The sequence below is a fragment of the Vombatus ursinus genome, unplaced genomic scaffold (genome assembly GCF_900497805.2).
Source record: "Vombatus ursinus unplaced genomic scaffold, bare-nosed wombat genome assembly UNPS02014798.1, whole genome shotgun sequence".
Lineage (NCBI taxonomy): Eukaryota > Metazoa > Chordata > Mammalia > Diprotodontia > Vombatidae > Vombatus > Vombatus ursinus.
Genome location: NW_020954576.1, coordinates 50,345,007 through 50,416,876, shown reverse-complemented (window position 1 = coordinate 50,416,876; position 71,870 = coordinate 50,345,007). Strand labels below are relative to the sequence as shown.

At 37.9% G+C, this 71,870-nt stretch overlaps 2 protein-coding genes across 8 annotated transcripts; both read left to right on the top strand.

The window, feature by feature from the left end:
• The first annotated feature begins 13,269 nt into the window (after window positions 1–13,269).
• Window positions 13,270–52,207, top strand: ZC3H11A (zinc finger CCCH-type containing 11A). 7 transcript variants are annotated; one of them, XM_027871039.1, is made up of 20 exons: window positions 13,270–14,157; window positions 19,704–19,755; window positions 21,024–21,081; window positions 23,154–23,276; window positions 24,485–24,681; window positions 26,025–26,144; window positions 28,620–28,743; window positions 31,980–32,183; window positions 32,323–32,439; window positions 32,816–32,896; window positions 35,037–35,147; window positions 42,729–42,788; window positions 44,304–44,402; window positions 44,933–45,001; window positions 45,509–46,015; window positions 46,147–46,226; window positions 46,797–47,139; window positions 49,086–49,252; window positions 49,601–49,668; window positions 50,069–52,207. In XM_027871039.1, the coding sequence occupies exons 5-20, from the start codon at window positions 24,628–24,630 to the stop codon at window positions 50,325–50,327; spliced, it is 2,463 nt and encodes an 820-aa protein (XP_027726840.1). In that variant the 5' UTR covers window positions 13,270–14,157; window positions 19,704–19,755; window positions 21,024–21,081; window positions 23,154–23,276; window positions 24,485–24,627; the 3' UTR covers window positions 50,328–52,207. The 7 variants fall into 7 exon arrangements, with proteins under 7 accessions (XP_027726840.1, XP_027726844.1, XP_027726839.1 ...); XM_027871043.1 differs by having other exon boundaries at window positions 19,704–19,766; window positions 45,512–46,015; XM_027871038.1 differs by having other exon boundaries at window positions 19,704–19,766.
• A 5,430-nt stretch (window positions 52,208–57,637) lies between these two features.
• Window positions 57,638–62,178, top strand: SNRPE (small nuclear ribonucleoprotein polypeptide E). Its single transcript, XM_027870742.1, has 5 exons — window positions 57,638–57,768; window positions 58,224–58,250; window positions 60,030–60,092; window positions 60,990–61,068; window positions 61,934–62,178. The coding sequence occupies exons 1-5, from the start codon at window positions 57,715–57,717 to the stop codon at window positions 61,987–61,989; spliced, it is 279 nt and encodes a 92-aa protein (XP_027726543.1). The 5' UTR covers window positions 57,638–57,714; the 3' UTR covers window positions 61,990–62,178.
• Window positions 62,179–71,870: the final 9,692 nt, after the last annotated feature.

Here is a 71,870-nt window from a genome sequence, read left to right as displayed (position 1 = left end):
CTACTTATTAGCTATATGGCATAGAGCAAGTTCCTTACACTCTCTCTACCTCAGTTTCCTCATCTGTAAAATGTGTAGGACATTTAATACTGAAGGTTCCTTCCAGCTTCAAAATCCTATTGATGTATGAATTTGAAGGATGGGGAATTCCAAGCCACCTTTTTCTCTCTTCCATGACTTTTTGTCTTCTGTTCTTTTAGATGACAAAGATTTTATCATCTTTACCTCCAAATCAGCTATCCTTCCAGACTTTTCTATGGATGTGAATGGCATCACTATGCTCCCCATCATTCATACTCAAACCTTGGATTCCTTAATTCCTTCTCCCTTCTTATATGATCAATTATCAAGTTCCATTAGTCTTCCTTCAAAATGTCTCTAGAATCTGTCTCTTTCTCTACACTTTAGGCTTAAAGCCTGACCTATTAAAGTAGTTTCTGTAGTGGTTTCCCTGATTCCAAGTCTGTCTCCCTTATTTCCTCTCTATTTTGTATGCCTCTGCTCCTATAAATCAATCTTCTGGAAAAGATTTAATAGATTAATATGAAAATTATAATTCCCTTCCCAAATGTTAGATCCTTGAGATCAGGGAGAGTTTATGTCTCTGAATCCCCATGGCCTCTAATACTTCCTCATACATATGCAGTTAGCCCCACTCCACCCCCAACTTCATGATTTCAAGTTTGCTTGGGGTCACGGAATCACAAAACCAGAATTTCAGAGTTTGAAAGGAACTCAGTAGCTACCTGAAAAAAATGTAAAAGGTGTATTTTTTTCTAGTCTTTCCTTGAAGATCTCTAATGAAAGAAAATGCATTAACTCCATAGGCAACCAGCATATTCCACCTTTAGATAGCTTTAACTGTTAGAAAATTTTTTCATCCATTAAACCTAAATTTGCTTTGCTACTTACATGTATCCGTAACTCCAAACCAATGTTCCTCTTTACTAGACCAAACTCATTTTACAGATGAGGAAACTGAGGCAAACAGAATTAAGTGACTTACCCAGGGTCACACAGCTAGTAAGTGTCTGAGACCAGATTTGAACTCAGGTTTTACTGACTCCAGGCCTGGCATTCAATCCACTGCACCACTGGTACACCCTAATTGCCTGGTAATTGTTAGTATCTGTTCACAACATTCTCTTAATCACCTTCACAAACACAAACCAGTTTCAGAACTAATAGATCCATAAAGGAACTTTATAATTATCTCTTGGAATCTGGGAGGGGAATTATAAATCCATGTAGATTATGTAAAGATGGCTCCCAGAGCAGAGCAGGAGGCTAGTCAATTCTCAAAGATTGTGGGGGTGGATTAGCCCAAATGAAGATTAGCCAGGCTTTTTGTGTGCACTACCTGTAGTAGTTCAAAAAAACTTTTTTTTGGAAGAGAATGGGGGGGAGGGGAAGGATGGCTTAGCCTAGGATCTAGTCATGTCCCTTCTTTCTATCTAATAACCCTTCCCCATTTCATGTATTTTTTTTTCTGAAATTTCTCATACCTCATCACTGAGTAGCTAGGCCTTCACCTGGTAAACCCTGCTGCCTCCTGGGCTGGTGAAATCAGAGCAAACAATCAGACACACCTGAGCAGTTAATCAACAAGCATTTCTCAAGCGCCTCGGGTGTGCCAATAGACTGTGCCAGGCATGGAAACAAACATCTACCTTCTCCCATTTACCATAAAAACCAAGGCCTTCACCAGTGTCATTGAACCATGCTGGTTAAACCTATTCCCTGGCCCTGCTTTGAAGGTATCAGTGAGCTAGCTTGACTCTATCCTTCCCTTGCTGCCTCTGCTCTTGTCCCCATCCCCTTATGTTTCCTTATGTATTTCCATCCCCTTATGTATTAGTTAAAATGTGCTGGCTTCTTTCTGAAACCTCCTGGAAGCCTCCTTTAAGATGCAATAGCAAACTCAGCCCTAACCCCAGCCAGTCTCTATCCTCTTTTACCAATTCTTTCTAGTCTTCCTTCTGCAACCTTCCTCTAGTGGTAGATTTCCCTTTATGGTAGATATCTTCCTTTCCTTTTTTTTTTTTTTTTTTTGTATGGTAACTGAAATCTCAATTTCTCCTGAAGCTGCCACATCTCCAAGCTACCACCTTCATCCAGGCCTGCTATTCCTTCTGTCACAATCCTTGGCACACAGAGCTATGAGGAGGTGGCTATATTCCTGGCTCCCCACCCCCACTTTCAGACCCTCCCTTTGCTGTCATCATTTAACAACTCCTTGTCCTCCTTTAAAGTTCACTCATCCTGTCTAGATCCTTGTTATTATCATCCGTGGACCTCCATGTCACTCTCCTTACACCCAAATAAGTCCAGGAACTGGCCCACAGCCTTCTCCACCTCAACTCCTACTCTTCTGATTATCCTGACTTGTTAGTTCTTCAACCTCTCCCAGTTCCTGTGATCTTAATCTCTACTGCAATTAATCACAGGAATGGTCATTCATCAGATATTTTCCCATCCTTGCCTCAGCACAGCCGAATGTTTCCTAGGTGCTGGAATTCCTAGTTATCGCTCTAGTTTGAGGTGCTATGAACATGCAGGTGAACATGCAGGCAGAGAAGTCTTGCAGGCAATGGGACATATAAGTCTTTTGCTCAGAAAAGAACTCAAGATTGGCAACATAGATTTGTTTTGTTCAGTCATGTCTGACAAATCATCTAAATAGAAGTAATTGAAGTTCAACTATAGTATATGATATAGTTCTACTATAGAGATGATAGAAACCTTAGAATGAATGAAATTACCCACAGAGAAAAGGTAAAGATAGAACAGAAGGCCAGGATAAAACATTAAGAGGTCAGAAAGAGGAGCAAGCAAAAGAGACAGAGAATGAATGGTCAAACATGTAAGGGAAGAACCAGGAAAGTGGTATTTCTGCAGCTAAAGAAGAGAGTATCTAGAAAGAGGGAGAATTAGTATACCCTCACCCCCCAAAAAAGAGGGGAAGATTGTTGTTTTATTGAAAGTGGTGTAGCAGTATGTTTGTATGTGGCTCTAGAGTAGCCAGAAGCCTGGACGGGGATGGATGTCAACTAATTAAACACCCATTCCCACATTCGTCTGTCAGCTTCAGGTCCTTCTTATATGGGAGTAAACTCATTCAATTAAGGCCTCATGCCTTTGTACAACTGGTCACTTCTCTTTCTTCCCAACATACCTGTCAATCAAAATCTTCATGCAAAAATCACAACCTTAGTGACCAGTTTAAGTAAATTAGGTAGATAGATGTGTAATAAAATATAAACAAATTAATGTGTATCTCAAAAGCTTAACACTACCCAATTCCCCCCTCAATTCCTACAGAATGTAACTTCACTCTTGCTGGCTTCTCCTGCAGAGTAAATGTTCATGTGCTTAATGAAAATCTCCATATTCCCACTAAATTTAGGGAGGGGTGGTGTCAGTCACCCATGACAGACAATATCATGGCATATCATGGTATGTATAGCTACATAAATGGAGCTCCATACATATGGAACTCCATATCTAATGTCTTTCTACATGATTTTTTCTTCAGTTAAATTAGATAGAAATATACTTGCTATAGTACTGCTATATATTACTCCTCATACAGGGCCTGGCTTACATGTGCTCAGCATTACAACCATAAGAGGAAATGTTTGCTGCCCTTTTTTGCATCTAGGGAACAAAACTGGGCCTATGGCAGTGACTTTCCCCCTTCTCCATCTTTCAGTCTCATTCCAAAAAGTCCACGAGTTCAGTGATAGCCTAGCACCAACCTATCTATCCCCCTCCCCATAGCCCCCAAACCCATTACTTTCAGGACTTATTATATGCTCTTTATTCCCCAGAGACTTCTGGGTTATGTAGTCTATGAGGAAATGAACACAAATCCCCAGACACAGGTCACTTAATCTGGAAGGTACTCGAGGAAGAAGGAAAAAGTGGCATAAAGGACACAGGTTAAGAGATTAGACAATACAAAGGCCTCTTTCTCTGAAAGGAGAGGAAAGGCTCAACTCCAATCTCATCTGTTCAAGAAGCCTGTTCCAATTCTCCCAATTGTTAATGTTCCCAAAATTATTTTGCATTGATTATTATTAATTTAATAGGTAGTATCTATATAGCCCTTTAAGATTAGTATAGTGCTATCCATGTCATCTGATTTGATTTTTATTTATGTTTGGTTTTATATGCTTTGTATCTATTTATCTGTGTATACCTGTTGCTTCCTCTAGTAGACTATATGTACCTTCAACCAATCAACAAGCATTTATTATGCTGCTATACCAGGCACTGCGTTAGACTTTGGGGATGCAAACACAAAAATGAGATAATCTCGGCCCTCAAAAAGATAATATTCTAATTATATCCTAACAGAAGAGGGTTACAATATGTTCAGAGATAAGTAAATACAGGCTATATATAAATGAAATATACAGTGATAGGGGCAGGGCAGAGAAATTAGAGCTGAGAAATTAGCTCTTGAAGAAAGTAGCACTTAACCTGAACCTTGAAGGAAGCCAGGAGTTCCTAAAGGCTAATGTGAGGAGGCAAAATATCCCAGGAATAGACAACTTGTAAAAAAAGGCCTGGAGGTAAGAAAAGTAATGCTGTATATGGGGAAGAACAAGCAGGCCATTTGGCCATTTGGCATAGAGTGTATGAAAGGGGATTTATTTGTAATCATCCTAGAAAGGTAGACTGGAGACAGGCTACGAACTAGTTTAAATAAAGCCAAGCAGGAGTTTGGGAGACTGTGTTTTATAACAGAGGAAATGGGGAGCCAGTGAAGTTTCTTAAACATAGGAGTGACGTGGCCACACTTATACTTTTGGAATATCAGTTTGGCAACTGTGCAGCAGATGGATTAGAAAGAGGAGAGACTGGAAACAAAGAGACTAATTAGGAGGCTATTTCAATAATCCAGGGAAGAGGTGGTGAGGGTTTAAGTTGAGTGGTTGGAAGCGTGAGTAGAGTGAAAAGGCCAGATGAGTGAAATGCTGAAGAGGGAGAATTGATATTTGGCAACTGATTGGACATTCGGTGACCAACTATGAAGAGTAGGATGATTCCTGCTCTTTGAAATCAGAAACTAGTTGATTTTTGTTATTCTACCCCCATAATCTAGTCCAGTACCTGGAACAAAGTAGGTTTTTAATTGTTAGTTTTTTTCAATTGGTAGATTTTTGCTGATTTAAAAAATTAATAATTTTATTACTTGTTATAATTATATATTATAATATAAATATATGTTTTGGTTAATAATAATCAATAAACCTACCTTTTCTCCCTCCTGCTTCTCCCCTAATTGAAAAAGAAAGAGAAAATTCCTGTTGCAAACATGTAGAGTAAAGCAAAACAAATTTCCACATTGGCTATGTTAAAAATATATATATATATGCCTCATTTTGCACTCTGAGTGTTTTACCTCTCTATAGTGTGGGTAGTATGGTCCTCTGGAACTGGGGTTGGTCTCTATTCTGATCAGAGTTCCTAAGTTTTTTCAAATTTCTTTGTATTTACAATATTGTTGAAACTGTATAAATCATCCTCCTGGTTCTGCTCATTTTACTCTGCATCAGCTCACAGAAGCTTCCCAATTTTCTGATAGTATTCTCTTTTTTATTTAGTTTTTATTCATGTGTTTTGTTTTTTAAATCCTCATAGTTTCCCCCAGTTTCCCTCTGCTCCCCTCCCCTCCCCTCATGGGGAGCCATTCCATATAACAAATGACATTTTTTAAAGACAAAAAAAAGGAAAAAATGAGCACAACAGATCATTATGTTGAAAAGTACAACAGCATTCTATCACATTCAAATGTATATGCTTCCCTTTGTAACACTTTGCAGATATTGTGGTGGGGTATTTTGGTTCATTTGTTCGTTTTTGGCTTTGTTTTGTTTTGTTTTGTTTTTACAAATTGAAGGTTTGTGGCAACCCTGTATCAAGCAAATCTATCTGTACCATTTTCCCAACAGCTCATATAATGTCTCTGCATCACATTTTGGTAATTCTTGTAATATTTCAAACTTTTTCATTATTATTGTGTTTGTTATGGTGACCCGGGACCAGAGATCTTTGATGTTACTATTGTAATTGTTTTGGGGCACCACAAATCACACCCACATAAGATGGAGAGTTTAATAGGTGAATGTTGTGTGTTCTGACTTTCCACTAACTGGCAGATCTCTGTTTCTCTTCCTCTGCTCTGGGCTCCCTATTCCCTGAGATACAACAATATTGAAATTACACCAATTAATAACTCTACAATAGCTCTAAGTCTTCAAGTGAAAGGAAGAGTCAATCGATATGGCAAATATTTTTGTTTTGTTTATGGTTAATCCCTCTTTTAAGGTACTTTCCCTCTAATTTTCCCTTCTCCTATTTCCCTGTTGAGAGTGAAATGTATTCTTCCTTCCTTTGACCAATTCTGATGAGAGTCAAGTTCAAGTGTCAGCCATTCTCCAATGTCATGCTCTTTGTTTGTATAGACTTCTACTTGCACACCTTGATTATGTAAGATAATTTTCCCTAACTTTCCTCTCCCTTCCTCCCCTAGTGTATTCCTCTTCCCCTCCTTTTCCATTATTCTTTTAAGATTATCAGGAAATAATAGAACTACTCCCAGGCCTTGTGCTTAGATTCCCTTTATGCCCCGCCCCATAAAGATAAGATTGTAGTATAGAAGGGGTTTTCTTTTTCTTTTTCAATTAAAGAGGGGAGTATGAAGGAGAGGAAGTGGATTTTTGCTGATTGAAAAAAAATTAAGAAGGTTCAGAGGGGATACATATCTTCTTCCCATATTAGAATGTAAGCAGTTTATCCTTGTTCATTCAATTTACAATTTTTATGTTTTGCTTGAACTTTCTGTTTACACATCAAAATTTCTATGTAGCTCTGGTTCTTTCATCAGGAATGCTTGGAAATCTTCTATTTCATTAAAGGATAAACCCCCCCCCACACACACACACACACTTCATCACCCCCTCTCCCCCAGCTGCCCAGGATTATAATTAATTTTGCTGGAAATTTATTCTTAGTTGAAAGCCTATGTCCTTTGCCTTCTGGAATATCGAATCCCAGGCTCTCCACTTCTCTTCAGTAACATCTGATAAATCTTGAATGATTCTGACTTTGGCTTCTTGGTACTTGAATTCTTTTCTTCCGGCTACTTACAATATTTTTCTTTGTCATAGAAACTCTGCATTTTGACTAAAATATTCTTGAGCATTTCTATTTGGGGAGTTTCTTTCTGGTGGCAACCAGTAGATTCTATTTCCATTTTGCCCTCTGTGAAGTTTTCTTTTAATATTTCTTGAAATATGAAGTCTAGGCTCTTTGGGGAATGAGTGACTTTTAGTAGTCCAATGATTTTCAAATCTTTTTTCCTCCTCAATCTGTTTTCTATGGCAGTTGTATTTACTATGAGATATATCATATTTTCTTCTATTGTTTAGATTTTTAAAATATTTTTTATTGTCTGATGGAGTCATTAATTTCTGTTTTGCCCATTCTGATTGTCAGGGAGTTTGATACTTGGTCAATGTTTTGTGTTTCTTGTGCCAAATTGTCCATTTTCTTTTCAATGCTTTGTTTCCTATCTCTCAATCCTTTTCCAATTTTCTCTTCTAGTACTCTCATTTTGTTTACATAAAATCTTTTAAACCATTTAAAACAATTTTGCTTCATCTTTCCCATGAATTCTAGTTAAATTTGAGCCCAAGTTCTGTTTTTCTTTAGGGTTTCATTTGTAGATGTTTTGGATTCATGGTCTTTTTCTGGAATTATAACTTGAGTATCCTCATCACCACAATAATTTTTTTTTTATGGTAGGATTCTTTTTTTTCTTTCCTCCTTCTTCCAGCCAGCTTCTTAACTTCAGACTTGATACTAGGGCCAAGCTCTACATATTTCTGCAGGAAATGTTTGGGCTGGTCCTAATGTTGCTTTCTTGGGCATTCCCAGGAACAGCTCTATCTGGACATCTGCAAGCTTTCAGTACTCCCAACATTATCTGATCCAGGGCAAAGTCTGATTACTGCCCCATGGGTCTTGACTCTGAAAGTTTCTGACCTGGTTTTGAATCTGAGCAATATATCTTTGGGCTTGCCTACTTAGAGTTTCAATAGATTTCCACTGGACTCAGCCACTACCAACCAGCTGGAAAGTTCTGTTGGTTCAGAGTGACAGAACTGCAGGCTGTTCTTTGGTGTAGGGGTCCTAACCTGGTTATTGCTCTGCAGATGTCAGACTGGGCTGCAGGCTGCACCTGAGTCTACATTGCTCCTTAAGTCTTAGCCATGTAGGTACTGCTTGCTTCTGAACTTGCTCTTGCCTCCATATAATAGCCTAGGACCCATGAATACTCTGCCTTCTGGAATGCCGTACCTAGAGTCAGGTTCTCTTCTTGGTCCTCCATGGATCTGTGACCTGGGAAAGAGGAGTAAGTTCCAGAAATGCTTATTTGACACAGATTCCTGCACCTTATACAAGTTTAGGCCCCTCTCCTGGATCTGAGACGTCAACTTCTCCTAGTGTACAGTATCTCCCTGAGTTATGATGCTATGTATGGCATGCCTATGGCTGGACTCCCATCTGCCTTTGACTGTTTCCCTGTGCCAACCTGGTCAGGAAAAATGAATCTCTAAGATTTTTTCTTGTATTTCCCAATCAGTATTCATCCTGGAAGAGTGTTTCTTTGCAGGGGAGAAAGAGAGCTTGTGGTACTTCTCGTGGCTACATCATCAGAGTGGCTATGCCTCATAGTAGATCTCTAATAAATACTTGTTGAATTGAATTAAAGAAGGAAAGAAAATAGAAAACTGTGTTTATGTTTGCAAATTTAGAGAAGGATGAGGAAAAGAAGAAAGAAAAGAGAAAAAGAGGAAACATTGTAGAGATTTCCCTTTTCTTCATTTTTTTATTTTTTCTCTTTTTCCATCTCCTTTTCCCCCTCCCTTTCCCCTCTCTCTAATCTTTACTCCTCATTTTTTGTGTCACCTTTGGCAAGTTATTTAACCCAACTATGCCTTAGTTTCCTCATCCATAAAGTGAGATTAGTTCTTGCTTTATCTACTATAGAAATGGTGTGAGGATCAGATTTGATAACTGATGTAGAAAGCCATTAGAAAAACATGAAAATCCTACGTATATAAGAATTTTTACGTTTGTGAGAAGAGCTAATAAGTCTATAGGGGAAGAATTTTGAAATATCAGGTGTCACTCTTACTGGTTGTTTTTGCTTATCTGCTTCTTTGTTACAAATGAAGATGCAATTCTGGGAGGAGGGAAGGATATCCAGAAATGACTGATTTAAAAAGCAAAAGATATCAACAAAACTTACTTTTAAAACAAGAATTGAAGAAATCCAAGGAACTGTGAAATAATTTCTTTTCTTTCTTTTTACCCTTAATTTCTGGAGGTAAAAAGGAGCACAGTTAGACCATAAATCTCACCCTTTCTCAGCCTGCAGACTATTTCCTTGCCCAAAGAAGACACCAGCAGCACATCTGTAGGAATGTGGGCCAAAGATTTCTCTAGCTTCTAAAATAAACTAAAAGCCCCAACTAGTTTCATACAAGTAGTATAAAACAAAACAAAAAAAATTTAAAACTATCAAACCCACAACCAACCAAACTTTAAAGTCTGGGAAGGGGGATAATCTTTCATTTAAAAATAAAATTAGAATTAGTTCAAACATCTAAGAATAGCATGAAAGCCAATACTAAAACCAGTAAAGATCTAGAGGCATTTTGGGAAAAAAAAAAATTCTGGCAAGTGCCTGGGACTTTGAAAGGGCTGTGTTAACAATGTGTCACAGAGATTTGTATCAGAACAGAGTGAAGTAGAACCAGAAAAACAATATACACAATGACTTCAACAATGTAAAGGAAAGAACAACATAACAGCAAAACAAACAAACAAACCACAAAGCTGAATGGTGTCTAATTATAAAGATATTGTAATAAATAGCAATAACTTCAGCTGGGTCCTGGAGAAGAGTTGGAAAAAGAAAATGTACTATACTTATCCTCTTTTGCAGAGGCGGGGGATTATGAGTGTGGAGTATTGGAATATACACTAGCAGACATGGTGATTAGTGTTCCTGAATTGTTTTTTAATTTTTATTTTTGTTAAGGCAATTGTGGTTCAGTGACTTGCCCAGGGTCACACAGTAAGTGTCAAGTGTTTGGTCTGAGGCTAGATTTGAACTCAGATCCTCCTGACTTCAGGGCTGGTGCTCTATCCACTGAGCCACCTTGCTGCCCCTTACTTTTTATTTTTTAATCCTTGTTACAAGGGATGACTTTCTAGGTGGTAGGGAAAGGCTGTGAAGTGAGAAAAGAAGGTGAAGTTAAAAAATAACAAGATATTAATTTAAAATAAAGCTTTTTTTTTAAAGTATCAGGATTTGAAACAGCTTAGCTGAGACTGATACTCATAAATCAGAGGATGCTTTTGAAAAATCTTTATTTCTGTTCCAATTCTTAAAGTTGCTTTTTTGTTTTAATATCTTAATGAGTAAGGTCTTTAGTTTATACCTAAATCAGAGACTGAACAGGAATAAGAGAGAACCATGTAGAGTTAGTTCAAAATGAAACAGATGTTTCCTGAAATCATACCTCCTCTGGCCATGGTCTGGTCTCATTGTACTCCATAACTTGACTATTTTTCTATCTATAAGCCCGAGGATGTTCTTTGCTGCTCTTTTCTGGATTTTTGTGTATATTACCACTCCTCTCTATGCCTACATTCACTACCACTCTGCTTAACCTGCTGGAAAAGTTACCAACCTATGTGGTTTTTTTCCCCTTTTCCCCTTGTTGTGCTCCTTAAAAATAGCATGCACCCATCTTTTGGGTGATTTTAAATTATTTTAAACAATGTAAGGAAACATAGGTCTCAGTGGTGGTGAAATAGTTTGGTTTTTCCGTAGCAAATACTGGGGGAAATGACCAAGTTGCAGAAGTTTATTAGTTAATATAAGTATTTCCCCCCTTCTTGTCATGGTGCCTCTACATTCTTACATCCTGCCTCAGCTCAATTCTGTTAACAGATTTCACAAGATAAGAGTGAGGGTACCTACACCCTTCATAGAAATGTGATGCAAAAGAACTCTAGGAACCTTGCAGGGTAAAAGAAGGTAAGGTAGGGCAAGGGAACAAACATTTATTAAGCACCTTCTGTGTGCTGGGCCCTGTGCTAAATGCTTTACAAATATTATCTCATTTGATTCTCACAACAGCCCTGGGAGGTAGATGCTATTATTACCCCCATTTTAACAGTTGAGGAAACTGAGGCAGACAGCAGTTAAGAGAATTGCCTTAGGGCAGGCAGCTAGTAAATGTCTGAGGCTGAATTTGAATTCAGGTCTTCCTGACTCCAGGTTCAGCTCTCTAGCCACTGGACTACCTGGTTGCCTAGGTAAGGTTTACATTACATTACATTGGCCTCTCTTTTCCTGAATAAGTATATCGTGGATGAAATCTCCCTCTAGAAGGCCTCACTTTTAGAAATTCTTGAATTTGGGATTAACCACACCTTCTGCTATGTACTTTTGGTGGAACTCTCTCAGAGGTGCCTCAGTGCTACTATCTCTTGGGCTGGCAAAGTCCACTCTCAGCATCTTTGTTCTCAAGCCACCCTGTACAGCATAAGCCCCTCTGCTATGTGCTTCTTCCAGGTATGTCATGGCGTTCATACTTCCATTCTTCCTTTCCCTCCTCCTCTACCCCCCCCTTGTCTTGCCTTTCTTCCTCCTTGCCATAGAAGTGGTTTGTTGTATTTGCCTCAGATTTAAAAATTCATAATTACTATTCTGAGAATACCTGTAGAACCTACCTTACAGGATTGTTGAGAGGGCCAAAAGAGATAACCTATGTAAAGTGCTTCACAAACTCTAAATCACCACGTAAATATCAGGCATAAGTATGAAGGAGGTAGCATTTGAGTTGGGTCTTAAGAGGATGGATAGGATTTTAAAAGGTGGAAATTGAAGGAGAGAGTATTGCAGGTAGTTGTTGTGCAGGCCCATACCTGCCTTTAGCAGATCAGGCTGGAGGGGGTAGAGTAGTTTGATTCATTGTTGCCAATTAATAACATTGCTGCAAGTTAATTCTCTGTATGAAACAAATTGTCACAATTTAAAACATGTTCTTCTTCCGAACATGTTTCTCTCTCTCTCTCTCTCTCTCTCTCTCTCTCTCTCTCTTTCTTGTATTTATTCATGAATTTCTACCTTTGAGCTTTAAATTAGTTACATTGTATTAGTTTCATTCCTAGACTGAGAGCAGACTCTGACCAAAGCCCCTCTCTCATCATACCACTCTTTTCTCATTGCAGTAGTTAACTCTTTGCCTGTTAATCGCTTACTCTCTTAGGGGAAAAATAAAGGTTTGCTGGTCAATTGAAAAGGTAGAGAACAGATTGAGGAAGGCTGTGAGAACTTGACCAAATCTGAAATGCATTAGGTTGCAACAGGAAATCATCGAAGAGTTCCAAGCAGAGGTGTAACATGATTAGAAAATGTCTGAGAACAGTTTGGAGGAGGGGAATAGAATAATATTAAAAAAAAAAAAAACAATTCCTCAGAGCTGTCTCCACTGACTTACTGGGCAGGTTGTTCCAATTAAGGTTGGTGGGATAGCGGGAAGAGTAAGAGAAAGAAACTCCCTCTCCCTTACCCTCTGGTAGAGGTGCAAGTTGAAAGGCAAAGCTCATTCCCCTCCTTAGAGCTGGGTTCTCCTGTAGATTTCCAGGGGCCACACTTCTTGGAACTCTCCTGTATTCAAACCTGGCAAACAAGCCTATCCTCTAGGCAGTCAATGGTAAGACAGTCTTCTAAATCCTTGAAGCTTGATTCAAGGTTTCTTTATACTTTATAACAGGGCATAGTAACAAGTGTAAATCTTAAAAAAAAAATCTAAAACCTTAACACCTTAAACCTTTGATATAAATGTTAACTATTACCATTGTCTCTGTTATTTGTCCTTACTTTATGTGATTATATTAACTGTTAGTAAGCAATTGCTTTCCTGATCAATCCCCTTCCACCATATATTTTAAGGGAATCTGACCTTCAGGAGATCAGTTATTATCCCTATTTTCAGATGAAGGTAGTGAATCTCAAAGAAGCTCACTTTTCTTTATTTAAATATGGGATTTCCTGATTGCAAGTCCAGCAATATCTCCACAATTCCACCCGAGATGGAAAGACTTAGAAGGTGCTCACAATACTCCAAGCCATTTTTGAAAATAAATTTTTATTGATATCATTTTTTACATCACCAAAAAATTTCCCCTCCTTTTCCCACAAAGCCTTCCCATATATCAAATGGGGGGGGGGGGCAACAGAAAAAAACCCCAGCAAAACAGATGAATACATAGAAAAAGTCTTAAAATATGTAAAATGTCCAACGACCCACGGAAGACTTCCCACCTCCACAAAGGTGTGGGGTGGGGGTGTCATCTGATATTTTTGCTTTGTTTTGTTTTATAGTTTTGCAACATTCACTTCTGATTGTTTTTAGGACAGTCTTTCCGTTTACATCGTTTTAAGTCATTGTGCATACAGGGAGGTACCAATTTGTTCTAATAAGAAATTTCCTTGAAGTGGTCTCATTATTGGAACTCGCACAGCATAATTCCATTGGGCTGGAACCAGGTACCATATTTTACATAATTATAACTTCGAATAGTGTGAATTCGAATACCTGAACTGTTTTTCTTGGCTCAAAAGTAGGTGATAATTGAAGATAACAGCAGAATAAAGGAAGGTGGGGCGGTACTAAACCCAGTCTTAAGTGAGAAGCCAGTTTCACTTCCCACCCTCAAGTCACTCCCTGCCCGCCCTACCAAGACCTGTAGGAAGCCATCTTGAACCTTGCCTCTCCAAGGAAACTACAGCTCCCAGAATTCCGTGCGTCACGAGCGTAGTGCTGGCACGGGGCGTGGGCAGGAGCCATCTTAGTTGCTGGCCGGGCCTCGAAGCAGGGCTAGTCGGCCAGGCGCCATCTTTGAGGCTGGCAACCCGGAGGGTCCGTGGCTGTTGCCCGAGGAACGAAAAGCAGTGGCGGCAGCGACGGCGACAGACCCTGGCAGCGAATGAAGGAAAGAGTCGAGGCCGCGGCGGAAGCGGTGAAGAGCGACTCCGGCCTGGTCAAGTTACGCCTTCAGGTAACTAGACCGACTTCCTGACCCCGGAGCGGGTCGGGGTTCGGGGGTGTGGGGAAGCCCCAGGGAGGGCGGCCTAGGAAGCCCCGGGCGGGCCCTTCGTCAGCCCTGCCGTAACGACCCGGCCTGGCAGACGCCCCGGGCCCCCTCCCCGCGCCTGCTCCGCTCCTGTCACAGCCCGGCGGGGGCCCCCTCCCCGCCCCCACCCCGGCCGCCCCCAGCGTCACGGCCGAGCCGAGCGGAGCCGAGCCGAGCCCGGACTCCTCCCCCTGGCCCGCCGCCTGCCCGCGCGGCCCGGCTCCGGCCCCTGCCTCGGGCCTGTGGCCAGGTGACGATGCCGCCTCGATCCGCCGGAGAAACTCCCCGAAATCGGGGCCCAGGTCCCCGCAGCTCGTGGACCGAGAGGGAGCGGACGAGCTGGAGTCCGAGGCCCTGGTGTTCGAATCCCGACTCGGGCCGGGCATCGGGCTTCGCTGCGCCTCCAGTTTCCCTCCTCTGTTTAAAGAAAAGAAGAAGAAAAAGAGGCTGGACTAGCTGATGACGTGGGAGGTCCCTTTCAGCTGTAGCTCGGGCACCCCACGATCCCTCTTCCTGCTAGTGTTGATGAAGGGCAGCAGCCCCTCTGTGTGGACTGCGGCTCCCGGGAGAGGAAGGCGTGCTCTTCTACCCGGTCGTCCGCTCTCACCCACCTCCACTTCTGGACCTGGACCACACGCTGTCACCAGCCCCAGTGACGCTGTTTGGGGTTGGTCGGACAACGTTTGTTAAGCGCCTGCTGAGCGCCAGGCATTGTGACGAGTGCTGGGGTATATAAAGACAGCCCAGGCTCTCTCGGAGCTCAGTCGGGTGGCGTTTGACTGGGACCAAAGTGAAAAAAAGTTAATTCACTTTCCTGGGCTTGAGGTTGTCTGGAAACGCTACTTGTGAGTTACTTATTTGCAGATTGTAAAGTATCTCCACTCCCCAAAGGAGGGTAAGGACCAGAATTGAGTTAATTCTTGATAGAAATAGAATTTAGATCCGCATTATAACTCTTGAAAACATGTAACATCTTGCTCTCAGCTGCGTTGTTTAGGTCCACCTGCCCCCTTCCAACCAAAGATTTTTAGTTTAAAATGGGGGGGGGGGGAACAAGCATTTGCTGTGATTGACTGGTATGTGGAGTCAGATCTGTCTCGAGAATTAGGTTCTTATCCGCAACTTGGACACTGAATAAAATGGCAGTTTCATTAGTTTAAAAATGGAAAATCCTAGAAATAGATTCATAGTCTTTAAGAGTTAAAATCTGAAAACATCAAAAGGTTAATTGTATAATGTGGAAAGAAGGCTTGGGTTCTGGCGACTCTGCTGCTAACTCTAAATGACCTTCAGTTTCTGGGTCTTAATTTCTTGATTTCTAAAATGAGGAAATTGAACCATGTGGTAGCTAGGACCTCCCATCTCTGTAACTTTTTAAGATATTTTGGAGATATTTTCTTTCTGTTGTCAATTTTCTCACCCAAGTAGGACTATGTATCTAAAAGGGAACTCGAAGTGAAAGAAGAGATGATTCAAGTAGGGAGAAACAGCTGTATTACTACAATAATAAACCTATTACAAGATTCTTGTATAAGGTTTGGAAACCAGGAATATACTTTTGGTGTGCTGGTGTCTTCAGTTTTTCCTGGCAGCATGCACGGCATTTTTAGTAATATTGGGATTCTGGAATATGTTTCAAGAACCCTTATTAATACAGGTGGAAAAAAAGCAGGAATTCTTAACTTTTTTGTGTGTCATGCACCAATCAGGTTGGCAGTCTAGTGAACCCTGGGGACCCCTTCTCACAATGTTTTTAAATGCACACAATAAAATGCGTAAGATTACAAAGGAAACCATTTATATTGAATGACAGTTATAAAAATATTTAAAAATAAAAATTCACGGACTCCAGGTAAAGATCTCTTCTGACTCCCCCCATAGAGGGAAAAATGGTTGCAAAAGAGATAAATGTTGACACAGAGTTGTTTCCCAACAAGATAAGAAAGGAAAGCCAGACCTCATCAAGAACTGGTCAGTTCCGCAAAAAATCATTAAAGATTTGAGATCTGGAGGATCTCAAGTGCCACAGCTACTACTGATATATTATGTGCCAGTACTCCCAAGTAGGATGAAGAACATCTTAAATTGCATGCTGCATAGCCAAACAAATCCTGCTGGATACAAAAATGCAATTTTTCTATGTTAACCCATGATAAACCTGTTGAACAATTTGTAGCAGCTTTAAAAAGAAGTGTCAACAGGTGTAAAAGGAGACATCCACATGAGTACCTCGGCATTTCAGCAGTATGGCTAGACAAAGCTTTCAGTCTCCAGAGGCAATTATAAAGTTGTACTGGCCACTCGGAAGTAGCTGTAGTGAGGAAGATTATACCTTCCATATGTTCAACTCCCATTACACTTGAAAATAAATGTAACAGTCTGGACAGAAATAGGAGCTTTGAATGTGCCTCTAATTTTTACTTTAATATTGATAGAATGGAGGGGCAGCTAGGTGGCGCAGTGGATAGAGCTCCGGCCCTGAAGTCAAGAGGACCTGAGTTCAAATCCAACCTCAGACCAAACACTTGACACATACTAGCTGTGTGACCTTGGGCAAGTCACTTAACCCGATTGCCTCACCAAAAAAAATATTGATAGAATGGAAACTATGTCAATCATAAGTCTTGCAGCAAAAAGAAAATTAAAATTGAAAATTAAAAAGAAAAATAAAATTGAAAGATAGATTTATGCCTTTCCAGTTAAATTTTGGTTAAGGAATTTGTTAAAGATGATAGTTTAACTGTAGCTTCCAGCATGTCTTTAACAATCATGGAATCTGATGTCCTTGTCTAAGAGACTTTCTTCATTAAAAGCAGCACCATATTTTAATGCCTGGAACAAAACTCAAGACATTGGTAATTTGGAATTTCTGCTTTGACGCTAACCTGGTGGGCATCGTAAAGAGTATGAGCTGGACTCACCAGGCACTCACCTTGGAAAACTACACTTTAGGGTTACCTACAGTCTAAGCATCCCACCCACTGCCAATGTAATGGTGCTACTGGAAATGTGTTATAAGTGGAGGACTTCTTCATAGGACCAGGAGCTGTGAACTTTTTTCTGGCTCAGAAAAATGATCAATTGAACTATCTTCTCAACTGGGAAAAATTTATAGGCAAATAAGATTTAACATTTCAAAACCTAACTTCAGCTCTACCTCTCAAGTTAGGGATTCAAAATATTAGGTGCAGTAAGATGAGAAATACAGAGAAACAAAAATAAGCAGAACAAAGAGCAACATATGAAATAACTACAACACTGTAACTGAAAAGATCACTTAAAGGAGGTTAAATTCTGAGTAATATATAAAGGAATGAAGGTCCAGAAGGATAGGTAGTGAAATGTCCCTCCTCTTTCATGGCAGAAAGATGGACTACAGGACAGAATATTATATACATTGTCAGATATACTTAAGTCAGGTCAATAAGCATTTATTAAGTACTTACCATGTGGCAGACACTGTGCTAAATTCTAAGGATAGAAAGGCAGAAAAGCTCTCAAGGAGCTCAAAGTCTAATGGAAGAAACAACATGCAAACAACTACATACAAAAAAGATATCTACAGGGCAAAGCGGAGGCAAATCTCAGGTGGAAGGTACTGAGATTAAGGGAGGATGGGAAATGCCTTATTGTAGAAGGTGTGACTTACTAGCTGAGATTTGAGGGAAGCCAGGAGCAAAAGATGAGGAGGGAAAGAATTCAAGTATTGGAGGATAGCCAGTGAAAATACCCAAAATGGGGAGATGTGTAGTGTCTTCACTGAGGAAAGGGCAAGAAGGCCAGTGCCACTGGATCCTCGAATATTTGGAGGAGAAATAAGATGTAAGAAGACTGGAGAGGCAGGAGGGGACCAGGGCTTTAAAATTCCAGATTTTATATTTGATCCTTGGTGTGATAGGGAGCCACTGAAGTTTATTAAGTAAAGTGAGGGAGGTGGGGAATCAGCTTGACTGCAGAGTGAAGGATGGACTGGAGAGGGGAAAGAATTGAGGCAGGCACACCAAACAGGCTTTTGCACTAGTTCAGACAAACTGGATGTCTTTGTGTAATTGTTTTCCATCACTAGGAAAAATGTCATAGGAGTAGTGGTAACATTGCTGATGTAAAGGACAAAAGGCATCATAAAATAAAACACCATGAAGTCAAAATAAAACACTTAAAATTAACACCCCACAGAATGTCTTACTGCAGTTCAAGCTTTGCATCTTAGCCACTTTGTTAGCTTCTTGTTGTAAAGAAAATTTAGATGACTTCCTCAGGATAATGATTTAGAAGCATAAGCAGATCCTTGTGGGAGAAGTTTGTAATTATATGGACATTTCCACAGAGAAGTGCCATGTGGTCACTTTAGAAGCTTCTGGCCTTATCACCTGTACTAGGAACTGATATGCTTATAGCTTGTCCAGAAAGACAGCCCACTCCTATTTGGGCCCCATTGATAGCTCAGCAACAGATAGTATTTCAGTGACAAGCAAAAGCCTTATATTGCCCCTGCTGCAGCAGCAGCATTTGAAGAATACTGGAATGAAAAGTGCTCAAAATTATAGTAAGCAGTGACCCCCTGATATATTTGCAGAATATGAGACTTAATGGCCAACTTTAACCCAAGTTGCCATCCAGTACCTAAACTGCTCCATCTGTAGTCTACAATCTGAATGTCTCTTTTATAAACACCCATCTTGTCTCAAAGTAGATAGGTGAAAATATTGAACAATTGAGGTTTCCTGAAAATGAACTTAAACTTTAATTATGATTATTTTTTACTGGCTTCTAGCTGGAATATTATATACAGATAATACAGTTCAGAGTGAATTCAATAATTATCCTTAATTTTTTTTTGAGTATCTAAATTATTTGGTGGAAAGATCAATTTAGAATAATTGAAGGCTTTTTACTTTGAATTGATCCCTTGGGAATTTGTATAGCAAGGAGAAACCCAAGTTAACTGGCCAGTGAAATTAAAATGTTTATTATAGATGCTTTTGGGTAAAGGGGGTAGATAGCACTAAAAGTGGCAAAATATATTCTTACAATTTGGAAAGTCAAGATTTGTACAGGAGATGGGAGTGAAAAACACAAAGAAACAATTTTGGCTAAGATGGTTTTCATTTTCCAAAGAGAATGCTTTGTCAGACTTTCATTAGTGTGTTAAAAAAAAAAAAAAATCAAAACCTTGAAGTTAAGTGGATGTCCCATGAAACTGTCAAAAAAATTGTTTTGGACATTCTAATCTTAACTAAGAATAAGCAGTCTGCTTTTTGGAGTATTAATCTGTAAAATGAACTTAGACTAGGTTTTTACATTAAGATGTAATTTAGTCCTTTTAAGTAGGACCAGATATATAATCATTAAAAAGGGAAAGAAAGTTTGAGATTTTCTCCTAGCAAAACTTTTTTTAAAGCCCAATTTTATGCAAGTTTCTGACTAAGTAGTAGAAGATCTGATTTCTCCTTTTTTTTTTTTAATTTTAGGTTTGGGGATATTCCCTGCTCAAAAAAGTCCTGGAAAATTGACTAGTGTTGTGTGAGTAAAAGGTGTCCACATTTTATTTTCAAATTCTAAGTAACATTTTAATTTTTGTTTTGTCTTGGGTAGAATTTGACAAGATTTAGCCTAGAGGTTGTGCAACTTTTATAAGAATCAAAATTCCTTTTAAGTTTTGGGGGCTGGTTTAAAAATCTAGAATAAACCTTAAAAATAACAATGTTTTTATTTAAACTTTTTTGTTATAACGTGTCAACATCATTGCAAAATTGAAAGTTTGAACACCTCACTAACCTGAATAGACAGGCAATTATAAATTCCTTATTAGTAGTCAGTAGCTTAAAAAATTTGAAACAGCTGCTCACGCAAACCTTTGCATGACTAATACTTAATGCCTTGCTAGCAGAATTGGTATTGATTTAAAGGAAATGTTGTCTTTCCCCAAGTGTTAAGCTCCTTATGTTTTCTATAACTGTTTTCAGAATGACTTCTCTGCTTCTCTGCCATCTATAGTTTGTTGTACCATTCAGTTGTCACTACTCTGATCATTTCCATCTATTTTGGTTAAAGATCATATGGAAACTTTAATGTTATACATGCATCCATACTATACACATTCATATGTGTAAGGATATTATTTCATCAACATTTGTGGGCTGGTGCAAGATTTCAGCCTTTTTAAAAAGATACCTTGATTCTGAGTTTTTATCATTATTTTTTTTAAAATGCAGTCAAACCTAAAGATTTTTATTATATATTTTAAAGATGAAAAATTACTCAAATGCTTTGTTTATGCACATTTGTGTATATGTGTTTGTGTGTATAAACCAATTTGTATATATGTATATGCTTATATACATAGATACACACATACCTATACCTTTACATACACATGTATTTTCAGTGTACAGATAATAAAGATGGGGGAAGGTTTCTGTTTTTTCTTAATAGGTGAAGAAATCTTGAAGACCAGAATTGGATATTATTCAATTTTTTGTTTTTGTTTTTTAAAAAAAAATAAGTTGTCCGGCTGTGGAAGATGGATCTTTTTTTGTAGCCCTTTGAATTTCCAGTTCATCTTTAAATGAACTATTTTTTTTTTTGGAAGAGATAACTAACCCTGGCTGTCTCCATTCTGAGAGAGATTATTCGAATGGACTTATTCTTCCAGTAGTTGGGAGATGTTTAAAAAGCACAGCCTGTGTTTGAATTGTGGCTGAGAGGTGTTTCCTTGTCAATGTGAGGAGGAAAATTCTTTCTGCCCCTTTATTATTAATTCACGGATTGAGTGTTGGTTCGACCTACAGGAGTAATAAATTGGAATTCATTGAAGACAGACGATCCTGTGGAGGTCACCCAGCTAATGTAAGTATGGAGATGTATCATTTGCCTTTTTTTTTTCTTTTAAAGAGTAGATATTTCTATAATTTAAATTATAATTATTTAGAATATTAAGGTTATCTGCATAATTTTCAGAAGCACAAGTCAAGCATTTTATGCTTTTCAGAAAAATGAGCATCTCTTGCAATGAGTAGTCTGCAAGAAATGGATTTGTACTTGATTTTTTAAATGGTTATTCTAGTCCTGAAATTAGACTGTTTAAAAAACAGCTCACTGGCTAATTGGGTTTGAACTCCAGTTTAATTTTTATTTGTTATTCTGTTTTTCTTTTAAAATGATGTTTTTCACTGAGAGAATTGCACAGAATTGTCTTGATTCTTCTGCTTATATTTTGGGAGAATAGTAGTTTTCTGGTATAGCAGCTACATTATTAAATATTGAAGGCACTACTGTCTGTTACTTAGCAACATCATTGAACTATAACTTTATTTTTAACTAATGGCTTAAATAAAGGCTGAAGAAATGATTTTTTTCAGTATTAATAATTGTGCTCCTTCAAATAAAGCTTTCCTCTGGAAATATGTAAGTATATACCTCTCACAAGTGAGTGAAAAGTTGAACTATTTGCTGATAGTGATTTTCAGAGGTCTCCATCCTTGATAATCAATTCAACAAGCCATTTATTCCATCCCTACTATGTACTAAGTACTCTAGGCAGGAGGGTTACAAAGACAAAAATACAATAGCCCCTGACTTCAAAGCACTTACATTCTTATCAAGTAGGGATGAGGGATACAATATGTACACAAAAAAGTAAATACAGTGTCATTCAGTGAATTAGGAGAGGCTTAAAATCAGAAGTGGCACCTGAACTGAGACTTGAGGAATGCCAATGATGCTAAGATGCAAAAAGGAGGAGCCACAGAAAAAAAGAATAGGTCAAGGTGGCCAGTTTGAGAATTTTTGTGCAACATTTAACTTTTAGTTAATGTGAAGCATCCTAAAATTTTTATCTTTTACTTAAGTAAATATTGAAGCTGAGGAATGCATGAAATGAAAGTTCCATACTTTATAATCTATAAATTGCCTCTTGGTGGGCTTGAGTGGTAGGAGTGTATGTTGTCTGCTACAAAGTGAAACAAGTCTGAACTCAGTGTGGTGAAGTAGAAGAGGGATATCCTGAGGGCTTCTGAGCCTTGCAGAAAGCATTTCCATAGCTACTGGGAAGAGGCCCTTGATTTACTCACTGTGGTTTTTATGTTACATATGAAATGTAAGTAACTGAATTTCTAGACCTGGTTTTGGAATGAAAAACTAAGCAAATACCCTCCTAATTCTTAGTATCAGCACATATCTTAGCTTTTAATTAGAGTCCAGAAAGTGTGTGTTTGTTGAAAGGGAAGAGTTCTAGTACTTTTAGAAATATGTTTTTAAAATGACGCGGAATATTCTAATGTGTAGTTTAGTGCAATCTATGTACATGCCCCAAATCATGTTTCCCACGTGTGTGTGCTCACAGCTGTACTGTCTCTTTATATTTCAAATAGAGTGATTATTTGTTGTGAGAGAAATGTATAGAGCACAAGAGATTCTTACACCTCAGCTTCCTTATCTATGATGTAGGGTAATAAAACTTGTAGTAGCTACCTCCCAGGATTATTGGAAAGATCAAGTAATCAATCACAATTATTGATTAAGTGCATACTCTTGTGTCCACTACTGTGCCAGTTGCTGGGGATACAAGTACAGAAAAAAAAATCTTTACTTGCAAGAAGCTTACATTCCAATGGTAGAGACAAATACACATAAAACATATATGGCATATGTATAAAGTGAATAAATACAAATATATACAATAAAGTAGTTTATGATAATGAAAGTGTGATATAACAGGAGATAAATAAACATGTATATAAAGTATTTTGCAAACCTTAAAGCACTATGTAAATAAATGTCAGTTATTTTAATTTTCCTTCTCAAGAAGCAGTGAGTTTTGACTGTGCAAAACAGCTCTTGCTTTCACCCTTGCAATGTATGTATCTGTCATCAGTCAGTAAAGCAGGCAGAAAACAAATAACTTGCTTTTTTTTTTTCAGAATCCAGAGGTTTGTCTCTAGAAGGCCCCCAGTGAGAAGAATTCTGTCTTTTAGTTTACAGCCAGGGAAAATTGAGTTTAAAATAGATTTGATTATAATATGTTCTTCCCCCTGCCTCCACTGGTGAGTTTGGGTGTAAGTGCAACCATTTTCATTATTATGTAAATATATGTCCAGGTAAAAGGAAGTTCAGAAACATATAGATTTTAACTTTATTCCAGTAAAATAATTTGCACCTTCTAAGTCAGGTGCATTTGCTTTTGAAATAAGAATCAGATGCTTTTGTAATATTAAGGGTAGTGTGATACAATGTAAAGGGTAAACTTAGAGTTATGTGATCTGAGTTTGAATCTCAGTTCTTCCACTTACTCGCTTTGTGATCAAAGTCACAACCTCTCTGAGCCTCAAATTTCCTCAACTGTGAAATGAAAGATTGGACTACATGATTTCTAAGGCTTCTTCTAGATCCATGATCCTATGAATCCTAATGTAGCAGTTTTCAAGTGAAAAAAAAATTCTAGATTATTTCTTCCCTGGCCAAGTCTAGCATGTAGATTGCATAGGAATCATCTAAGTATTAGAAAAATTAATCTGAGTCATCTGTTTAGTTAGCAGTATTTATTGAGCATTCACACTCTTCTGATGAATATATTAGATCCCATAGGAAATATGAAAGAGAAAAATGAAAGTATGATTATCTGCAAGGATTTTATAGTCTAAGTGAAATATCACAAGTATAGAATATACTTGTATATTGTATACAATATGTATACAATATACACATAGAAATTACATGAAAGTATGTTTATAAAACAACAAATATGGATTAACATCTTTGGATATTAGGATACAACTAGAAAAGAGAAGCAGTGTGGTTTAAGTTTACTGGATAGAGAGCAAACCTCAGAGTCAGGAAAATCTGGGTTCAAGTCCCAACCCTAATAGATATTGATTTTGTGACTGGGTAAATCATTTTAATTTCACAGTGGCACAGGAGACTCGTAAGACCATAGATTGCCTTGAAGGTGCCAGTATGCATCAGAGAGGGAGTTCCATATAATAATGAAATCATTGGTCCAATACAAAAAGAGAAATAATGTAACAAACATTTATGGAAACCCTGGTATGCCCAAAGCATTGTGGTAGGCACTAAGTGAGATACAAAATATGATGCCATTGCTCTTCTTGAGATCATTGTCTAGTGGAGGGATAAGATACCAACACAGATTTTGCACTGTTATCTCACAAATGATCAAAATCATTTAGGGTTAGAAGTTGTAGAATAGGAGATGTACCTCATATATTTTGATTTATATTCCCTTCTATCTAAGGTAACATTTTAAAGAAGATTTCAGTGGTTGAATTGCCTGTGGAAGATTGAGAACATTTGAAAAAGAGTTGGAACCTGGTTCTCTTCTAGAGAAGTAGTGGCTTGTTTTCAAGCCCCAGCACTTGATCTGAGGATCTGGCCAGCATGTCTAATCAAGGAGAAGACTGCTACTTTTTTTTCTATTCTACATGCACCAAGGTAGAACTTAAAAGTTCTTTCCTATAATTGATTTCCTACATTGGATAAGATTTTCTCTAATCATTTTAATGTTTGTGTTTCACTGCTTATCTGTTTTATTTGGTCTTTCGTGCTCTTCCTCTAGGAAAGAATAGTGCACAATAGGAGAATTTGTTTATTCTTTATAATCTTTTTCTTCTTCTGGTGGTTTTGTACCTTTAATTGTATTTTTTATGTTTTGCCAGAGTGATCTTTTAAAAGGCATATGATATAAAATAGCATTAAGTTTAAAAAATAGTATGTTTACACTGATTTCAATTATATAAAAATGTGTATATGAACATTAACAGTTGGAAGAAAATTTAGAGTGTAAATAGTTAATGTTCATTGTCTTTTATTTTAAAGTTGCTTCAGGTTGTAACTGAAAAAAGTTCAAGGCACATGACAAAGTTGCCATTCTGCGTAGTCTGTACCATGTTTTTTTCTCTCTGCAGCCCTAAAATGGTGAAGACCACTGGCCATAGGCTGTTGACGTTGATTTTATGTAATGTGAATGTTATTATGTATGTGTAGTTGCCACTTTTCCATGAGTGTGTAAATTAAGATTTATATTTTAATTCTTTTCTTTTCCAAATTTCTTGCTGACAACTCTGAAGATACACACACACGCGCGCACACACACACACACAGCTTTTCTAGCCTCTTTCATTTTGATATGTACTATTTGTCTCTTTCTTGTAATTTACACATCTATGTCTTCATATGAAAGACTTTTTTCTAAACCCCTTTAGTAACATCATGCTTAGAATGCCCAAATACGTGTGTAGTTCTCTGTTGTGATCAAAGCCCTGGCAATTTTGTTGATTCTAAGTACATATAGCCCGCCAATTATACCAAAATGGTGCTTAATTTCAGAGTATTAACAATATGTGCTGCCTGTGTTATAGAACATGTGACTGGCCCTATCTTCTGGTCTAGCATCTTGATATTTTATAGCTAGAATTGGCTTTACCTGTAGAACTCAGGATATGTAGGTTGAAATTAAGCTACTGTTTATATATTTTTCAGGTTTTAACACTCTCACTTGTGTTTTCTTTGACTCTGAATCTATACTTATGTGTTCTAGCCTCAGATGAAGGAAATAGTAATAACTGTAAGAAATACCTATAAGAAATCTTTGCAAAGTAGAACCTATTTCTCTTAGATTAATCCTACTTTCTTTGAACTTTTATTTTTTTTTTATCTTGACTTATCTCTTTTGCCTATTAAGTACTTACCACTGAGCAGCAGAGTTTTACATTTATAGATGTATGTGAATCTTTTAGGTCATAATTATTTTCTTTCTTCTTTCCTATTTGTTACAGGGAGATAGCTGCCCATTCCGGCACTGTGAAGCTGCCCTAGGAAATGAGACTGTTTGCACACTGTGGCAGGAAGGGCGCTGTTTTCGACAGGTCTGCAGGTTCCGACACATGGAAATTGATGTAAGTGGTCAGTCTTAAGTTTAGTGACATTTGATAATCAGTAGCCTGAAACCAGAAACACTGGGTGGTAGGACAATTAAAAAATTTAATTTCTTTGCTTTGTGTAGTTTGATGAGTAAGAGGAATAGGACAAACTGGCATGCCTTTTTATGAGCTGGCAAACTTTATGTACTTATCTATAAGGCTGAATGGGTTAAATATCACATGATTGTGGAACACAGCAGGATTCACTACCATAGGTCAACCTATGTTGTGAAAGTTTACTTCCAAGAAAGAGGTAGTAAAATCTCTTAAACCAAAGGCCTCAGGAGCAAGGAAAATTAACATCAGATCCTGAATTGGGACACTGGATTTCTGTGGCTTCGAAGCAAGAGGCAATTAAATAATTGCTATTATCATCATCTATAAAATAGCAATGTTTATAATTCCCATTTGGGAATTTCAAAAGAATAATTGCTCATTGTCTTTATAGGTCTCTGCTGGTAAAAATATCTGATCTTTTTGCATGTGTTTTTTTGGGGGGGAGACGGAGCTTTATTAAAAGCTCTGAAATATTCTACACTCTATACTCTTTTTAATGCATCTGAGGTTCTTCATAAAATTAACAGTATTTCATTATTTTCTTTTCCCCTTTAACATTATAAATATTACTATTACTGATAATGATCTTTTAAAATTCCTACTGCTATAATTTCCTAGAAGCTTAGACCTTGGGCTGTTTGTTTTTATCTGTTTTGCCTAGACCTGTGATTGTATCACTGTGGGGAAGCCCAGTGAAGAATCTTCTTCTATCAGTGCAGAACAATTCTTCTGCAACTTATAATTTTAGAGAAATGCCCAGTACACTAAGAGGTTAAGGTGGCTTGCCCAGGGTCATATAGCTAGCAAGTGGAAGAACTGGAATTTGAATCCCAATTCTTTGGTTTAGAATCCAGCACTATTTTTAAAAATTAATTTAGTTTTTTGTTCCAAATTCTCTTTTCCCTTTTTTCTTTCCTCTACTCATTGAGAAAGCAAGAAAAATAAAACCATTGCAGATAAGGATAGTCATGCAAAACATAGTACAGTGTGTGTGTGTGTGTGTGTGTGTGAGAGAGAGAGAGAGAAAAGGAGAAGAGGGGGTGGGGCAGGAGGAGGAGGATCAATTTGTACTCTGTTGTTCATTGTGTTGATCAGAGTTCCTAACTCTTTCAAAGTTGATTATCTTTACAATAATTTTGTTATTTTGTAAGTTATTCTTTTGGTTCTGCTTGCTTTATTTCATATTGGTTCATACATATCTTCCCAGGTTCTAAAACTATTCCCTTTCATTACTTTTTATATCACAATTGTATTCCATCACATTCACATACCACAGCTTGTGCAGCCATTCTCCATTCTCATACTATTTTCACATGTACTATGCTGCCTTCCCTGACTCATAAGCAGGAAGAGTAGTTATGGAGAAAGTTGTGGATATAGTTGGGGAGACGATGGAGTGTTGTGGATTAAACAGTAAACCAGATGGGTTCAGAACTGATCAGATGGCCAAACTCAGAGTAATTGTAAATGGTTTGATATTAACTTGGCAGGAAGTCTTCAGAGAAGTACTCTAGGAATGTTTGCTTTGTCCTGTGCCTTTGCTGTGTATAAATGGGTAAAGATACAGATAATCTCATCAAATTTATAGATGACACAAAGCTGGGAGGGAGTAACTAACACACTGGATGATAGGGTCAAGATCCAAAAAGATCTTGTCAGGCTAGAGCATTGGGCTGAATCTAATACAAATGTAAATTTATATATTTGGATAAAAAAAATCAACTTCACAAATAATAAGATGGAGAATGATTAGATAGCAGTTATGAAAAAATCTAGTGGTTTTAGTAGATTGCAAAGCAAATAAAGTCATCAGTCTAATGTGGCAGTTAAAAAAAAGTTAATGTGACCTTGGGGTGCATCAAGAGAAGCATAACTTCCAAAAATAGGGTGGTGAGAGTCCTCCTGTACACTCTCCTTGTCAGAGTTCATCTAAACTGTTGTGTTCGATTCTGAGCATCATAGTTTAAGAAAGACGTTGATAAGCTGGAGAGTGTTCAAAGATGGTAACTAGAATGGTTAAGGCCCCTACCTTCATGATGTATGAGGATCATTTGAAGGAAATGGGGATGGTTGGCCTGAAAAGGAGAAAACGTGTTTGCTGGCTTCAAGTATTTGAAGAGAAGTGTGGAGGAAGGATTAGCTTTGTTCTGTTTGGCCCCTGAGGAGAGAACCAGGAGAGATTGGTGGAAGTTGTGCAAAGACCATTTTAGGCTGCATGTCAGGAAAAATGAACAACTGGAGCTTCCTGAGAGTAGAATTAACTGCCTTAAAGGTGATAGGGTTCCCTTCCTTGGAGATCTTCAGGTAGAGGCTGTATTTGATTCTTGATTGTCCTTTCAAGATAAGATAATCCCATTTCATATTTTGGTTTATCTCTTAATTTTTTCTCTACAGAAAAAGCGGAGTGAGATTCCATGCTACTGGGAAAACCAGCCAATGGGATGTCAAAAATTAAATTGTGCATTTCATCACAACAGAGGTCGCTATGTTGAAGGCCTTTTCCTACCTCCAAGCAAAAGTAAGTTTTGTTTTTATTTTAAATAATTTCACACATTTTTAGTCACTCTAATATTTTCTGATTTTAATTTTTTATCACACCACAAAGACCTTCAAAAGAAGCTTGAATTTATCAGCTCCAACCTAAATCCAAGCCAAGCCAATAAACACTTATTAAACACCAACTATTTGCAAGTCAGTGTACTAGGTGTTGGGGACACAAAGACAAAAGTAAGAAATCCCTTCCCTTAAAAGCTTACATTCTGAGCAGAAAAGGGAGAAGAATTGGATTCAGAATAGCAATTCTTCTTGTTGCTTCTTCTACTTTCTTTTTTTAAATAAAATTTTATTAATACCATTTGTTTTTATATCACCTGCATACTTCTCTCATTCCTCCCCTCTTCCTTCAGTCTCTTGAAAAATAATACTATAATTAAGCAAACCATTTATCAGCTGCTTTGAGTGGAAAGAACTCTAGCAGATGTCAAGATAATTGAAGTCTCTCCTCATCTATCACGTCTGAACTCCCAATCTCTTTGCTCTTTCTTTCCAGGAGGTCTGAAGTACACCTATGCCAATATCATTTCTGCTTCTCCATCCACTGAGCTTCACACCAATACTTTCATTCATGCATGCTTCCTTATCTTATTTCTGGATTTTCTCAAGTAAACATATCTTTTCTTAAGAAATGAATTTTAAAGATAATTTTTGTTTTGTTATCACCTACAGTTTCCTCTGTATCTTTCTTCCTATCCCCATCCTGTCCACAAAGACATTCCTTATAGATCAAAAGAATTTTAAAAGAGTAAATTCAGCAAAACCAGTTATCCTATTGGGGGAAAAAAACTGATATCATGTACATTATGTCACACCCATTGATATTCCCTTCTGCAGAAGAGAGATGTGGGGTATCTTTTTGTACCTTAGGGCCATACTTAGTTTTTATAATTTAGAAATATTCAGTTGTGATTGGTTTGTGATTATTCTTTTCATTTACATTGTTATGATCATTGTATAGATTGTTTTTCTTACTATGCTTATTTCACTTTGCATCAGCTCACATAAGTCTTTTCTTGCTTGTCTGCAGCAGATTCATTATGCTCCTATTTCTTACAGCACAGTAATATGCCATTACATTTGTGTACCACAGTTTAGCTATTCCCCAATTGATGGGCATTTTTGTTTCCAGTTCTTTACAACTTCAAAAAGTGCTGCAATAAATACTTTGGTGTGTATAGAGCATTTCTTTTTGTTAAATATAACTCTCAATCTACAAATGCAATTTTGTTTCTACTTTTTTTGCTTCTATTCCTTTTAAATAAGATTTAACTTTCCATATCCATATTCCAGTCATGGATCTTGTCCCACCATATCTTGGTAATACCTTTGAGGTTACTTGTTTCCCTGCTTTAGTTTACTGTATTGCCCATATTTTGTGTAGCATCTGAGACCTTATGCTTTTTTTGTTTTGTTGTTTACTTTGCTATCTGCCTTACTGGATTTTGCATTTTTTCTCCCATGAATTTCTGGGTGTTTCTACTGCAATTTTTCCTACGTTGGAGCGCCTACTCTTTGGGATTCAGCAGATATATGTAGGCAGTTTTCTTCCTTCTCTCTTTTCCATTTAAAATCTTTTTGGTGAGATTTAGAAAACTCCAAGCAAAAATATTTTTATCAGCCCTCACACAGTATATTCCATTTATGGCTAAGCATTTATCATTTCTTTATTTTAAGCTATGTCCCCAAATCCAAATTGTTTTCTTAATCACTAACTAGTTTTTTCATTCCAGTATCTGCCTTTCTCTTCTGAAACCTCATCTCCATTCTGCAGCAGTGATTAAAATACTTCCTGTCTTAAACTTTCATAATCCCTAGTAGAGCTTTCCTTCAAAATGCTGTGTCCTACTGGAGGCCTTTTCCGATCTCCTCAGATCCTTATTGCCTCTTCCCCCATTTTGCATTATTTTGTATACATTTCATATGTAATTATGTGTGTACATAATGTCTCTCCCAGCAAAGTACCTGGCACATAGTAGGTGTTTAGTAAATGCTTCTTGACAAATGATACTACCAGAATCAGTCAACTAACAAGTGGTTATCAAGTTTAAGAAGTCTGGGGGAGGATTTGTCCTCTCTTTTTATTTGTACTGCTGCTACTGTAATATAAGCCCTTGTTGCTACCCACCTGGACTCCTAATAGACCTAATTTTCACTGTCTCCTTCTTTTATCTCATAGTCAGATTTATCTTCTTTGTACATTTATCTGGTCATGTCCCTTCTCTCCTCAGACCCCTTTAATTACTCCCTGTTGCCTATCAAATAAAGGTTAAAGTCCTTAACTTTATTTTCAGGACTTTTCATGGTCTGGCACAACCCCATATTTCTCATTATCTCATACTACTGAGCCTTCTATGTGTATGATACTCTAACCAAAACTGGACTGTTCACTATCTCTTTATAGGTCCTATGCTTTACTATCTTCAAGCCTTTGCTTGTGCTGTTCCCTGTCCTTATAATGCCCTTCTTCTTCCATTTCACTAACTTTTAAAAATTCAGATGCTGAATTTTTCATGTCATCCATGAAACCTTCCTCAGTTTTCCCCAGTTAGGATACTTTTCTCTCTTCTCTCTCCCAGCTTGCCATAACACTTTGATTTGTTTGCTTCCTCATTTATGTACTATTGTATTTTTAAAATAATTATTTATGTGAGTTATTTCCCAACTAGACTGTAAGCTCCCTAAAAACTAGGATGATGTTTTATCTGTTATGTATTTCTCCAAGCACTTAGCACTGTGTTCTACTAATTAGTAAATGTTTATTTGTTGAATTGATTTGACTTGAATTTTACAACATCTATTTAATAAAAATTAAGTAAACAAGAATCTGTTGCTTAGCAGTTAAATGTAATATAGATTTTAAAGTGTTTTCTACCATATTTTTTCCTCCCATTGCCTTGCTTAACAAAAGTTTTGATTTTTAGAATTCATAAAATTGATTATTAAGAATTAGTAAACACAGTTATTGAGACTTTTATATGTCTTGAATACAGTTGCATATTTATAATTCTTCTTTTGGAATTTGAGGAATTACAAAATAGAAGACAGTTAATGCATCTGAAGAGGATATATTCTAACTAGAGACTAAAAAGGACATAACAAAGTTTTATGAAAACTACTGAATCTAGTATGTGTAGACAAAGTAATTTGGAGTTCTGTTTTTCAATTGTTACTGACTTACTGCTGCCTTTTCACTTTTAGCTATTTTACCCATTGTGCCTGAGTCACCAGATGAAGAGGTGAAAACTAGTCAGCTTTCAATGCAGCAGAATAAACTGTCTGTCCCGTCCAACCCCTCCCCCCAGCTTCGGGGTGTAATGAAAGTGGAAAATTCAGAAAACGTTCCCAGTCCCACACATCCTCCAGTTGTAATCAATGCTGCAGATGATGATGAAGATGACGATGGTAAGCATCAACTTTATTTTGGAGATTCAGAAACAGAGGAACTCAATGAAAAATCACTCAGCGAATCAGAGGTAGAACCAGGAAAAAAACTGTAAGTCTTCATCATTTTAAGTTTTGTTTGTTTGACTTTGTTCTCTAGATCAGTTTTCTGAGGAAGGAGATGAAACTAAAACACCTATTCTACAACCAAGTCCTGAAGTTCATAATGGATTACGTATAACTGGTGCCCGGAAACCCGGGGTCAGCCTAAAGCTAGGTAAGAGTAGGTTTTAAATGCTGATCCTTTACCCCAGAAGTTCTTGATCTTTTTTGTTTTATGGACTCCTCATCAAAATTGTGTTTTAAAGTGCATAAAATAAAATATATAGGATTATTAAGGAAAACAGTTATATTAAAATAGTTATCAGAATATTTTAAAATCAAATTCTTGGGTCTCTGGTTATGAACTTCTGCTCTTAGCCATAAGTTTTATAGAAATATTCACTAATTTGTGACCATTTTTTATAAAGTTCCTATTAGCATATGTTTTTGGCTTAGGGAGGAAGAAAACCCTGGCCAAAATGTCCTAGACAATAGACCCTGCCTCTTTACTGTTTCATTTCTTCATTATAAATCCTCTTTTGGCTTTGTAGGTGATAGTTTGAATTTTGGAATAAAAACTCTTGAAGAAATCAAGTCAAAGAAAATGAAGGAAAAATCTAAAAAGCAAGGAGGTAACGTTTGTGAGAAATTTTTGACAGAGATAGTTGTTTTGATCTTGGAGCATACTATATTTTCCGAACATAAGAACTAAAATGAATGAGTTGTTTTTGTGGCTTATTTTTTTTTCTGGAAGGGTCATTTTTGTTCTAAAGCTAAGGATTGCCTTATCCATTTAATCTGGTTCTATACTGATCCCTAAATAATAGGAACTAAGCTTAAATAGAAAGCCTGTTCACCATTTAACAACAAGATTTCAAAGAAAGGCAAATGAAAAACCATAAAAATTGGAAAATCTGGCTTTGTACTAGAGTTGTCATTCCTTGGGTTGATGATAGAGTTTTCTTCTATAATTGTCTTGACTTGGTTGTTTAATGTCCTGAACCATCATCGTAATCATCATAACAATAATAATGGCTAGTATTTGTATAGAGCTTTAAGGTTTGCAAAATGCTTTACACATGTTATTTGATTCTTATGACAACTCTGAGAGACAGGGGCTCTTATTACCCCTGTTTACAGATGAAGAAACTGAGGCAGACAGGTTAAGTGACTTGCCCAGGGTCACAGACATTGTAAGTGTCTGAGTCAGGATTCCAACTCTACTAAATTTTTAAATGCCAAGTTTCTCTATAAACAGTCACTTTCTTGGAAACTCTTCTCAAGCATGTTCTATATGATTATCTTTATGGGTCTGTATTCAGAATTCAGGTCTGAAAAGTTTATTTGACACGCATAAAGATGAGAAAGAAGTAAGACTCAGCTAGACAGGAATGAATGTCGTAGCAAAGAAAAACTGAGGTTATCTGTAGAGTTAATTTTTATAATGTTTGCCAAGCAAGTAAAGGCAGATTAAATTGTAGTGACTTTAGACTTTGGTCTTCTTGCTATGTCTATAGTGTATCAGTTTTACAGTAACAATCTGAATTTTATTAGTGTCTTTTTCAGTATAGAGTACATTCTTTCAGTTATTTTCACAGCATCCCTGGGAAAAAGAAAACTAGGATAATTATCTTCATTTGACTGAGTAGGGAATCTTACAGTACAGAAAGAGAATTAATTTGCCCACAGTTATAGGACAGGTTGATGCCATATATGGAATAAAACACAAAACTTCCAAATCTTAGTCCATTGTTGGTTTTTCTGTGTAAGCAGTATGTCTACCAGCCAACATTTAGAGTTATAAATTAGGAAAATAAACACTAACTTAAAAATTGTCCTATACTAGCAAAAATGACACTTTTTTTTATGACTACAACTTTGTTCAATCCTGTCACAACAAATAACTTGGCAAAAGACATCACTGCATAACAGAAAAAAAAATCCAAGTTTTGTTTTTCTGACCTGTGAAACCCTAAATTTATATCATGTTTCGTCAAACAAAATTTCAAAGTTTCATGTGAAACAAAAATAACCTCAACACTACTCCAGGAAAAGGGCATCTGAGCCCCAAAGTAGGGTGTCCATATAAGATTTTTGGTGCAAGGTCGAAAAGTTTTCAAGTGTCCAAGGTAGCATAAATTAAGCTCAGTAATTAGCCAAGTAAGTTTCATTCATTCCCCCATTACTAGAGCATCTCTGCCCTCCCCACCACGCTAAGACTGAGCCTGGCCAAGGCTACACTCCTAAGACAACAGGTCTTTTCCAAGGTCAGCTCAGCATAGGCAGGAGGTAGCCAAAGTGACCTGCGGGTGCCCTGTTATTTTGGCAGGCTCCATCCTAGGCAGTCTGGAAGCCCCTCAGCCAGCAACAGCTTTAAACAGAAATAAATGACACTTTTTAGTAGGATCATAGGAATGTAGATTTAGCACAGATCATCTAGTTCAACCCTTTCGTTTTGCAGAGAAGAAAACTGAGGGTCCTGAAAGTTTAAATGAATTGCTCAGGGTAACACAGCTAGTGAGTGATAGGACAGAACTCGATTCCAGATCTGATTCCAAAGCTAGCACTGTTTTCCCTTTACTATATGTTGCTAAATAACTTTCTTGATTCTGTAGACACCTGATTTTGTAAACAAAACCAGTCACTTCAGGGACCCAGGAGTGAATTACTGAATTATTGAAGAGCTACTATGAGATACTTAAAATCTTAAATCTTAAAAAGTTTCGTTGTTTTCCACAAATGGTTTTTGTTTTTGTTTTTTGCTTTATTCAGAAGGACCTTCAGGAGCATCTGCTCACTTATTTCAACCTCAACCCATTCCAGGTCCTGAGAAAGAGAATGTCAGAACTGTGGTGAGGACAGTGACTCTGTCTAACAAACAAGGTGAGGTATAAGTAGGGTTTGGGTTTGTCACTGCCCTGCTTACACAACTGGCAGAGCAAAGATAATGGGTATTTACCACCTTTGTCTCTGTTGAAGGTTCCGCAGATAAAAAGATGTTGATGATTTTGAATATGTTGGTATGTTTTTGAGCTTTGCCTGCTTATGTGAATGCATTCATTCCCTCATTCAAATACTTGATTGCCTACCATGTGCAAGGCACTGTGGGGTATGTAGAATGCTCTTTGCCCACAAAGACTTTAAAACCTAATGAGGGAGATAAAATTTGTACACAAATCACTACAATAAGAGGTAATAACAAATGAGTAGTGCAAAATATAGTAAGAATTCATAAGAAAGAGAAATTAATTTTTGTTGGGCTGGTTAGGGAAGATTTTTGTGGAAGAACAGTGTTTAATCTGGGCCTTTTAGGATGGGAAGATAGTGATGAGAGAGGAGATCATTGTTGGCAAAGGGAATAGCAAGAGTCTTTCAAAAAGATAGTTCCGTTAAGTCAGGAGTTATATTTATTTCTGTGGTATAACATCTGCCAATGTAAACAAAAACATAGGTGAGATGGCGTTTCAGACATCTTCAATTTGGTAAACAATTAAATGACTGCTAGGTACTGGAGATACAAAGGTTAAAAAACAACACAGTCTCTTCCCTCAAAGATTTAGGGGTGAGAGATGCACAAATGCTATAAACTAATATGTTTTAAAAGGTGTAAATATAACTTAGAAAATGGATAAGTGCCTGAGAAATGTTAAATAGGACGGCGTGAGAAAGTCAAGGAAAGGTAAATCATTTTTATCTGGGAGAAAGGAGGGATTAGAGGAGATCTCATGTATCTTAAAGCAGGAAGCACCTCAACTGGGCCTTGAAGAAGAAAGATGTTTAAGGAGGAGAGATTCAATTCAATATATAGTTAAGTGTATGTTAAGATATTAAGAATATAAACTTGACTATTGTGTTTAAAACTCTGGGAATACAAATACAAAAATAAAAGAGCTCTATTCCCAGGGAGCTTAAATTCTATTTGGAGAATATAATAAGGACATAAATATAACATAGGCTAGGAAAGTGAAGAGAGCAAAGGAGAGGTCAGAAGCTACTCTAGGAACATATGAATATGGAGAGAATATTAACAGGTAGGAGTGGGGTGGGGGAATCAAGCAAAGCTTCATGGAGGAGCTGAACCTTAAATATAAGGATTTTGAAAGAGATGAAGGGGAGCATATTGTAAGTATAGCGATGATTTACGCAGATGCACAGAGGTAGAAGACAGCATGTTGAATTCAAGGAACAACAAATTGCACAGTGTGGCTGGAACGTAGAGAGTAATGTGAAATAAGGCTGAAGAGGCAGGTTGGAGCCAGAGTTTATATTATTTCTAGAGACAGTGGAGAACTACCAAAGGTTTTAGAGCAAGGGAGTAAAATGGCCAAGTCCTTTCTCCTAGGAAGATTACTTTGAGATTCCTTGAAAGATGGCATGCAGATGCACATCACCAGTAGGTAAACCACCTAGTAATGAAATTTGTTCACAGCAATCTATGAAATGAAAATGAAAATGGACCTCAGGCCTGCATATAACCTTCTTCTGCTTCTATAATGATGGTGGCAGAGTAGCAGAAAAGGTGCTGCTAAGAACCACGTTATTTTTAGACTGTCAACAAACTTTAGTTTGACTTTTGTCCTTTAAATATGAGATCCCTGTCCAATGACTGAGTAGACATACTGCTAAAGTTACTGAATCATATCTCTCTTGCCACAAACAAAACCAGAAGAAAGAAGGATAGATCACAGCTAAATTGAGAGATCACAGATACTCTTTGTCAAGGCAAAGTAATTGGAATAAGTTTTGTAGTGTGTCCAAAGACTGCAAAGAAACATTATTTCATGGGATATTTGGGCACTTATATGTTCCAATATTTAGGATAAATATGTGCCAAAAGAACAACATGAAAATAACTTTAACTTATGTACCAAATTTGGTTGTTAAAGATGAAGTGGTAGAGAAATTCAACAAAGAACTTGTTAAGACCCTCCAAATCAAATCAGAGGACACTCTGATATTTGGTAAATCAGTATGATGATGGGAAAAAGTGAGGATGAGGAGAAATATACAGGAAAATATGGTTCAGGAGAAAGAAATGGGAGGCCAAAGACTTGATTACACAGAAGCCTTGTGCCTCAATATCATTACTATTTTGCTCAGAAAAAATAATTGGTAGGTGTTAGACAATTACCAAATAACACCACAAAGAATGAAATTAATAATATTTTAACAGACCGGAAAAGACTTATTGACTTGAGAATTATTCCTGAGTCATCTATCTGCACAATCAGATCATCAAGTCAGAACTGATAAGATCAGAGCTTATAATAAGAATAAAAGAATAAGAAAAAAATATAGTGTACAGTTAAAAAAAGATTTAACCTTGAAATATTTAATTTCATCCAGAAGTTAAACCAATGGAAAATAATTGCCACAACAAGGAGGCCAAAAAATCCCAGAAAACACCTTAGCAAACATTTGACTTACTTGCTTACCTACAGAAGAAAAAATGGATTATTTTTTCTTTTACAAGAATAGTGAAGATAATTAGGTCCAGGCACTTCCTTTTTCCACGGTGGTAGTGAACCCTCATTTTCTTGGGTATGGTAACAAGAGAGTAAAATTGGTGCCCTTTCCACATAAGAATAATAGTGATCTAGAAGGCTCCATGATGAAGAGATCTCCAATAGAGCACATGCTTGGGCCAGGGCAGTGACAGCATGCATGGTGAAGCCTCTTTCTTCACCTGTCTTTCAGCTACCTAATGATATGTTTGATGGCCTAATTTCCTTCTCAGCAGTGGCAGAAGCTCTGAGGGCTCCATGGGCAGCTCAAACTTGTCTTGAACCCTTATGAATTCTTGATTAATGAGAATCTTCCCTTCCATTCCTTGGCATCAATCAACAAGTATTTATTAAGCAGCATACTATGTGCTAGGCACTATGCTAAATGCTGAAGACACAAAAAAAAGGCAAAAAACCACCTTTGCCTGCCCTCAAGGAACTCACATTTTAATGGGAGAGATGTATTAATTACTAGGTACATATAGCATATAGACAGAGCAGATGGAAGGTAATTTCAGGAGGGGGCATTAGTAGATGGGAAGGATGGAAATATTCTCTTACAGATAAACTGAATATTAAAGAAAGCCAGGGAAACTGAGGTAAGGATGTAATACATTCCAAGCATAGAGGACAAGCCAGTGCAAGAGCACAGAGATGGGAAATGGATTGCCATGTGTGAAAAATGGCTGGTAGACCAGTACAACTGAATTGTTGAGTATATGAAGGGAAGTTAATTGTAAGACTAGAAAGGGAGAAGGGGCAAGATTGTGAAGAAATTTAAGTACCAGGAATTTATATTTGGGAGTTAATAGGGAGCCACTAGAGTTTGAGTAGGGGAGTGACATAGTCAGACTTGTGCTTTAGGAAAATCACTTGGCAGGTAAGTGAAAGATGGATTAAAGTGGGGTGAGTAGGAGCAGGGATATTAATTAAAAGGCCATTGTAGTAGTCCATTCAAGAGGTGTTGAGGGCCTGTAGTAGGGTAGTAACTATGTAAATGGAAAGAAGGGATTCTGTATGAGAAGTGTTGTAAAGGTAGAAATGACAAGATTTGGCACTGGGTTGGTTAGGTGGGGTGGATCAGAATAAAGAGTTGATGATGATCTCAGTATTCCAAGCCTGGGTGACTAGGAAGATGGTAATGCCCTCCATAGTAATTGAGAAGAAGAGAAAGATTCAGAGAAAAGATAGCAAATTCTGTTCTGGATCTTTTGAGATGTCAGCGAGCCATACAGTTTGAGATGTCCAGAGAACATCTAACAATGTGTGGCTGGAACTCAGGAGAAAGACTAAGGTTGAATAGAGAGATCTGGATTCACCTACATAAAGACATTTGAATCCATGAGAATACATGATTTAGATAGAAAAGAGAAGAGGGCTCATGATAGAGCTTACACCTTATAACAGGATCTCTAGCAGGGTAAGGTGGGTAAAAGGCCATACCAGAAAGTGCCTAGAGAAATTGATAGTGAGTACCAGGATGTTTGAGTGAGTCAGTGTGTACCACTCCACACTCTTCAAACTAAAGTGACCTAGATTATAGGCTAGTAAATATTTGATAATTAGGACCGCTGGAGCAAGGCTGAGCTCAAATGTGGTCAAACCTTCCCATGATGTAGGGGAGTTATACTCATCCTAGAAGTTACTCTGTATATGAATCGAACAGTCTGCTTTTAATAAAAAGGAATCCATTGCAGTTATGTAAAATGGGGCTTGTCCAGAAACATGGTGCCAAGAAGACAGGACAGGATTGAAGATTATTTACCTGGAGTTTACAGTACTTGAAGAGTAGTAACATGAATTATACATTAGCACCTGGTTGTAGGGAGCCTTGAATTCCAGGCTAGGAAGTTTCTGCTTTATTCAGTAGGCAGTGGTGTCTTTCAGCAGAGGAATGATGCCATCATACCTATATACTTTGGCAGTGGTATGAAAGATGGATAAGAGAAAAGACAGTCTAATAACAAGGAGACCGGTTATGGGCCAATTCGTCCAGGCAGGAGGTAATAAGAGTCTGAGCTAGGGTGATGGCATTTGAGTTGAAGGGATGGATATGAGAAACATGTATCAATCAAGAAGCACTATTAAGTGCCTGCTATGTGCTGGGCACTCTATTAGACACTGAGAATACAAAAATAGAAATGAAACAATCCGTGCCTTCAAGGAGGTTTGATTCTATAAGAGGAAACAACACGTACACACGTAGGTAAATCCTAAATATATGCAGAAATAAATACAAAACAGTTTCAGAATAAGATGCCAAGTAGTTGAGGGAGATTATGTAGCATATTCCACTCTTGGATAACTCTTCAGTGTTAGAAAGTTTTTCCTTATGTTAAGTGTAAATCTGCCTCTTTGCAGCTTCTACCCAGTGCTTCTACCTCTATCCTCTGTGGAAACTAGTTTAATATGTCTTCTGTGTGACACTCTTCAAATACTTGGAAACAGCTTCTCCCTCCTCCCCTCCCCCCCACTAAGTGTGGTCTTTTCCATGCTTAAAATACTCAGTTCTTTTAGCCAGTTCTTGTTTGGCATGAACTCAAGGCCATCACGCTATCCTGGTTTGCTATACTCTGACCTCTCTCCATTTTATCATTGTTCTTCCTAAAATGTGGCACCCAGAATTGAACACAATATTCCAATGTAGTCTTGGGAAAGCAGAGTGAAACATCTCTCTGTCCTCTCTGTCTCTTTACATCATCCCCTTCCCCTCCCCCCCCTTCCCACCCTGTTCCAAACACTTTGACTCACTTAATGCAGTCTGAGATCTCATTAGCTTTTTTGGCTTTCCCACTACACAATTGATTCATATTAAGTTTGCAGTCCAGTAAAACCCCCATATCTCTTTCAGATAAAATTCTGTCAATTCATGCCTTTTCTATTTTGTACTAGTGAAATTGTTTTTTGGAAACTAAGGTTAAAACTTTGTATTTATCCCTTCAAATTCATCTTATTAAATTCAGTTCAAGGTTCTAATTTGTTGAAATCTTTTTGGATTGTGACTGACTTTCAGGTTATTAGTTATTTCTTCCAGTTTTGTCATTTGCAAATTTGATACGCATGCCATTTACGCCTTCATTCAAGTCATTCATAAAAATGGTAAACATCACAGGGTCAAGCACAGATCCCTGAGACAGAACACTGGGAAATAAGTTGATACAGTACATCACATTCTCCTGGTTTTCCTACCTTTATTTATCAGGACTTCTTTTTCTTCTCTGTCTCCTTGACCTTAGTACACCCTCTTAAGCTTAGTATTTCCCGAAGTTCCTTCTTTGGCCCTCATCTTCTCTCTCCAAATTCTCTTCCTTCATATTCTTATTCACTCTCTTAACCTGTAGCTTCTATGTTGGTGGTCCCAAACTGTGTATCTCTTGCCCTTACCTGTATATCTAGCTTTAGATTCTTATTTCTCTCTATGCCACGTCTTGAATAGGCATCTCAGCATATCCAAAACAAAAAAAACTTTTTTAAATTAGCTCTTACCTCTAAACATGTAACTCCTCCTGACTTCATTTTTTTCTGTCAGTGACATAAAAATTTATGTGGTCTCCTATAGTTGAAAATGTAGAGCTTTCTTAATTCTTTTTCTCCCATTCACCTTCCCTCTTCAGTCCACTATCAAGTCTGGCTGGTGTTTTGATGCTTCAGTGAGTTCATGATGACTTTTCCCTTCATTGGTGCAGAGTAACCACCTCATCCTATGTGATTTGTATCCATGTTCATCCATAGATCATCTAAAGAGGAGTTGCTCACTGGAGGCCTTCCTCTAGTGTTTTTGTTTTTTTTTTGGGGGGGGGGGGGCTTCGATTTCATTGATACCAGTGTAGAACTTTTGATTCGACATCTGGTATCTCTTATCTGTTTCATTCTTTCTGTTCCTACTGATCCTACTCTAGACAGGCTTATAAACACATTTTTTTTATTCTTTTAATTTTTGTTTCATCTCTTTCAGGAATTCTAGTTGAACCTGTACCCAAGTCACACATCAGCTAAGTCTGGTGGTATGTGCAGTGTTACATGCCCATAGTCCTTCACCTCTGCAAAGAAGTTAGAGAAATGTGTTTTCTCATCTCTTCTTCAGGGTCAAGCTTGAGGGACCACACCTTTTCTAAATTTTCTGTCTCTTCCAGTGCCTAGTGTAGAATTCTGCCCACAAACATTTGTTGAATTGAAGACATAAGTTTATTGCTATGGATGAAAGGACACGAATGAACTGATGTTGGATTACCTGACTATTAATGCTATATTTTGTAGAGTATGCTTCAGTATTTGTTTCATGTCTTCCACTTGTTGACCTCTAGGATGTCATTTAATATGCTGAATTGTTTTTATTTATTTGAGACTGCCAAAAAACTTTTATCTTGCACTCCTACCCCATCCCTTTGCAAAAGTCAGGGACCAAAGGAGGAGGAACATTGCATATAATATCAGATTTTTTTCAATATGTTTATTGGGTTTCTGAATTTTTTTTTCCTTTTTAAATTTCTTTTGTTATAAGAGATAGCTCTCTAGGAAACAAGGTGAAGAGAGATCAGGGGAAATCTAGGTGACATAAAAACAAAAGACATAAAAATCTGTCTTATAGAGTAGTACAGTGGAAAGAATACCAGACTTGGAATCAGGAAAGACTTGGGTGCAAATCTTTCTTCTAGCGCTTATTAGCTGTGTGACCATGGGTTATTCATGTAATTTGAGCTTCTGTTTTTCTCCTCTGAAAATTAGACTAATAATAACTGCAATATCTAACACAAATTTGAGCAGTTCAAGTGAGAAATTGTACATCAGTGCTTCAAAAAACCTTCAAGTACCACACAAATGTCAGCTTTTGTTATCATTTTAGGTATTAAACTACTATTCTTAGTATTTTCTGGTTTATTGTCAAGTGCCCTGCATTCACCAAGCACTAATAGTGGTTAAGGATGATAAACTTTAATTCATTTATTGTTTGCCATTTTAGGAGAAGAGCCTTTAGTACGACTGAGTCTTACAGAAAGGCTGGGGAAGCGGAAGCTCTCAGGTAAGGACATTTTTGTGCAAACATTCCTTTGTTTGCATATGAACAAGCTGTGGTCTATTAGAAATACCTCAAGCAGTGTCCCCTCCCTAGAACTTCCTTCACAAAAATAAGCTATTGATGTTGTCTTACAGGTCCTCTGTACCCTTCTTAAGGACATTAGCACCAAATTTACTTCTCCAAATTCTTTTTGCCCTATGTTTGTTTCACCTTTTCAATAGTTATGTGAATTAAAGTTCAAGTTTTAGTTTGATTTTTAATAGTTCTTTAAAAGGCCCTGAGCTAAAAAGACCATGAGTACACCTCTTCCCTTTTCTTTGTAAAAAGAAAATTTTAAGCAATTTTTTAGAAGAGGGATAAAATTTAGACTTAGTAAATTTTTTATGTAAAGATTTCAGTTAGCTGAAAAGTATTAATCAGTAAAATCACTTTCTTAGCAGTGTGTTTCTAATTTAAAGAATAGAACTAAAATATTTCTCTCGTTTTTTCCTGTCTTTTTTGAAAGACCAATAACATACTTTCTATAGCTATCCTACTGTGAAGGTGATAGACTTCCTAAGTTTGGGAAAACTCCTGATTTCAGAGGTTCCCTTCACGCCATTTTAAATAGTGTTGGCATGGCAATTTAATAGTCCCTATGTGGGGAGGAGGAGGAGTATTTTTATAGACAAATCTTTAAAACTTTTACCATTTTAAATCACATATTTAGCTGCCGAGTTCCCAAAGGATAAGAAAAGATCATCGTAATTTTAGTGAAGTTTTTCAGTTCTTGCTATTTGAAATATAAAACTGTTTATAAAATGCTTTTGCAACCTAAATACTGCCTAGAGCTAGAGAAGGGAAATTGATATAAGCTCTTGGGTGTTCATAGCACCTACATTATCTTTTACTAGCTTTAAAATCTAAAGTATATCTTTAGGAAAGTTTGGTCTTTGACAATCTAGAAAAAAATTTAAATATTAAAAATTGCTATTTAAACAGCTTACACCAGGCAACATGGTAAACTGAAAAGAACTCCTGTCTAGGAATCAGAAGGCCTATGTTTTGGTTCTGACTTTCTCTTCCCAATTATTTAAACATTATCTCTCTAAGCCTCATCTTCTTTGGTTGTAAAAGGATAGGATTTATATTCACTCATCTCTAAAGTTCCTTCCAGTTCTTAAATTCTATAAGCTTCTTAGTTGTTTGTGGTGTTACTTTGGTTACTGGAATTCACCTGTTAGCCAGTTAGAATTTTTTGCACATTCTTAGTCTTGACTTTAGTTAGCTTGTTATAATTCCCACATTGAAAGTTATTCATATCTTGTTTTCTCCCTTGTCCCACCATCCATACTCTTTGAAAATTTCATTACCTTCTCTGAAGTAGAGTTGTTGAGTTCCAGGGAAACACTACTATTTATCATATAAACAGAAAAAAAGACACTAATCTCCATAGATTTATTTACTTTTTCCTATTTATGGTTTTTCTTTAAAAAAAAAACTTTCAACTAAATTCATATTTTTCCTTTGATCTAAAAGGTATTGACAGTGACCCTCCACTGAAACGAAGCCTTGCTCAAAGGCTTGGTAAGAAAATTGAGTCTCCAGAAATGAATACTGACAAAACACCAAAGAAAGGTACTCGTTTATAAATTTTTAAAATTACTACATATCTTTACATTTGCCACTAGCTTTGTTGACAGGGCTCTTGGTTCCTGAACTGTTCAGGCAAACTATATGATGGATTTTTTAGGGCCATGTCATTCCCTTTCCATGATTTTTAAAATAACAAAATAATTTCCCAAAGCCCATGAGTTTATTTGCTTTGCCAGTTGGGCAGAAATAGTTTTTCAAATTTATTTTCCAGAATACTCTAGAGGTATGTGATTGATGTAGAAATCATTTTGTCAGAACCAGGTTGTTGGGGTCAAGGAGAGATTTTGAGAGAAAAGAAGTAGATGTATAAATGGAAAAGCTGAAGCCCCAGGGAAATTAAAAGAGTACTGGCAGTAAGAGAAAAGTGTCGATTTCATTATGAAAATTGAAAAGGAACACATGAAATTCAATTAGATACCAAAGAGAATTCTTAGTTTAATAATTATGTATACTATTGCCAACAGATTTGTCTTTATCATGTCTTTTATTGTTTTATTCTTTTCATTTTTTAGTTCAAGTTTCTAAGTCTCTGAAGGAGAGATTAGGAATGCCAGCTGATCTAAACAGTATGGAGACAACAGGTAATGACTCCTAAAACTGATTCCCATATTTCCTACTTCCCATAACAACATATATGTTTTCTCTGAATTGGCCATTAAATCCAGGTTAGAGGTTAGACTTTGAAACAACAGTTGTCCTTATTCACTAATAAATAATTCAATTTTCCTTTCCCTTCCATTTTGTCTTTTCCCCCACCCTCCCATTTCCAGTCATTATTTTCACTGTTAGACCTTTTTCACTTACTATCTCTTTTATATAAAAGGGGAGAATATCATTTCTAGTACATAGGCATCTGATTTCTTTATGTTTTTGCCAAAAATGGCTGTTCTTTAGTATGAGCAGAAATTTATTTTTATTTCAAAAAGCATGGCTAATCTGTAGATTCTGTGATAGATGACTATTTACTACTATTTTGAATATAGAATTCATAATATCAAATGTCTTTTACTTGTGTACCACTTAGAAAACAGCTTTCAGGTGGCACAAAAGTACCTAATAAAGTCAAAAGTTATTTTTCTTGGTGTTAGCAGAACGATCTGCTAAAGGTGGAGAGATCCACGTGAAGACACTAGAAGAAATACGTCTTGAGAGAGCCAGCCAAAAACGAGGAGACTTGCAAACCAAAATCAAGAATGAAGGACCCCATAAGACTGAAGATTCCAACTTAGGGATGAGGAGCTCTTCTGCTATCCGAATTAAAACATTCTCTGAGGTTCTGGCTGAAAAGAAACACCAGCAGCAGGAAGAAGAGAGACAGAAAGCTGAGAAGGAAAACCCTTCTCTTAAGCTCAGAATAGAGAGTGAGTCCAAGAAACCAGTAATCTTGCCTCCCACTGCTGCCAGCAAAGGGCAATTGGAGGAGCCTGCAAGTAAAACAAAGCCCATGCAGGAAGTACACATAAAAACCTTGGAGGAGATCAAACAGGAAAAGGCATTAAGGGTACAACAGAGTGCTGAGAATAGCACCAACTTCCAGCTGCAGCCTGCGACTACTCCAGTCATGAGACGACTGCTCCGCATCACCAAAAGAACAGGTAGCAAAATCATTTTGTTTACAAATTAACCTTTGCTATACTACCAAGGAATTCATTAAGCTAAAGATTTAATTCAACACAAACTGGCCTGAATTTAAAGGTTAATGATTTGGAGTTTGATTTGAATACAGGTATAAAGGAAGAGAAGAAACTTACTGAAGCAGGTGAGACCACATCTCGACTTGGTGTTACCCGAACAGAGGCTGTTGAGGTGAGAACATTATCAATATGGTTTACAAATAGTTACTTTCCAAGTAAATGCCTTTTTCTTCTTATGTCATAACCACTCCCTATGGTATTTTGCTTGTTGGTGATTAGAGGTGAACATTTTTCTCCTTCCCTCTCCCGTTTTTTAAAAGGACACTTTTTCCTTCTGGGTAACCTAGGGTTTAGAGATATTTTTAAGCCCCTTTAATCTTTTCTAGGAGATATACCAGCTTTTGAGCATAAATATCATTTAGACCATGGAAGAAGACAAACATTATGCATTCCATGTTGGTCATTACAGAGTTCTTCTTGTTCTCCACACTTTTTTTTTCTTTTTTTTCTTTTTGGTGAGGCAATCGGGGTTAAGTGACTTGCGCTGGGTCACATAGCTAGTAACTGTCAAGTGTCTGAGGCCAGATTTGAACTCGGGTCCTCCTGACACCAAGGCCAGAGCTCTGTCGCCACACTTTTTGAAAGCAATACTATCAGTCCTTTGTTACCTTGCTGGTAGTTCTTTTGGCCATAGTCTTTTGTTTAAAAATGCTAGAGTTAAATTCTGTTGGGTCTTTTATAGGTATCTTCACAACCTTCAGATGAGACCACAGGAGATGGGATTTCCAAAGTTCAAGTCAAGAAATTTGAGGATATCATGAGAGAGAAGCGCAAACGGAAACAGCAAGAGGTGGAGACACTACAGAAGGAGAAAACCGTCTTGACACCCCTTCAGGAAGAGGCAGCACCTAGTAGCATCCAAGTGGCAGAGAAATCAGAACTGATTGCTGTGCCAGCAATCACCCGCCAGCTGACAAAGCGCGTGCGAATGAAAGCCCAGCAAGTAGAGGTAGAAACTTCAGAAACTAGGGATTCAATACTGAATGTGAAATGTGCAGCACAGCCCTTGGAAAAAAGGGGTAAAGGTAAGTGTTTTAGATAGTATGTCCTGAAGAGTGGGATTCTTTATACAGTGAATCACTGACTCAGTTGGAATAATAGTTAACAGGTTGCATTTAATTTGTCCTATGAACTTGGTGGAAAGAAGGAAAAATGTTTTGAACATTCAAGAAAAAAAGTGAAAAAAAAATGTTTTCCCCAGAATTACAACATGGTATCCCTAGACCCTTCATTAGTCTGTACTTTCAGGGTCAGCCACAAATCCATTGGGCACCATTAACCTATAGAGATCATAGGATTTAAAGGGGAAAAGCACTTTAGAGAACATATAATACAGACTCCTCATTTTATAGATGAGAAAATGGAGGGAAAAAAATTTCACCCAGGTAATACAAATAGTTCATAGCAGAGTGGGACACTCAGGTCCTCTGAAGCCAAGTTCAGGATGGTTTCTACTACACCAAGTCTTGGTGATAGCTGTGGAGATGATATTTACCTCCTTGCACTAAAATCTCAAATTCATAGGATGATAGACTTATAATTGGAAGGTACCTTAGAGGCCATATGGTCCAATTTTCTTGTAAACAAATGAGAAGACAGACTCAGAGAGGATATGTGACTTATCCAAAGTCTCACAAGAAAATAAGTATCAGAGCAGAGATTTAAAGCCACGTCCTCTAGTCCACCTCCAGAACTAGTACTGTTTTCTACTTGTGATTCAAACTGAGGCCAGGAGTATTGTTCTCTCCCCACTTAGCATCATCTCTACTGTTGTTCTTTCTTTGTTGTGACAGTTTTCATGAGGTTTGGATTTCAGAGTTTAGGTGTTTTTCTCCATCCCTCTTCATTTTCAGTTTAGACTTCTTGAACAAATCTTTAAACCCTACAAGTCATTAATGCTTAGGTGAACGTGATCTTCCAAGTCCTAATGTGATACATTTCATTCCTAGACAGTAGTCAATCATTTCAATATCCTCAGCCAAAGACTAAAATGTAGTCTTTTACATCTGTCCAAGTGGCCATTCTGTTCTAATGTCCTTTTTTAATCTTCAAAAGTCCTAACCTTTACAGAAAAAAAAATTCCCTTCTTTGCCATCAAATTTTTTAGTGTTCTACACAGGACTTCAGTATAATAATAGTTAGGATTTTTATACTATTTTAAGGTTTGTAAACATACATACACATATACGCTATCATCATCATTTTACAATTGAGGACACTGATCTTCTCTTGAGGACAGTCACTGATTAAGTGACTTCTCTAGGGTCACCCAGCTAATAAGTATCTGAGGCAGGACTCAAACCCAGGTCTTCCTAATTCCAAGTCCAGCACTCTATCCATTATGCCACCTTACTGCCTTTCTAGACTTCTAGCATCCATCCCCACATGTTGAGTATATGTTGTTTACATTTATGTAGTACTTTATAAAGCACTTTACATACAGTATTACTCTTGATCTTCACAACCCACGAAGGGAAGTAGTTTAAATTGCTGGTTATCCCCTTTTTATAGTCCAGGAAACTAAGATTCATACAAATTAAATAACTTGCCCAAAGTCCCATAGGGATAGAGCTGGTCTTTGAAACCTGGTCTTCTGACTCCGGTGTCCTTTCCACTAAGCCATTCTTTTTCCCTTGAATCATTAGAAGTGGGAAGTGATCAACAAGCTTAGTAATGGAAATACCAGGAGTTAGAGAGTAGCAGGTAGCAGTTGTCTATGAAGTTAAGTGATTGTTACTATGGAGTTGTGGCAATTTGTTTATCAGAACTCTATGCCAAAACAGTAAGAATAGGAACAACTGTATGCCAAATACGTCATTTAAGGGGGTAAGTAAGTATACATACATTATGTCAGTTGCGTGATTAGACATGGTTTATATCTCTATTTTTCAATACCATTACCCCTCGTGTCTTCTACTAAATTCCTGCCTGTAAATCTAAATACTAACACACTATCATCTTCACCCTGTAGCCAAGCCCAAGGTTAATGTCAAGCCATCTGTGGTTAAAGTCATTTCAACCCCTAAATTGGCCACCAAACGCAAGGCAGCTGAAGTCCACCCTGCTGTCATTGCAGCTGTAAAGCCACTCAGTTCGAGCAGTATTCTTCAGGAAAGCCCAAGCAAAAAAGCAGCTGTGGTAAGAAAATTATTTTGATCCATAGTGGGAGTTTTTTGTCTGTCAGAAAAGATGAAAGTCTACTTCCATTGTCTCTGTAATTTTCATAGCATATCCTACTATTTCTTAATACTTTGGGTGTTTACATTATAAATTCTTTGTCTTCATAAAAAAGATAACATTTAAAACAAACATTTGTTCCATGGCAAGAATAAGTTTGTGTTAGCAAATAGTAGTTATTTTCCTAGAGTTGGAAGGTTTTATCCCCTATCCTTAAGACCCATGCGTTGTGTAGGAGCTGGGTGTCAGAGGGCTGCTTATCTTCCTGGAAAAGGCAAGTAGACATTGACATGCAATGTACTTTTATAGGCTGCTGTTCCCGTTCTCTCTGAGGACAAACCAGTCACTGTGTCTGAGACAGAAAAAACCCCAAACAGGTAAAACCTCTATCCCTTTCAGTCAAACTTTGTCACTGTAAATACCTGTGATCCCATTACTTCTTATCTCTGGAGAACCTTGCCACCAAATGATTCTTCCAGACAATCCAAATTCAACCAAATAATTTATGAATGAGACAACTCAGTAAGCCCCAAAATATTGCAAGAAAATGTTGATGTTCAGTGTTACAGTATGTATTCACACATTACTTCATGGCATTCAGAAGATAGCACCTGATTGACTGTCCTAAATAAGATGGTGTTTGGCTCCATGTTAATGAACTATTATCAGACTCAGAAATATTCCCATGTTAATATGGCCTCCTAGGGACTGAGTGATTTCAGCCAACCAGTGAGAAAAGACAGCTTTGTAATCATGAATTCTCTTTCCTTCTCATAGTCTTGATCTGCCTCCAAGTCAAGCTTCTTCTGATCCCCTAGTACCGGAAGTATCTAGTCCTTCTTCATCCCAAGTGGCAACAAAAAGCCGCCGGCTCAGCTCTGCCTCTTCAGGGAAACCCCCCCTTTCTGTGGAGGATGATTTTGAGAAACTCATCTGGGAGATCTCAGGAGGCAAATTGGAAGCAGAAATTGACCTGGATCCTGGAAAGAATGAAGATGACCTTCTACTTGAGCTATCAGAAATGATTGATAGCTGAAAGTGGTGACAAGATCACTTTAAAAAAAACTCACAAAAAAAAAACTGGATTTTGTTTCTTTCATCTATTATAACATTTGCCTGAGGTGACTATTTCTCTAGGCCAGGATTTGCCCCAATCAGAAGCATACCTCAGAAGTATCTACGCTTGTTTGGGCCTCCTGTGGGTCAACTTAAAGAGAAGGCCTTTGGGCAGCCATCCTGTCTATTGTTGTTTAGATTTGAGATAAAGTTCCTTGTCTCACCCGCCCCCTTGTTCCCTCCTTCTCCCACTTAAAAAAAAAGAGAGAGAGAGAAAGTAGAGATGAGATTAGGTTTGGGGGGGCATAAAGGAGCTTAAAGCTTTAAGGTCTATGTTTGTTAATTCTGGCTTTTTTCTTTGGGTCTTCTTTGTTGTGCGTGTGAACGGATACATGAAAGGTTATTGGAGTTTGAAAAAGATGAAGACAGCTGCTACTACTCTTTAAGGACCAAATTTCATGCTGCCACTGAGCAAAATACACTCAGCTTTTGTTACGTTGTCTGTCCTTTTACAATGTATTTAAACTGTTAACATAGCTTTAGAGAGGGCTAAGCAGCTACAGGGAGCAAACCAGAATAACATGGACAATTCTTCTAGGTCCAAGTTTTGGTGCTTCTGCTACTCTGAAGGCTTCTAACTAGCAACAGCTTATTTATTACTACTGTAATTTTAAAAGTTTTTTTTTTTGCTTGAAAGTGCCTCGGTGGTCCCAAGAACTACTGTGTTGCTGGGATCCCCTGGTTTCTTCACAAGAAGTAATATGATTAGAAGAACCCTCTTCTCAGCATGAAAGTTTCTCCCCTCCTCCCCCAAGTATTCTTCCCTCTCCCATACTTTTCTACCACCACTGGCATTGAATCACCAGGAGTTGTGTGAAGGGTTATGTTTTTATGTTTTTTAAATCTCTACTGCTGCAGTTTCAGCAAATTCTCTTGCCCTGGGTTTCTCTACCCTTAACCACCTAGAAAGGAAGCCGAATCAGCTGCTGATTTTCATATGTGAACTATAGCAATACACTGAACCCCACTGTAACAGGGATGTTGAGATGCTTTGGAGGTGTATTGTGTACCTTCCATTTTTGTAGATGATTTTTTCCTACTATTTCTGAATTGATTTTTTTTTTGTTATTCTTGACGTCCTCTCCACATCCCCTCAAGGGTTTTAGACGTGTGCTAGAATAAGCCTATTCCAGGCTTGTGTTCTCAGAAGGAGATATATTGCATTGTAAATATTTGTGTTCATATGGTATTTTGAAGAAAGGAAAAAAAAAACTTGTCCATTTTTATAATTCATTGTAGGTGGTATCTTGGTTCCCACAGGGAAAATTGATCCACCTGTCATATTGGCTCCTAAGGAACTGCTGTTGTAGGCGGCTCATCAAAAGGAGAACTTCATGTAATCTCATGGGAAGGTGGAGAATGCCACAGGACTACCCATTTGGCCTTGTTGAGGTCTGAATGGTTATGCACAAACAAAAGTAACTTGAGAAATTTATATATTTAAAAAAGATGAACACAGTCCCCACCCCTCCCTCTGCAACTGAAAGTGTTTGTTGTATGAGGACCCTTCCCCAAGGCCAAGCATGGAATGTTCTGGCTCCATTACTGATTGCCTCCTCCCCCTTCCCTTTCCCCATTTCATTCTTGAGATCTGCACTGAGATCTCTAATCCCTTTTGTAAATAATCATTTTATTCTTTTCATTTTTTATGATTTTGTTTGTATCCTATTTAAAGCACTTGTATTATTAATCTGTGTCTGAATCATTCATGTTCAGCATCATTTGAACCATTAGTCATTACGGAGAAAGACATATTTGTGTTTTAAATAAAACTGGTGTAGGAAATTTTTGGCAGTGTGACTTGTATTTAGCCTCTTAATATCACATCAGTGCATCTGATATGGCAGATGACCCAATCAAATTATTGTTGGTCTTCTATAATTATAAATGCCTTGATTTTTTCACTTCCTGATTTGTTCTCTAAAATCTTTAATGATTACATGTAAGGAAATAACTAAATATCCACAGTATGGCTATAATTTATCTGCATTACTTAAAGGGACTCGATAATTATAATATGCATATCACCTGCTTTTCCATAATAATGTTAGAAATAGTCATTAGGATGAATGTAGATGTGCTGCACTTTTAGAAAGCATAACTTTAAAAGCAGCTAAATAAGAGATTATTTGTTGTACAAAATAGTTAACTGTATAGTTCCTTAATAATTAGTAGCTGGCATTTATATAGTTCTTTAAGGTGTGCAAAACACTTTACAAATATCTCATTTTATTCTCCTAACAACCCTGGGAGATAGTGCTATTATCCCCATTTTACTGATGAGGAAACTAAGGCAAACAGGTTGAATGACTTCCCCAAGATCTTATGTCTTGTAAGAATGATCATATTTTCAATGATTAGGCTGACACCTGGAACTTCTCAGGAAATCTGCCCCATCTCCATATATCAAAATCCTAGCCAATTTTAAAGGTATAGTTCAAATGTCACTTCAGGTCTTCCAATATATTTAGCCTAAAGCAACCTTTCATCTCTTCCGTGACTTTGTTTTCCCCTGTATTATAGCATTTCTTACATATTGCTTTATATTATAGTTATGTGTACATGTCTTCTCTAATATAGAGAAATGTCAGACCCCTTAGAGTTCATTTAGTTCAACTCCCTCATTTTAAAGTTAGCATAAGCTCCTTAAGAGCTTATATTAATCATCACTTTTTTTTAATATCCACACCTAACACAGTGACTTTACGTAGGTGTTTTGTCACCTATGTCATCTACATAGGTGTTTTGTCAATATTTGTTGAATGACTGAATATAAGATCTTTAAGATCCAACCAAGCTTTAAAATTCTGCAAGAGCACAAAACTAGTGAGGTAACATTTAAGTCCCTTCTGACGTACTGGTTATGTGATTCTGGCCAAGTCAACCTCTCAGTATACTCAGGCAGCTATGACTGTAAGTTGTCAAACAATTGCTGATCGATTTTTGGTAGAGGGGGTTTCTTTATGGGCGTTTCCCCTCCACCAATGAAATCACAGATCTGGACTCCTAAAAAGTACAAGTCATATATAGAGCCATAAGATAGGTCCGCATGTAGCAGGCAAGAGACGAAGTAGCATGTGAAGCACTCTAGTCTATACTCTTATTTCTCAAAAGCTTGATTCTCAACTCCTTTTGCACAATTGGAGCTTTTAATCATATCTAATTTTATTTAGCTATTTTACATATGTATGTCTTACCTTCATTGGAATGTAAGCTTTTGAAGGAGAGGTTATGTGTTAAATACTAAAAACCCCTCCATAATACCCTAGTACTTGTGTTATGAATGTACTGTAACAGGTGCTTAAAGAATTCAATAAAATTAAATTCAAGGCAAAGGAAAACTTATCCTCTGCAAGAGAACTTAGGCAGAACTTTTGATATAAACTTGTTGGTTTTTACTTCACTACTCTTAGCTTGACGATAGATAGATAGCATAGGTATACTATATATAAGATGTATGTAGACATACATGCATATGTGTATATGTGTATATATACATACATATATATGTATGTATACACTTTAAAGATAGTGTAATAAAATCAGGATTTACAAAACATTAAATGGAGGGGCAATTATTTGCTTTAAAGAAGTATACACCATAGGATTCTTTTAAATAACCAGTTCCCATTATGCATTAAAAATTATTTAACAATGATGCAGTCTGCTCAAGATAGTTATTATAACAGCATGGCAGTGACCAGTCAGGGTAGAAGAGTGCTCAGACGGGGATACCTCAAATCCAAGGCCTCTGAGGTCCTTAGCACTCTATCCTGAGATGCTGTAGAAGGCTCTGAAGATCCAGTGTTTTGAACCTACCAAAATCCAGCAGTGCCTAAAACCTACTAGTGCTCACACTCCAGGAGAGTGGAGGTCTGCACCAACACCCAGGTCAAAACCAATCAGTGCTGACTAGCCCAACCAAAGCACAACCAAATCACAACAGTGGGCAACCTGGCCCTGGCCCAGTTCAAGAACTAAGGCTGGAGATTGAATAAACAAAAGACATCAATCACTGTAAAGAAATTTTGTAGATCCAGAAACACCCAAAAATTCTACATTAGAGTAACTCCATGTCAACTATAAGAAGAGAAAAAATGGATTTTCCACATGGACTATATAAATACCTAGAAGAAATGAAGCAAGAGATTTTAAAAAATCAAAGTTTTAGAAAAAAGAATTTGAAGGAAAATAGCTTTTAACAGATAACGTTAAACCTTAATCCTCTAAACAGTAGAATAGACTAAACAGAAATCAATGACTCCACAAGACAGCAAGAAATAGTAGAACAAAATTAAAAGGCTGAAACAATAAAGTAAATTTAAGCTATCTGCTTCCAAAAAAAAACTGACCTAGAAAACAGAGGAGAGATGATTTTAGAATCATCAGACTTCCTTAAAATCATGTTAAAAAAAAAAAAGCTGGATACTTTCTAAAATCATAAATGAAAACTTTCCAGACCTATTAGAACCAAAGGACAAAATGAAAATAGAAAGAATCCACTTTATCACTTCCTGAAACTCCAAAAGAAAAAGTCCCAGTAATGTTATAGTCAAAATCCAGTGTTTGCACATTAAAGGAAAAAAAAATATTTCAAGCAGTCAGAAAGAAAGGAACCAGAGCAAGATCATAAAAGACAAGGCAATTTCTACTTTAAATATGAGATCTTGTAATGCAATAATCTAAATGGCAAAAGTTACAGTCTTACAACCTAGAATAACTTATTCTATAAAAGTGAATATATCGTACTGGGGGGGGGGGGATGGATCTTTAATGGAATAGAAGACTTTCAAACATTCCAAATGAAAATACCAAAGCTGAGTAGGAATTTCAAAACGCAAACATAAGAGTCAAGAGACAGCTAAAAGAATAAATTTATTTGGAATTGGAATGATGATGAAGGGATGGATTGTGTTCTGAGAAAAATAGTAGTCATTGAAATAGTTTCAAAAATTAACTGAAGGAATTGAAGGCAGTTTGGAAGGAAGCACAAACAAGTTTTGAAAGCTGCGTGTTGGGGCAGCTAGGTGGTACAGCAGATAGAGCACCAGTCCTGGAGTCAGGAGGACTTGAGTTCAAGTCTGGCCTCAGACACTTGCTAGCTGTGTGACCCTGGGCAAGTCACTTAATCTTGATGGCTGAAAAAAAGAAAGTAACAATTCACTAACTGTGCGACCTTGGGCAAGGCACTTAACCCTGATGGCCTCACAAAAAAAAAAAAGTAACATGGTTTTTTTTTGTTTTTTTTTTTAGCAAGAGGTATGGAACAGATATTCGGTTTCATGTATAGTCCTCTGCTATGTATATGGATGTGTTCATTTTGATTGGTGTTTATTAATTTCAGGACAAAATAATTAAATTTAAAACTAAACTAAAAATGCAGGTTACACAACTTTTCTGGAATACTTTTATTAAGCAAAGCAAAATACAACCAAGGAAATGTGTTTATGTATGAACACCCTCATGGACAATATTGTAAGGCCACTTAAACTATGACTGTTACAATTAATTCCATAGTGTCTCATGTGTGATTTCTATGACCCTTCTGTATAAAGATGTTTCTTTCTTTAAGAAGGCTACACATTATCTGGGTAATACAAATGAATTTATATTGCTTCCTGTGTGTATATGTATATACATATATATACAATATACTTATATATGCACATATATGTGTGTATATATGTATATATACAAATATAGATAGATAGATATGAATATACACAGCTATAATCATAATTGAGCTATAGCCATAATTCAAAATTTCCCTCGTTAGGCTCATTGTGTATTGGAAGTTTATTCCTACATCCCTGATAGACTCTTATAGGTTAATATCAGAAGACCGATTCTTACTTGAGAGACCAATCCAAGGTCATGCTGGCAATGCTTAATCAATTTAGTCATTAACTCCCTTAGACTGCCCACTAAACTCCCTTAACCGCCCATGTTAATCAGCTATTACTCTGTATACCTATGTAGTTTTAAATTTTTTATTTATTATTTTTAACATTCTCTTTTTTAAATTCCAAATTCTCTCCCTCTCTTCAGCCCCTCCCCCATGCATTGAGAAGGCAAGTAATATATCAGTTATGCATTTGAAATCATGCAAGAGATATTTCCATATTAACCATATTGCAAAAAAAAAAAAGCAAGAGAAATAAAGGGGGGAAATGCTTCAACTGTATTCAGGGTTCACCAGTTCTCTCTTTCTGGAGATGCACAGCATTTTTCATCGTGAGTCCTTTGGAATTGTCTTGGATCCTTATATTGAACAGAGTTGCCGAGTCTTTCACGGTTGGTCATCATTAAATATTGCTCTTACTGTGTTCTGCTCCTGGTTCTACTCACTTCACTTTGCATTAATACATATAGGTCTTCCTGGGTTTTTCTGCCCCTTGTAATTTCTTATATAACAATAGCATTCCATCTCAATCATATACCACAACTTGTTTTGCCATTCCCCAACTGATAGGCTTCCCTTCAATTTCCAATTCTTTGCTTGCACATATACCTCCTTTTCCTTTTTCTTGGCTCTCTTCAGGATATAGACCTAGTTGTGGTATTGCTGGATCCAAAGGTGCATAGTTTTACATCCCATTGGGCACAGTTCCAAAGCATGCTCCACAATGGTTGGACCAGTTCTCAACTCCATCAACAATGCGTTAGTGTCCCTACTTTTCCACATCCCCTCCAGCATCTGCCATTTTCCTTTTCTGACTTGTTAGCGAAAGTAAGAGGTGTAAGGCAGTACCTCAGTGTTGTTTTAATTTGTATTTTTCTAATCAATAGTGATGCATTTGGGTAACCCACAGGCAAAAGAGCCAACGCACCCAATTTTTAGAACCAGGCATGAGAAGAGTCGAGTCATTGCTCTCCTTCTCGCCACACGATAGGCCAGGCTGCCAGGCTAGAGCTGTGATAGGTTAGGCTAAAGAAGGGGGCAGGGCGAGGCCGGATGAGGGAACTTCCCGCTGCCTTTCTGGCGGGGGCGGGGCGGCGAGTTTGGGAGCAACGGGACCCTACCTTGTTTTCGCCTCCTTACCCGTAGGGAGCGCTGTTGGCACAGTGAGGCCGTTTAGGCGCTTTGGCTCCTCCCCTCTCCCCCACCCTTTCTCTTTCCGCTTCCTGAAATGTGGAAGGGAAGCGGAGCGAGAGCTTAGAGCAGCGGGTCCGCCAGGAAGAGGCGGAGGAGGAAGTCGTGGGTGCCGAGAGGGGCCTCCCGGCGTGCAGTGCGGCAGCGTTTCCGGTTCCGCTCGTGGTTTCCCTGAGGCGCGCGGTGCCCAGCGCTCTCATTGTGCGCTCTAGCCATGGCGTACCGCGGCCAGGGCCAGAAGGTGCAGAAGGTGATGGTGCAGCCCATCGTATCCTCTACTGGAGTTGGGGTCGGGGCAGCCGGAGGGTTGTGGCTGGAGAGCCAGGCGCGAGGGCGGGGAGCGCGAGGAGCCGGCCCACCCGGCCCGGGCTCCTCCAATGGGGCACCTCGGCCGGGTGCATGGGCTGAGAGCCGGGGGGGGGGGGGGGGGGGGGGGCAGGCCCGGGCGCGGGAAGGCGGCAGTGCCGGGGGAGGCTCGGGTGGGCGTGAATGGCGGGCGTTCGTCTTCCTTTGCTCGCGCCCACCCAGGCCGTCTGGTGCAGTCTCGGGCTCTGCGTCTAGCACACTTGCACAACAGATTCCGGGCAAAGCCTTGGGAGAGCACGGGGGCGGTGCATGCGCTTGCCGACTCCTCCTGAACCCTGACTCGGGGACCCTAACCCACCAGGGGTTTGCTGAAGCATTGCTGGTTCAGTAGGTTTTCCCTTAACGACTTCTGGACAGAACCTCATCTTCAGGTATCTCCAAAATGTAAGTGAAACACTTGGTCTCTTTCTTTCATTTGTCATTTAGCTCCTTGTTGCTTTTCCTAATGGGAAGGAGAAATAAGACTCTGGGTGGGTGTGCTTAGCTGTTGGTCAGCTCTTCAGAACTTTGTGATATTGCAAAAGTCACACACATAAAGCAAAGTGGGGGGAGGGCAAGGGCTACAAGTGTTTAATGCATCATTGTAGCAAGCATAAGCTCTACTGCCTCCGCTAGAAGAATGAATGAAGCCTCGTTGCTCCATTGTAAGCGCAGTGGATCATAGTAGCAGAGGGAGATGGGCAGAGAGGGATGGTGTTAACTTGGACAGTGAACCAGTACTGTGGTCATTGTGCCAATAGGGTGAGTATTCCACCCTCAGTTCAATCTTCAACTGCCCAGTGCAAAAGGTAGACATTTTTAAATAGAAGACTCACTCTTCTATTCAAATCATATTACAAATGTGTTCTGTCAAATGACATTGTTATTACGAACTTAACCTGTTAAGCATTAGCAAAACTAGTTTAGTTTATATGTAGAACAAAACTTTTTCACTTAATAAGCAGGACACACATTTGTAATAACCTAGTACTCTTTCACTCTGTGTCCCTTCCCATGGTCTTTGTATTTAATGCACAGGTTTTAACACTAAAAGGGGAATTTAAGAATACCTTGAAAGAGCAAGCTATGTCAGTTGACAAAATGGTTTTTTAATCACTGAGCAAAGAAAAAAAAAATAATAGAATGATGCATTGAATAGAGCACTGGACTTGGAATCAGGAAGACTCATCTTCATGGGTTCATGACTTCATGATCCTGGGCAAGTCACTTGATCCTGTTTGCCTCAGTTTCCCCATCCTTAAAATGAGCTGGAGAAGGAAATGGCAAGCCACTCTTTGCCAAGAAAACCCTAAAATGGGATCACAAAGATCAGACACAATGAAAATGACTGAACAACAATAAACAAGAATCATAATATTTTTGTGTCAGGTGACATATCTGGTCCTTCTAGTGTTGAATATGTAAAATAGGATTGCAGAAGAAACCAGGCATATTGAAATATATTTATCAAAATATTCAAACAGACCCCAGATTAAGAACCCCTGATTTAATGACTTCATTAGATTTAAGTTTCCTCATTTGGCATACAATAAACAGCAAAGCTTTGTATTCATTCAGAAAGTTTTAATAGCCCTTTGAGCTAACTGAACTAAGATCGACAGTCTGGGGTTCTGAGTCCTTTATTGCCTTTTTAAAAAAGAATAATCAAAATCACTTCATTTCTAGTTGCTTCAGAAAACTAGTATAATACAAAAAGTGTTGGGGAAAACTTGTTTGTTTCAGACTGTTGGTCTCTTTGCTCAGTAGGCCTGATGATGTCTTATGGTACCTGAGTTCTCCAAGATACCAGAGAACTCTGAGAGAAATGTTTATATGTTACAAGGCAAAACAATAATAGGTTCTTCCATACCTAAAACATTATAAACATTAGGAAAAATTCTGTGACTCAAAGACCCAAGATCATAGGAAATCATCAGCGTGTATAATCCCAATACTGTGTTTGTCAATGGAAACTTTCTTTGGAAATAAATTTAACCTCACATCTTTGTAACAACTAAATTTTTAAAATGTTTTCTGATATTTTACAAAATCACTTTTGGGAAGTTACGTTTCACTGAAGCACATTTGCATATATATGTATGTGTATACATACATGTAGGTGGTAGTGGTGGGTTTTGGTGTCTTTTTTTCTTTGTTTTTAAAAAATTTGCTTCTTTATTTCAGCGGTCTCGAATTCAGGTGTGGCTATATGAGCAAGTAAATATGCGAATAGAGGGCTGCATAATTGTAAGTATGTGAGATTTATGCTCTTTTTCAGCAGTGTATAATGAGAAAAGACTTGAGAAGACTCAGAAGTCAAACTATAGGAAAGTATCTTTGAGACAGGTGTGTTAAGTTCATGAGCTAAGAAAGAGCTAGAGTTTAAGAGCTGACTGTCTATATAACTCTATATTAGCTTTTTTTTTTTGGTGGGGAATGGGGAATAGAGAGACAAGAAAGAAAATATCATTATCCTTGCTATCCTTGAGCAGATACTTTTGACCTGAATAACCTCACTCCACTTTGCCAATATTTGATGAGGGTAGAGAAAGGCCTTAGGGTAACTGGTATATGCATATGCAATAGATTCCTTTAGAAGTGGGAAGATTGTGGATAAGTTAGGTGATAGGATGTGTTCCTGGTAGATCCTGAAGACTGGGAAACACTGGTTAGTGTTCTTAACCTGGGATCCATGAGCTTTAAGAAAAAAATAATAACTGTTCTAGTATAATTGGTTCTCCTTTGCAAGCCTATATATTTTAAATATTTAAAAACTTATGAGAAATTTTTAAATTAATTCTGAGAAGCATTCTATAGACTACCAGACTGCCAAAAGGGTCTGTTACACAAAAAAAGGTTAAGAGTCCTTGAGTTAAAGGAAAGAAGGTAAGTTAATTTATATGGAAGAGTAGTGGTTAGAATAGATTGCTTCTGAAGAGCAGTCATTGAAGTTTCTGAGTCTTCGCTATTTCATATTAAAAACCAATGGTGGTATGGGTTACTATATTAAGTCATAGAAATATATTACTCTTCAGTTGTGTATGCCTGGAATGATTTGAGTGTAATTCTGCCTAAAGAAGATCATTTTAAAAGTTTTATTTGAATAAAACTATTCAGATTTTAAAATGACAATTTATTATCTAGGGTTTCGATGAGTATATGAATCTTGTGTTGGACGATGCAGAGGAGATTCACTCTAAAACAAAGTCAAGGAAACAGCTTGGTAAGATCATATACAGCCTTATTGAATTTCAGTTAATTTGTCTATTCTACAGAATTTACCGTTTTTGTAAAGTCATTCCTTAGCCCATCTAATAATAATGACTATAAGTATTCATAATCTTATTTCAGCCAATGAGAAAGTATAGTTAAATCAGGGACTTATTATCCCCCTTTAATATTGTCCAGCCCTCCTCACCCCGCAGGAGCTCCATGTCTATTTCATCTCTTATTAAATGGTCCTTTGCTAAAAATGAGTCTTTGAATTTCATGTTTTAAGTTTTCCTCTCCTTAAAGTTTCTCTCAACACATATCAGTTGTGTAAGACTTGGTTTTGAGAAGCAGTAGGATGATTTAACTATGCTTCTCACTGCTTAGATTGTTTTCCTTGAAGCCTTGATTTTATTTAAGTTAAAACTAAATTTTGTATATTATAAATGTAAAATTTGCAAGCAGTTAGGAGTGGACTGTCCAGTTAGCATCTGTTTCATTTGTTCTTGTAAAGGAGTATATACTCACATATTTGAAATTACCTCTTAAAAATGCATTAATTAATGTGAATGCTGTCATGTTTCTAAATGCTTGTGTACTGTGAGAAAGAAATAAGAAACTAGTAAGAGAAGTGATGGTCTCAGACCACAAAATGAAGCATAGTTTTTGCACGTTACCATTGTGGAAATTTGTTTTACTTAACTATGCATGTATGTTACAAGGGTTTTTTCTTTCTTGTGAGAGGAAGAGAAAATAGATTTTTATTTAAAAATTTTTTCTCAGGCCCTCTTATGCTAAGATTTTAAATTCTGATTAAGTATTAGGAAGTTTTGTGGTAGAGGTTCATGACTTATAATGGTTTTTTATCTGTGTTGCAGGGCGGATCATGCTCAAAGGAGACAACATTACCCTACTACAGAGTGTCTCTAACTAGAAGTATATGGTCAGTGAAGTTAGAAGACACTCCGAAGGCAATACTTTTTTTTCTTAGTTACATTCTCTGGGCTTCAAAAGCCAGCTACACGTTTTTTCTATGTTATTTTGATCTTTCTTTTATGATATTATAACAATAAATGGGTTGCTCTGGGGTTTGTTTCTATTAAAAAATTCTGCATTGAATTTCTTTCTGTCTACGAAAGAACTTTTCACACAGTGGTGCCATTGTCCCTTGCAAGAGCCTGGAGGCTCCAGCTGTTGGTGTTGGCCTTAGAGCTTTCTGAAAAAAGGCAGATGCCCCAGGTATTACTTTTTGAGGGGTGCAAAAAAGGGTAAAAATTTTGTGAGAGTGGTGAGATTCATATGTGTTGTGAAGGTAGTGTCCTTAATTAACATAAGACAGTGTATTGCAAACATACAATGGGGACATTGAAGCCAATACAGTGAAAGTAGACTCTTGACAATCAAGTACTACCATGGCATTGTTACTAACTTGGAAATTATTTCCCTAAATCCAAAAACTTTGTGAAGAAGAGATGGAGGTTGCATTAGGCTTGACCTATAGGTGTCTGTATAAGGTGTTCAGAGATAAATTTCATTTTCTGGTCATTAATATTAATGCAGTTTTATCACCAGGTTTGTTATCCATTGGGGTAATTGAGGGAAAGAAAAGGGGACCCAAAGCATGTTGGGGCGGGGAGGTTATGTTGGAGGCAAGAGTTGGGAACTTTTCCATCATGCTACACATAGATGGGGGTAGACGTGAGACAGAAATCCAGTGTCTGAGCAAGACCTCTTAACTCTTAGGGACTTTTGTTTCCATCCTCAACTGCTGTTCATGTCCTAATTCAAACCAAAACTGAGGCACTCTTATTTTTCTGTACTCCAGTATAACCCTGGTTTGTAGCAGGATGGAGGAAAACTAAGTCCAGCCTTACTTCTCTACCTGCCTGGAGGGTGAAAACAGAACCTTGTAGACACATGAAATGTAGCCTATGAAGTCACTCTGGCTCCAACAGGTGTCTTCATGGAGGTAGACGATGAGTCTTGCCCTCAACTTGCTGTGTTGGTCTATGTCTCCTCTTACCTCCTGCACAGCTGCCCTTCTGATCTAGTCAGAAGTAAAGGTTTTCTTTATTCCCATAACTTCTATATTCAAGTTTGAGATTAACTGAACCAGTTGGTGTGCAAAGGAGACATTGTCCAGCAGAGGGCACTGCTGCCCTAGACTGAGCTCCAGCTCCTAGTAGGGAAATGAACTGAATGAACTTCTTTCTGATGAGAACACAGACCTCCCCGCTGCTTTTTTGGCACCAAAAATAGCTGGGAAGAATGATAACAAGCTAAAGCAATATAATCCCTAAGAAAACCTGCTGGCTGCACTCTCTACTTCCCCCTATGTCCTCACTGACCTAGCTGCCCTCTGTAAGCAGAGCTGGGCCTGCTGTGGCTTATTCTGAATAGATCAAGGAACAGGAGGTTCTATTTTTGACAGCGCAAATGATGATGGTGAGGAATAAGGTACAGTGAATGCTTACAATTGGGCTCTGTATTTAGAAAGCGCCTTGCTTGCTTTTCTGCTCCACTGGAGCTGGTTGTGTTTGCTTTCTAAGTTGTACTTTTCCACAAACGTGTAGATTTTCTTTTCTCTCAAGCAGAAGATGCAGTGGGAGGGGGTGTTACCTTTGGCTGTGTTAAGAGTACTAAAACTTGTTGCTGGGAAAGCAGGTTTCAACCAGGAACCTCTAGTACAAGGACAGTTATTTTACACTTGCTTTCTAAATGCTTTCCTCTTAATCACGCACCTCCTATACTTGTAGTGCTCCCAGAGAAAAAGACCCTAAAGGAAAAGTGAGCATAGCTATAGTCTGTTTTTTGATAGTGGTTGAGCAGAAGGAAGAAGGTGGATTTTGAATGCTTTGGAGATTTTTGCGTTGGTAGGGGCACCAGTTCTTGGCTTTATGTTGTTAGTGTGGATATTTTAGGATTAGGGGAAGAGAAACTTGTACAACTTAGATTGAAGCATTGTGAGGCAAAGGGAGCCTTGGGCAATCTCAGATATAATAGGCAGTTTTGTGGCTGACAGGGTTAATGAATGGCACAAAAACAGAACGGCGGCGGCTTTTCCATGAATCCTTCCTAACGGAATTATAATTGGCTTCATCTTACTATTAACCCCAGCACAACTCGCTTGTATTCCTTCCTCCGTGAATTTTCGGGCCCTACAAATTGAGCCTCACAAGAGGCCTGAACTGTGATTTGGTGTTCTCAGAGTCTATCCATAGCTCTGTCACCAGTTTGCCACCTTTGGGCAAGCTAGCTCACCTCTTTGTGCTTCAGTTTTCTCACTTATATGAAGGTAATAACTGTTCTACCTACCTCATAGGATTGTTGTTGAAATGTGTTTAACTTTTGGGAAAAAATTAAAGTTTTTTGTGATGTGGTATGATAGTATAATTTGGGGCTGAGATTTTTCTTTTTACTATATGAAAGATGTTTGCTAGGCATATAATTAAATGGAACCATTTCAAAGTGAATATTTGGCTTACTCTGGAAGACAAATGTCTTTCAGACACTTAGAAAGCTCCTTTATTTAACAGCATCTTTTTAATATGTGTCACTTACAAATTCTTGACAATTAAAGACCACGCTAGCAAATCCTCTGTATGACAGCATTTCTGTGTCCTCATGCATTTGCACAATGCCCCTTGCAGGTAGGGTAGAGAAATGGAAACCTAAAAAGATCCCACAGAACGTCAAAGTGAGAACTGGGACCAAGACATTGAATGCCTGACTTTCTGCTGCATTGAACTGACTTCTTTGCACAGGAGCACTTAGATGGGAGTTTATTTTTGTTGTCACTATTTGCTCAGTGTTCAGTCATTGAACATTTATTGAATGATTGCTAGGTGCAGCCTTCACAAAGTCCTACTCTGGTGCCCTATGACAGAGGTTATCCTGGGTTTTAAAAAACAATGTCATTAAAGCACAAGCTCTGGCAGGTCCTGCCGTCTTGGAAAGGCTTTAGATACTATTTAAGAAAAAACTGTCTGCTTTCCTAGGACAAACTTAGCTAAATAAAGAAAAGTTTGTTGTTAAGAGACTGGCCACTCACTGAATTGTTTTGGACAAAGAAGAATACAAAATGGCTCTGGGTCTTGTGCAGTCCTCTTCACCTGCAGTGATGATAATGGTGGAAAAGAGGGCTGAGGGGGCTAAGGATCACACACTATTTAGACCATCTATAAATTTTAATTTAGCTTTTGGTTCTTTAAATGCAAGATCCTTGTTCAGTGACCCATGAAAGTATGTATATGCTACTGGAAACTGAATTATGTTAATCTTAACAGTTCTCAACACAAATGAAACAAGACAAAAGAAAGTTGTAGTAAAGGAAAGAATGGCTCACAGGATCTCTTTGGAGAAGCAAATAAAGAGGCTGGCAGAGCTGGTGTTATTTTTGTGCCCAAGGATAACAAAAAACACTTTCATGGAACATTTAGTCAGGAATGAAGTTGGGAATAGGAAAGGATGGCAGAGATATTAGGAGTAAGAAATGAGAGTTCAAATGCTTGTAGGGCACCCAGAAGCCTCATATCTGTGTAACCTAAATCCTTTCCTTGGGTGTGTCAGCTCACAGTCTGATTGTTAAATTTTCAGTGTGACCATTTACACTTTGGAAATTGGCAAACGCCAGAAATCAGGGCATGATTTACTGTTTTGATGACTATTTAGACCTAAGAAGATGATGAAGAAAATGTTAATACAGATTCAACTTAAAATTGTGTATACATTTAACTATTTACTAGCACACACTACTGATCATTTTGTTAAGAAGAGAGTGGGGAAGCTTTGGACACAGTGAGCAATGTAACATTACAAAAAATGAAAGTAATTAATAGAAGATGACTTGTTACCCATGTGGGAATCATTTCTGAATCTGCTGTCTGTAGAACATGGCCACTAACTTGTTAGAGGTAAAACTAGGCTAAAGAGCAAAACTGAAAAGATACAATATGCAATTTAGACAACTCCAGCCTGATCAATTTAAACAATCTGTTGGGAAATGAATAAAAGAACAGATACTGTCATAGACTACCACCACTTCCTAAGGAAGTTTAACTGATGTAAATCACTTGCCACAGTGAGACCAAAACAGCATAGAAACTACTCAGCCAGTGTACACTTTGTCTCTTTGCCAAGAGGAAAAATGTAGCCAAGGTCAACATTGGCTTATATAAAGTCATTTTAGAGATCTCAGGGGAGGATTATAGAAAATGGAGCAGTAGCACCCTATAAAACAGCAAAAAAGCGGAGGGGGAAAAATAAGTTTATAGAAAGCTTGGCAAGACGCTAGAAGGAGAACAACAAATGTAGAAGACCTATAGGTTTTTATAATAAGTTCTTTATCCTGTAATGACAGTAGAGCCACCTCATATAGTCTCAGTCTCACAGGCACGAGGACGTGCGGCCCGAGGAAGTAGACATAGTACTGAATGGAACGAAAACGTTTGGGCAGCTGAACTAGACCAAGTATATATAAGAAGATTCTATGGGAAGTGACAATTATTAAAGAATCAATTCTGAAGGTATATAAAAAGAGGGAAGACTTACCAAGGTCTTGGAAGAAATTCCAAATGTTATTGTTACACACACACTGTGCGCCCCTCCCCCAAGGGAAAAAACTAATAACTGCAACATTTTTTTGAGCATATAGATGCATTGAAGGAATCCTAGATAAAGGCATGAGGAGGGACCTGACATTAACAAACTTAAATTCTATAGTGGACATCTTCATAGCCCCTTAATTGATTGAAAGATCCTACTGTACTTATTTTGTTGACTCTTTTTAAAAAAGCAATCTTTAAGTTGAGAAAAGTCACCATAAAGACCCTTCTTCAACAAAACATCTTCCATATATATGTGAGAATAAAGATTCCCTGAAAGTAGGTATATATTGATATCTGTCTTCTCAAGTAAGGCATAAAATGGACATACTTGCCACAGGTTTTTGCCATTCCTATAGAGGATATCTACTGCAGAGTCAAAATAGAAGATGAGTTTGATAGTAAGATCTTCCCTTCGTTCCATGCACTGATTATAAGTACTGGAACATTGCTGAACTTCTTGAAATCCGTGAATCAATTTGCCCTAATTATCCAAACTGAAAAAGTCAAATGAATGAAAAATGCTTATTTTCTAGACTGGGCTATTCTTCCAACTGCATACCATAGAGTTGGTCCATTAATATGTTTATCTTAAATGAGATATACATGGAGAGTAAGCTGGATTGCTTTGGGAAAATTGTGCCATACCTTTAGTGACTGTGAGCTCTCTCAGTCAGCAAGCATTTGTTAAGCACTATTTAAAAAAAAAAAAATTGCCAGGCACTGTGATAAGCCCTAGGGATACAAAGAAAAACCAAAAATGACCCCGGTCTTCCAGAAACCCACATTCTAATGGAGGAGACGACATTAAAGTCATAGCACATAAGAGAAATTAGGAGCAGAGGATTGGCAGCAGGGGGGACCACTAAAGGCCTTCTGGAGGAAGTGGCACTTGAGCTGATGCTAAAGGAAGCCAAGGGTTATAAGAATTGGAAGTTGGATGGGAGAACATTCCAGATGTGGGAAGCCAGGGCAAAGGCATGGAGATAAGGGAAATGGAGTTTATGTGCAAGGAATAGCAATTGGCTTGTAGAGTGTGTGAAGAGGAAGAGAATGTAAAAAGACTGAAAAGGTAGAAGGGAGTCAGGTGAAGAGCTTTAAACGCCAAACATGTCAATATTTGATCTTGGACACTGGAGTTTAATGAGTGGGGAAGTAGGGGATACCATTGAAATTGGTGTGCTTATGCTTCAGGAATATCACTTTGGAAACTTGATGGAAGATGGATTAGAGTTGGGAAAGACTAAAAGTAGGGAGACCAATCAGAAGGCAAGAGGTGAGGAAGGCCTCTACTAGGGTAGTGGCTGTGTGAGTGAAGAGAAGAGGATGTTAATGAAAGATGTGGGAGAAGAAATTACAAGATTTAACAACTAACGATCTGATGAGAAAAGAGTCAAGGGTGACACTAAGATAGCGAATCCTGGGTGGCTGGCAGGTTGGTTTGTGACAGTATGGGAAAATTCAGAAGAGGAAGAGGACTTTGAGTTTTATGTTGCTTTTTTTTAAGTAAAAAGTGAAAGATGTTATTAAAAATTAAGAGAAACCAGAGTATTTTAAGTTTGTTCTTGGAGCGGAGACGCACCTCTGTAGCTGCAGTATCTTCTGGTATTGCTGAATGTAGGTTGGAAGACACTATCAACCAAGAATTAAGAGAAGTAGCATCAAGGTTGTCCTCAGATGGATGATTAGGGTGGACCTGTCATGTGGTGATGATTGATAATTCATGGACATTCCATGTTCTCCATTTGTACCCATTTGTTCTCAAGGTAGGTTCCCGAAACACTGAGCAGATCCCCTGTGGAGGATTTATAGGAGAATATGAACAAAGATAATAGGATGAGGAGGTAGATAGGGATGGGTTGTCTTTTTTTGAAGAGTTTACTCCCATGAATGAGATCAGAGGTCCACTGAAGTATGTAGAAGTAAGTACTCTCCAAGGCACTAAAGTTTTCTGCTGCTCTAGAATATGAGCAGTATATAAACAGGGACTGTATCTTTTCTGAACAACTATTATGTTTATGTTCAGAGACAGCCCTTTAGAGAGAAGGGGAATGCACATGAACAAGTGATGGGGCTGACTTTTCATACTCAATGAGTCCAGTGATAGCAGGAACCCAGGATAGCAAAAGTCCCAATCTGAGGTCACTCTTGTCTGATCATCTGGAGGTCTTTTATTGGAATCAACTCCTGCTTCATCTCTCTGGCCCTCAAATTTCCCATTTTTAAATAAAGAGGCTAAGCTAGATGATCTCTAAGGTCCTCTGAACAATACAAAGCACAAATACATTTAAATATGGCTTCAGATTTTGTGTCACACCATTTTCATGGAATTCATGGTTTTACCCTTTTAAAAAATAGTTTTTAGTAAACAAAATTGCACTCATTTAAGTTGACTAAAATGAGTGTTCCTTCAAGTAATCCCTGTGATGAGTCTGTACCAACATTGAACTTGTGGAGTCCTGGAGCTGGGTCACCAGGGCTTCCCCTTCACATTTATATTGCTTGATGGTCTTATAGGAGCCAGCTATGAGAGCAATGAAGAGGCTAAGAACCATGTAGATAAAGAGGCTGATCAAGGCCAGAACTGTGTGCCTGCAAGACTACAAAAGTCAGAAACACGTCCCGGTTAATAAATACAGACATCCCAACACGTAGAAGGGGTCTGGCTCTAACCTGACCCTGTCTCAGAAACAGTAGCCCAGGTAGATAGTCGCCACAAAGAAATAGAAATGGTGGGGAAACTCCAGCACCACAAGAGGGATAATTATATTTCTGGAAGAAATAAAGTAGCGGATGACACCAACCCAAATGTTTTCCCATAGCATTTTGCCCTATTCAGTATTTGTCAGAAGTTAGCCGGCATACTTGGACTCTGCTTGTATAGCTTTTCCATTAAGATTTATTGCCAAGGCTCTCAGTTTTACCTTTGTAACATCTCTCACCCCTTCTGACCTCCAATAACTCACCGCCCTGGTGCAGGCACTCTTCTCACTCCTGTACTATTGGAATAGGTTGGTCTGCCTGCCACAAGAACCCTCTCCTCTCCAGTCTAGCTTCCACTCAACTGCTGTTATTTTCCTAAAGCACAGGTCCAATTATGTCACCCCCCAGTAAACTCCACTGACTCCCTCCTACCTCCCTGATCAAATATAAAGTCCTCTGTTTGCTATTCAAAGCCCTTCATAACCTAGGTGTTTCTGTCTCTGTCTCTGTCTCTGTCTCTGTCTCTGTCTCTGTCTCTGTCTCTCTCTCTCTCTCTCTCTCTCTTTCTCTCTCTCACACACACACACACACTCCTTTTCCCAGTCTTAGGTGTTTCAGTCTTCTACATACTCTTCTATCTAATGACACCGACCTTCTTTCAGTTCTTCAGACAAGGGACTGCACCTCCCATCTTGGCATTTTCACTGGATGTCCCTTATGCATAAAATGCTCTCCCATCTCATCTCTGCCACCTAGCTTTCCTGACTTCCTTCAAGTTCCAGTTAAAATCCTACTTACCTTCTACAGGAACCCTTTCCCAATCCCTCAATTCTAGTGCCTTCCCTCTGTTGATTATTACCTCTTTATCTTGTATCTAGCTTGTTTGTGCATAGTTGTGAGCTCATCGAGGGCGGGTACTGTCTTTTGCCTTTCTTTGTATCCCCAGCACTTAATGCAGTGCTTGGCTCTCAGGAAGTCGGACCTACTTTCTTCCTGAAGCATATTTTCAGTCATGAATACTTAGTTTTCTGGGTGTTTCATGAATGTTTATTGACTAGCAGATTTCTTGATGGAAGTATTCCTGATTCTCATCACTGAGAGTACCCCAGGTTTTCCCCGAAGTTGTCCAAATGTTAATACAAGAATGCTACATCCAAACCACACTATTGACTTTGAGGTTGTTACCGGTTTCCTGGTGGGTTTTTTTGCCTTGTATTCTCCCCAAAAGTTTTTGAGAATTTCCAAAATATAGCTCCTTCCACTTCATTCAGCTGAATTATTTGTCTTCTGTCACTTATTTGAAGACCCACGAATATGCTCTGTTTAATTTCAGCCTTACTGTTTCTTAGAAATTTATTTTTCAGATAAAACTTGGACTATTTCAATACATTGCCTTAACATAAATTTTCATTAAATCAAGTAGAACCTAATTAAAAACTTTTTTTCAGAACCTCCTAGTGCAAGTCTTCTTAACCTGGGGTCCAATATATTTTGATAATTATTTCAATAAAATTGGTTTTCTCTGTAATCCTATATATCTTATGCATTTAAAAACGTTTAGAGAAGGGATGCATAGGCTTTACCAGACTGCCAAAGTGAGTCCATGACACAATGAAAGCAAAGAGCCCCTGAACTAGGAGTTGACAACACGTTTTTCTTTTCTGCAATCAGTTTTTCCCTTTGAAGCCATATTTTGTAATATTTGGTCTTTTTCTTTCTCTGCTGTTCCATTTACAAATAAAGCAACAGCATTTGGTATACCCAAGTTGTAAATTAGTAAAAAGAACACTCTACTAACAATACTTGTCCTAGTGCTTCTTAAGAAGAATTTAATATTTTGCATATATTTTCATGTCCTATTGTGAGATATTCCATCCTTTTAGTCTAGCAGCTAAAAAATATCACTTTAATATTTTTGGACAAGTTAACACGTAAGGTCATTTAGGAATCCTTGAGTTATTAAATGAAGATCTGAAGATAGGTACTTCAAATGAGTGATCACCACCTTGCTGACCTACTTTGCTGAACCTCCTTACTATCTGACTCATCAGATTTGTTGCCATCTACGTTGCATTTTATTGTTTTGGTCATATGGCTCTATATGTAAAATCAATCTTACAGTTGATGGTAGATTTGGGTGTTGTACTCTGTATTTAGACTTGGAGATAATCACTGATATATTTGTTTAAGAAAAATCAAAATCTGTTCAATGGACTTTTATTGTCTTTCTTCCAATACTATGAACTTCAAAGAGCATGTGACAAGATCCATGTATCTAACCAGTTAGTAGTTTAACAAGTAATTTAGACTAAAATGGAGAGAGTGTTGGTGCATGATTTTTTGTTTGCAGATGATTGTGCACTAAATGCAGCCTCTGTATGGATCAATTCTCTGCTGCTTGTGCTAATTTTGGCCTAATAATTAACACCAAGAAAACACAGGTGCTCTATCAGCCAGCACCACACCATCCATATGGGGAACCATCGGTTACAGCAAATGGAGAAGTTTT

Excerpts from the sequence above, each read along its gene's own strand:
- ZC3H11A (XM_027871039.1), top strand. The coding sequence starts at position 24,628 with ATGTCTAATCAAGGAGAAGACTGCTACTTTTTTTTCTATTCTACATGC. Across the intron at positions 35,148-42,728 it reads GACTCTGTCTAACAAACAAG|GAGAAGAGCCTTTAGTACGA; the intron begins GTGAGGTATAAG and ends TTGCCATTTTAG. Across the intron at positions 49,669-50,068 it reads ACAGAAAAAACCCCAAACAG|TCTTGATCTGCCTCCAAGTC; the intron begins GTAAAACCTCTA and ends TCCTTCTCATAG.
- SNRPE (XM_027870742.1), top strand. The coding sequence starts at position 57,715 with ATGGCGTACCGCGGCCAGGGCCAGAAGGTGCAGAAGGTGATGGTGCAG. Across the intron at positions 57,769-58,223 it reads AGGTGATGGTGCAGCCCATC|AACCTCATCTTCAGGTATCT; the intron begins GTATCCTCTACT and ends ACTTCTGGACAG. Across the intron at positions 60,093-60,989 it reads GAATAGAGGGCTGCATAATT|GGTTTCGATGAGTATATGAA; the intron begins GTAAGTATGTGA and ends TTTATTATCTAG.